Source organism: Benincasa hispida, chromosome 2 (genome assembly GCF_027475165.1).
Source record: "Benincasa hispida cultivar pf3 chromosome 2, pf3_genome.v1.1, whole genome shotgun sequence".
NCBI classification, from domain to species: domain Eukaryota; kingdom Viridiplantae; phylum Streptophyta; class Magnoliopsida; order Cucurbitales; family Cucurbitaceae; genus Benincasa; species Benincasa hispida.
In genome coordinates, this window is record NC_143479.1 from 48,991,879 (window position 1) to 49,063,967 (window position 72,089).

Below are 72,089 nucleotides of genomic sequence, written 5' to 3' on the forward strand. Positions count from 1 at the left end.
TTGAAATATTTAAGAAGTAAGCGTTAATTATATTCCATATACTTAACGTCTTATCGTTTAAGTTTAATTGTGAATTAAACTATATTACAAAGAGAGTTAGAAATATTTAAATATGATTTAAATATTGTATACATGATCCTGGTGTTATTAATTAATTTAATATTTGATATTAAATTAATGCTAATTAATTTTTTTAATTAATTATTTAAAATTAATTATTAGAATTAGTTTTATTTAAAATTAGTTTTTGAATTAATTTTATTTAAGATCAATTATTAAATTAATCTTATTTAAAATTAATGGAAATTCAATATGGATTATGGTGGAATTTGCCTAAATCCACTTTCTTTGCACCATATTGAGACATTCCTCTGATTCTGGATCAAATTTGGTGTCACTTTAAGAGGAATTTGATTTTTGCAGGTTTTCTTCTTTAAATAGAAGAAAAATTGTTGATTTTTTTAGCCATCTTGGTTAGCTTTTGAAGCTGAATTTCCTCTCAAATTCATAACTCCAACTCTCTCAAAACTCTCGTTTTTCCTTTGACCTACATCAAGATTTGTTCTTAAAACTATGTTTGACTTCTTGGCCGTTAACACATATTGCATGCCCGTTTGACAAACTAACTTTTATGAGTTGAATTGTTTGTTGTACCTCCTGTTGCTAAGTGTTCTTTCATTCTTTCCTTCCTTTTGATTTAGTGAAGATGTTGCATTTCAGAATGATATGTAATTTTAGAATTTTATGTCATGTCTTTCTTATTAATTGAAATGATTAATGTAATTCAAATGCAATATTTTATATATTAAGAGCTAAGTGCAAACCTAAATAGAGTCTTAGTGAGTCTTGGGTCGAACAAACTTTTTTTTTTTTTACCAAAAACTTGTTGCGTTGCATAATGATATGTAATTTTAGAACCTTATGTTGTGCCTTTCTTACTAATGAAAATGAGCAATGTATTTTGGATGTAATGTTTTATCTATTAAGACCCAAGCTCAAGCTCATTTAGAGTCCTAGTGAGTCTAGAGTTGAACACATAAATTATCAACTAAAATGCATTGAAATTAATATTTGATCTTAACGCGATGAGCTTTCCAAATGTGTATTGAAAATGTTTCGTACTACTAACTAAATGATTAAATCACGAGTGAGGTGGAAGTGGATGATAGTGATTGGTTTGAGTGATAGTGGATGATGATGCGTCAAATGTTGTTAGTACAAATGATGATGGTGATTACAATCACAACCAAACAGTGTGGAGTAGGAAGAAAAATATTAATTGATAAAACAGAGTTGATAAGGCTTACTAGCATTTAATAGAGTTGAGAAGGCTTACTAGCATTTTCTTAAACAATAATGCATGAGTTAGCATCCATGTATTAACTCATTAATAGAGCACCCATCTCTCGATGTTTTTATGTCACATTTGTCTTATCTCTAGGGTGCATGTGATGGTTAATTTCACATAAGAGGTTGACTTTATCTCTAAAGCTACCTCTTCTTGTCAATGAGATCCACAATCACTTACTCTTTCAAGTAGTTGATTATTTCTACTTAAATCAATTTGTCAAACGGATCTAAGCAACGTAATAACATACATTAACAAGATGAACTTTATCTCATGCATAACTTTGAAAATGCTAATTGAAATCTTCTCAACCCATTAGAAAATTAGGTACTCGTGATAAATGAAAACACAGACATGAACGGATAGAATATGGTAGAAATCATATATTGTTAAGAAAATGAGTCTTTTCAATCTCAAATGACTTAATACCAACGTGAGTAATAAGCGCAAACTGATAAGAATAGAGAATGAAAGTGTCAAGCCGACGATCACAATTTCTTACTTCTTTTGGCTTGTATAGATGTTACTTCATGACGGTTGCAATGGGGATTGACATGCTCTCTCTCTCTTCAAGGAAGAAAACTAAGTTCTCACTCATAATACTTCAAAGAGAAGCTCGAGAAGTTGAAAATGGTGATGGAAATGGAGGCTTTTTAGCAGAGTTTCAACCAATTTCTTGGAAGAAATTCTAACACTTAACTTTAATTTCAATGACTATTTATATGCGTCAAGAGGTAAGGTTCTTTACCTCTTTCTAATGATGAACTAACACATTTACATTTAATTTCATACTTTGCTACGTCGATTATTTGCGTCATAGGTTCATTGGCTCTACTACGTTTGCCTCCGATTAACTACTAACTTGTATCTCTTGATTTGACATCCACTGCCAACGCATTTGTTATTTTCTTTCTTCACATTTTCTGCTCAACACATGGTTCTTTGCATGTAGATTGGGCGTCGATCTGATCACTTTATGCATCCATGGCTACAACTTTTATTTTCTTAGTTATTTTTGCTTCTTTTCATCATAATCTTCTGTTCAAAAAGTTAATTCTCATAATTTCAAGGATAATGAATTTTGTAAACACATGAACACAAAGCTTGTTTATTTACATGATTTTTGGTTTCAAGTTACGACATTTTCTTCTGAATTTTCCTATTTATTCTAAATAAAAGACTACAAAGACTTGTATTTCTATAGATAGTAGAGACATTTTTGTGATGGAATGTCAACAATTTTGATGATTGTTAATCTTTTCAATTGCTTTGCACATATTTTTTTAGCTTGGTATTGGAATGAAACTAAATATTCAAACTCAAACAAGGAATTGTTCATATTTTCTAAGACAACTTCCAAATTGCAAAAATACATTCAAATAGGGTAATTATTGTTGACTAAGATATAAATATAAGGTTAAATTACAAGTTTAAATAAATTTCGCAACAATACATTAAAGAAAAATGCCATATAATATTGAATATACACTCCATATCTCTTTAAATGTAATATGATTACTTACTAGTTAATTCAAAAGCTGTCATAGAATTATTCATTTCAATTTATAAAAGTAATTTTTATTTTTTAAAAATATATTGTTCCGTTGATATATGAACAAGCATATGAATATCCTTTCTAAATTTCATATGACATTTCATTCTGCTCCTAATGCTTTACCTTTCTTAATTATAGCATTATGTAATTGTTTTATTATATCACTATCAATTATAAAACCTCCCTAATCTAAACATAGTTTAATGGAGAGAGAACATTAATTATCGTCCCAAAAGCTATTTCTCACGTTCTATGATTGTGAAGTAAAAAAAAAAAACTCCAATTCATATCCTAGATTTGTGGATTTTAATAAAAATACAATTGTTTTTTTGTTTCTATAGTTATATCATGTGGAGTGAAGATTCAAATCTCTAACCTTTCAGTAGGGAATATACATCTTTTAATCATTCAAAATCAATTTAATGTTTGATTTTAAAATTTTAAATGTGGTTTTCACATAAACAACAAAGAATTTTTTTAGTACAAGTGGAGTATGGGGTTCTGAATCACCGACTTAAAAAATAAGTACATGTCAATTATCGCCGAGTTATGTTTACTTTAACATTATTTTGAAGGATTAAAACTAATTTTTTTAGGCCTCATTTGGTAACCATTTTGTTTTTTGTTTTTGTTTTTGAAAATTAAGTCTATGGACACTATTCCACCTCCGAATTTCTTCCTTTCTTATCTATTTTTCACCCAATGGTTAAAAAAATAAGCCAAATTTTAAGAACTAAAAAAAGTAGCTTTCAAAAAGTTGTTTCTATTTTTGGAATTTGGTTAAGAATTCAACCATTATACTTGAGAAAGATGCAAATCATTGTAAGAATTGTGGATGAAATAGGCTTAATTTAAAAAAAACAAAAAAAAAAACCAAATGGTTATCAAACAAGGTCTTAGTTTTTTGTTTTTATTTTTTAAAATTAAGCCTATGGACATTACTTTCACTTTCAAATTTCTTCCTTAGTCATCTACTTGTTACCAATAGATTAAAAAACCAAGCCAAATTTTGAAAACTAAAAAAAAAAGCTTTTAAAAAATTGTATTTGTTTTTGGAATTTGGGTAAAAATATAACCATTGTAATTGATAAAGATACAAATCATTGTAAAAAATTGAGAGAAAATAGACTTAATTTTCAAAACCAAAAACAAAAAACGAAACCTTAGTGATTTTGAACCTAACAAAAGTGGTAGTAACTATTTCAAAATCACTCTAGATGTCCCAACACAAACATTTACCTCCTCATTTCTTCCAGTTGAAATATGACAAAAGAAGAAAGTAGTTTCCTTTCTTGGAATTTTAGAAGCGATTATGTAATTATGATCCAATGATTAAAATGTAGCAAGAAAAAGCTTTGTGAATGTCTACAAGATTCTTATTCACAAAATGATGGATTTGTTTTCTTATGACATTTTTTTCAAAACCAAGATTGGTTGTATGTTCTCTGTTCGTGAATATCAAATTATAAATAGAAAAAATGAATGTTATTCCTAATAAAAAAGTAAAATGTCTTAACAATTGAACTATGTCTAGGTTAAGTACATTGGTTGTCTATAACGATCAAACCAACTTGCAAATTTATATATTTACTACAATTGATCAGCCAACATAAAACAACAAAGATCACAACATGTTTATGATCCCTAGCTTTCATGGGCAATGTTCATGATAACTCTTATAACAGAATTATCTTTACACATTTTGAGTTTTGTTTGAATGTCCTCCTGTGTTATTTCAATGATGTTTTACTCAATTTCTTCTTAACATTAGAGTTCTAATTATTTCATCAAAGTTCAATATTGGTCACTAATTGTCCCTATGTTCTGTTGCTTTTGGCATATTTTAGGCATTCAAAGCAAAAATGTGCTCTTTTAGCACGATTATCTATATTGATTCATTTTATCTTTAATTGAATCATCTAATATTTAAAATACGTTAACAAACACTTTTGATTTCTACTTTTAAGAGTAACAATTTAACCCTACGTTTGTAACAATTGAGTTATGTATTTTAAATCCAAATACCATTTAGGATATTTTAGGAATAGTTAGTTAATCGTAGAACATTACATCACATGTAAAGACAAGAGTTTGAATCTATAACTTTTTGGTTTTTTTTTTTTTAACCGAAGGTGAGACTCGAATCTAACCTTTTAGATAATGTAAAGATATCTGAAATTTTAACCATTAAATTATGTTCAAGTTCATCAATAATTATGCTTCATAAACATATCTTATGTAAATATGTAAATCATTGGATACATTAACCAAAAATCATCATCAAAACTAGCGGAACTAAACTTAACTAGAAAAGATTGCATCATCAATTATTAGGAGTCTTTCTCAATCCAATTTAGAACTCAAACTTTAGTTGTTTGATCCTCCACAATAGTCATCCAGCGTTCCGTCCCTGTCAAAATCTACACGAATCCTATTTGATAACTCCAACGGCTGCCGACATTTTTCACTTGATAACTCTTTGCTTGTAGGATAACTTAATAAATTTGTTATCTGATATGTGAAATAAATGATTGCAAAACAGGAGCGATTACGATATAGGTATTATGATACAGGACTCCATGAACGTAACTCAATAACAACTATAATTAAACCGGTATCTACATCGATTGGCTAGCCTAATATGTATTTTCGTTTACACAAATGTTAGATAACATTATCGAGTGATCTATCCATCTAATCTACAAAAAGAAATAGGAAGGATTGAGGGGAAAAACAGAAAATGTTGAATACTATAACAAATATGATTACGTCATTAGATCGAGTCCAATGATCGACGAAGGCCGCTGTAGACTGCTTTCCTGAAAAGTGGGTGTGAATCTTCTGATAATAAAACTTCTGCATCCAACTTCTCAATGTGTGGCCATATCTGAGCACATCACACAATGAAAATGATTAGAGTAAGAAACAGTGTTCAGGTTGCTGCATGTTATTCTGAAACTTGTATGAATTGAAAAATACCTCTGAAGCATATTGCCTCGAGAAGGCCTTGACATATCCCAAGGTGGTTAAACACCATTGTTCATTTTCACCTACAGTGTAGGAATGCTCTGTTCTACCGTTCAAATGACTGCAAAATAAAGAGAACATAGTGGATTCACAATTGACATTAAGGAAATGAAAACGATCATGAATTGAAATTTTGGTGAAAAGATGTATTGGATCAGACGAAGAAAACCTTTTTTCAGGTCTTGAGTCTTCATTGTCCATCTCCATGGCTGATGGTTCTTCAACGTCCATTGCATTCGCATCAGCAGGATTAATAGACTTCAAATCCTGCAGAGTTTGTGCGCTAGATGCAGCTGGAAGGCGTTCTGTCAATATACTGGAAAAGCTTTTGTACAAAGATAGAAACAATGTCTGCATATGGAAAAAAATTAGTTAAAATGGGAAGATATGTGCTCTTAAGTTGCTAACTCTACGGCAGAAGCAACAGAAAATCAAGAATGTCCACATCAATATTGGCTCAGGTTTAATGAAAGAGGTGCAAATTATTTCTAGTCTTGGAATTAATACCTCATTCTCCTCGAGAGCTCGAGCAAGAAGAGCTTCTTTGGCTTCTAAAGAGTCCCGTATCGATATCTCCTGCTCTTTTGCTCTTCCAGCATAAGATTTCAATCGCTTCAATCTCACGGGATTCTCTCCCAAAACAGGTTCACCATCCACAAGTGCCAGCTTTGATTCAGCAGCACTCAATTCTTCCTCTGTCCTAGCAACAGCTTCTTCAGCTGCAATAATATCTTTCTTCAGGGAGGATATTTCTTTTCTAAGATCAGAAATACGATTATACGTCTTGCACAACACATTCCTTAATATCTGTACATGAGATAATAAGAGAAAAAATTAGTTAAAACTTATTTCCATGTAGATTCCCTCTAATCATGCTCCCCAGAAAGAAAAAACCACAACTGATAGTAAACTTTCCTTTTAACCAAATACTCAGTTAACACATTGTAAATTATTTTTCAACCTTTAGCTGGATTAAATGTTTAAGAGCAGGTTAAAATTCTAGTTTTATTTTTCTTTCTCTAAGCAATATGATAAATCGCAAATGTCATATCCTAATGCAATAGCTACCATCACTAATCCTGAAGGAAACACCTAAATTAGATATATGATTCATGTCGAATTCAAAAGACAAATAACAATGAATCTACAGTGAAGTAGCCAAAAAAAAATAATAAAAGGCAATATGTACCTCCCATGGACGATCTGATGTATGATATTGCTGAATGTTTTCTGAAGAAAAGATCCATTTAACGATGGACAAATTGGAAATTAACCTATAACCCATCATTCTGTCAATTGCTATCGCCGTCATTTGAGTATTATTCTTCCAGTAAGAACCCACCTCAGATATAACCAAGATCTCCTTATCCACATCATGGCATATTCTTGAAATAACTTGTCCATATCTCTCCAAGACCGTTATCAAATGAGTGAAACTCTTTGACCCAATATCCAGAAGAGTTTGCACAACCACCACGAGAGAAACATCCAAACCATGCTTCGGAATTACACTTTCATCCAGCCAGGAAATTATTTCACGTGCTGGAGCCCGTCCTTTCACCAAATTGTATAATTCAGCAGACAGTGCATGTTGTTCACTTTTTTCTCCATCATCTTCAGTGGAAAATTTGAAGCTTGGTCCACTCTTGGGAGGTAGCAACTCTTCTAAACCAGGTGCATTCTCAATGCTCTGCATTCGCACAAGCACAATATACTTAACATGTCAGAAAACAACGAGAGAACTCAGGAAGGATTAGCTCCACACTCATTGTTCTTCTCATGTTCTCCAATAAATCATACATTCCGTATTGTCTATGGACCATTTTATTTTACAAACATACAGTACAAATATCTGAATAATAGAAATATCTATGACAAAAATGTCAATAGTTTCAAGCATGATAAATACCTGTTTTACTTTATCCCAATATGATAGACGGACCTCTCGATCCAGAACCTCCTTCACAAACACTCTTTGTGGGGCCCATTTTGGAAGTTCTAATACATAAGCCCATTCTTCCCATGGCCATATAAATTGAAAGTTCGATCTGCATAAACGGTGGCAGAAATAGTGTAAATATCCAGGCAATTTAACTTTAAAAGGAGAGCATAAGTATTTCAGTATGATGCAAGCATCCACAGATAGTACATCTTGAACATAACAATGGTACACATTAGCTGTTGTAGATTGCTTCAGAAAAATGACACATTAAAAATAATTAACACAGTACATGTAGCAAATTGTTTTTGAAAAGAGATTGCATGCCTAAAGGTAATTCCAAAATCTCTCACAAGTGATCAAGACACACAACTTCTATGCCATGTCAAGATGTTTGTGGGAAGTTTGAAACTCATTTTAAATTATTTCACTATTAGATGGACAGGCAAATAGAAGCCACGGTCGAACTGTTAAACATTTAGTTGGATTCTTAAGAAATGGCTTGCCAAAGTAATGGAATATATGCATTCCACAAGAAAAATTCACATTTAGACAAAAGATTTACCGGCAAAGCTTCATACTTGAGGTTGAACTCATCTCCCTTGTTTAATGGTTGAACAAGCAATTTTAACTTTTGTAAATTTCAGTCAATAAGCTTAGTCTGTGGTTGTCATGTATAGAAGACATATGATGAGGTTATCAAATTTTAGGTTTTTTTCCTTTTGTCTCATTCTCGTATCATTGCCAATTGTGAAGTCCACAATTTCCTCAACCTTATAATGACAGTCTAAGGAACTAAGGGACAAGGGGATATGGCATCCCCCACCCAAAGGAAGAATTTCATGACGACCAAATCTAAGTCAATGGTAATCTATTGAGTAGTTACAAAACAACCTTTGTGGGTGTGAATTTTTTCATACTTTTATATGACTATTTTTTAAAACGGAAACAAACCTTTTATTGATATAATGAAAAAGACTAATGCTCAAAGTACAATGAAACAAGAAGCATAAAAGCCATTAAGGCTAGAACTAGGAATCAGTAGAAGCACTCAGCATCTCAGCTGGGTTGAGACACTCTTAGCACCCTCATCATATCTAACACAAAAAACAAATAGGGAAAGATTACAAATTCTCATCTCAACATGATTACAATGGAGATATAAAAGCATTCCAATTAAGACAAATATTCTAAATAATATAGTCAACATAGAGATTAGATTGGGAACACCAAAATGAAGCTAACAAACGAGTTGAACCAAATCGGTTTGACCAATCATAGAAAGATCGTTGATTGCATTCAAACCATAATTCCACGACCTTACTTGAACAGGATTTGTTCTATAGGTTGTACAAGTGTGTCCTTGAGTTCTAAGGAGCGTTCAAACCATAATTATGAAATCAAGGCTTTAACTGCATATGACCAAAGGAGCTGGGCTTTTCTTGAGTAGTAGGCCTACTAGAACTTGGGCAATATTGTTTCAAAATGAAGGACCAAAGACCCAATGTGTATTGAAGTAAGAAAATAACTTCCACCAACAATTGCTAGAATATGGGCAGTCAAACAATAAGTGTTGTAGATTTTCTCCATTGGCATAACAAAGAGGGTAAATGGAGGGAGAAAGACATTGGAATTGAATCTTAAGCTGCAACATCTCCGAGCAATTAAGGGAGCCAAAAAGAAAAATCCAAAATAGAATATAAATGCGCTTGAGGCTTCTGGACTATGTTCGGCCATACCTAGTCATACCAATTTAAGATTTGTAAAAAGTTTTTAATTAAATTTAAGGCATATGCCTCAAGATTTATGTCTCGCTTCTTCAAAAGAAAAAACTTCACGATGTTCTTCAGCCTTTTAAAACCTCTTGTTGTCTACAAAGAATTAGACCGTTTGAGAATGAAAAACCAGCGTAAAATGCCATTGGATATGATTCTGGGTGAAGGTCGCACAAGGAGTGAGGATCACTTTTAGGGAAGAGGCAAGGGTGAGACAATTTTGTGGTAACATGGCGCTAGTAATTTCTTAGAATATCCAGCTAAAAGAGCATCTTCTGGATCTCCCCTAGCAAGAGAATGCAAGGAGATTGGCTTTTTGGAACACTCTTCAAAATAAAGTTCAAAAGAGATGGTCTACCTAGAAAAAGTTTTTTTCCCCTCTAAGGGAGAAGATTTACACTAATTCAATCAATGTTGAGAGGGTTCCTGATATACGAAGAATAGGGGTTAATTGAGTAATTAGGCAATATTCTAGGTTAATTCCCTTTTTGCCCCCACTTGTAGTAAAACTCTATAAATAGGAACATTCTCCTCTTGTATGAAACATATTACTTATTCTAATAAAAGATTTACAATCTTGATCCTTGGGGAACCCTTGAGGCTACTTAGGCTACATCAATTTGGTATCAAAGCATCCGTCTGGGCCAACTTTGATTGGCACCAATGGAAGATTGGGAAATTCTTGGAGACGCCGATCACAAGAGGGAGCTTCATGAGTTGTGCTCGTTGTCGAACAATTCACATCTAATTAGAAGGAACCCTTGAAATTCCAAAAAAGAAAGAAGAAACCAAAGATTTTTCAAGATTTTGAAAGAATGAACTATTGACGATCAAAGAAGATGTCCAAGAAAAAACCAGTAGTTGTTATAGGAAAGAAAATCGATTTTACTTCCAAAAACAATGTTGGAATTCTGACTCAAGTGATTCAGAAGAAGAATTTCAACATACTAATTTCGTCCATACTCGATTTTCTCAAAAAACCTATCATTATCCACATTGGAAATTTGATTCTAGTGATTTTAGTGACTCCGAAGACGTTTCTAAGTCAATTTAGGATGGAATAAGAAGGCAACAATATTGAAAAAGGGCTCAACGATACAATTAAACCCATTTTTCAAGAAATCAACATAAAGATGCGGAGTTAGATGAATTCAAGAATCATCAGGAATGGATTTTTATAGCTCAAGAGAACATTCAAGACTCGAAACTATTCTTTTGGTTATGAAACACGATGAAAAAAGGTTGATTCAAGAAAATCAATGGATGAGTTCTATTTCCACTACAAGATTGAAATATAACCAAGAATCCAACAAAATGACTACTTTGATCCTGTAGTATCGGAGGAAATAAAGAAAACAACAAAAAAAATCCAACATTCATTGGAAAAAATAACTCAACATATTGATCATTTATCAATTCATTTGCAAGAGTTCAAGAACGGACTGATTTCACATACGGAAGAAAAAACAAATGAATCACAGCCGGAAACTTTTCAAATAGAAAATTTTGAAGATAGAATTGGGAAAAATGTTGTTGAGACCCACGTAGTTAACAGAGATGATTGGGACAAAAATCATGCGAACGAAGTAGAAGAAAAAAAAAGAATTTGAAGATGTTAATTTGAAAATTGTCTCCAGTGAAGAAGAAAAATCCAACGATGAAGATGGAAAAGAGATATCGAACACCGAGCAAGAATCGAGCAAGAACAACGACATACTGATTGTGTTGGAAATGGATCACCAAATTATTAAAGAACTTGAAGCGAATGATAAAGAAAACGTGATTCTTGAACGATTCTCTTTGGAAGGTGATTTTTTAGTGATTGGTCCTTTAAATACGGTTTTGAATGAGCTTGAAGGAAACATCTTTCTTGGCTTTATGTCTAATGGAGAAGTTCATCTTTTGGTGGCAATATTGGATTTTTTGTCTCGAATTTATACCTTTGATCATTAATATTTTTGTTTAAAATGTAGGAGATTAGTTTGGTCATACTCCGTTGAACAAGTTAATTTAATTCGTTGTTTGCTTCAAAAAAATTTTCTTTTTAAAACTCAAGTACGAGTTTTCTTTTTGGAGGGGTAGAATGATGTAAGAAGAATAGGGGTTAATTGGGTAATTAGGCAATATTCTAGGTTAATTCCCTTTTTACCCCCACTTGTAGTAAAACTCTAGAAATAGGAACATTCCCCTCTTGTATAAAACACATTATTCATTCTAATAAAAGATTTACAAACTTGATTCTTGGAGGATTAGTCCTTGAGACTACTTAGGCTATATCAGATCCCTAACTATTTATCAATCTTTAGGATTCCAATCTCAATGAGTAAGTCTATTGGGAAAGTGGTGAGGAACTACTTTTGTGGAGTTGAAAAAGGGGGAGGTGTTAGGTACAAGAAAACGCTAAAGATGACTATATTGCAATATAAATGAAGATATTAGAATATCAATAGTCTTTCAAGAAAAGTTCCGTTTTCAGAGCACCTCACTTTTCAATTTTCAGTTCTTGTTTGCTTCGGTTTCATATTTTGTCTTTTTGTATTTTGTCTCATTGTAATTGTAGGGTAAAGGTTTTTCAAACGGATACCGCTTTCGACTTTCCTATTTCATTATATCAACGAAAAGCTCCGTTTCCGTTTTTTTAAAAAAATCAATAGTCTTTCAAGAGGACTATGTCTCTTCCAACCAATGCACAAAGAACTGGCTTACCAAAATGATCCTCTCCCCCTAATGTGCTCAACTCCCCTTATTTATAACCAATGCACCACTATCAAATTTCCCCTTACTATTATCGAACTAATATTCCAGAAATATCCCTTATATAGGAGAGTCCCACCTAGTAAAGTAGGAGGTGGTCACGAAACCAGTGGATCTAGGAGGTTTAGGACTTGAGTTTGCGGTTGCATAACAAGACTTTATTGGCCAAGTGATTGTGTCTTCCATGAAACCTGGTATGTGACATAGGGTTATTGTGAGCAAGTATGTCCTACAAACTTTTGAGTTGTGTGGGTTTTAAGTGCCTTAGCAAAAACTACAGGAAAGCATTTGCTTCAGGTTTCCCATTTTTTCTCATTTTACGCATAGTTCTGTTGGGAAAGGCTCGAAAACTTATTTTCAGGAATACCATTGGGTGAGGGATAAACCTTTGTGTATTCTGCTCATGCATTTATATCATATTTTGAACAAAAGGTGCTTTCAGTGTCCCAAATGTTGCCTTTCCATATCCTTCCTGCACAATTTCCTTAGACTTCTGGTGGCCTCTGTCTTACGGAGAGGTGACGGATGTTTAGGGTCTCATCACCATCCTGCAAGACTTCCAAGTGTGCTCAAGGAGTAGGAATATTTGTATATGGTCCATTGATCCTTTTGGGGGTTTTCATGTCATTCTTTCCTCCATATCTTTTCTGTCGCTTTTCCCTCCCTGGTTGCCTCTACTTTCTCCTCCGGGGCAAGTTTAAAATTCAAAAGAAGGTTATGCTTATTGCATGGCAGGTTTTACATGGGAGAGTGAATACCTTGGGTCGTGTCCAAAGGCATTCTTTCTTCATTTCGTTCCCGTAGTGGTGCATTCTTTGCAGAAGCCTTGAGCAGGACCTCAATCATTTTCTTATGAGGTTTCAGTTTGCTCAATCTTTTTGGGGGCCATTGGAGAGCCTTGTTAGGTGTGTGTGGTGCTCAAGGTAGATCCGGTTGTTCGTTGTTGGAGGAGGTGCTTTTGAATTCCCTTTTAAGGGAATGGGCACAATCTTGTGCATGCAGGCTTTTATGTTGTTTTGTGGTTTATTTGGTTGGAAAGGAACCATAGAAATTTTAGGGAGGTTGAGAAATTGGCAAGGAGGTTTGGGAGGAGGTTAGGATTAATGTCTCCTTTTAGGCCTCCCTCACTAGGTTTTTTTGTAATTATATCTTGGTCCAGTTCTCCTTTTGTGTAATTTGTTTGGGTTCTTTTTTCAGGCTTGTTATATATATAAATCTATAAAAGATTAAAAAGGTAGAAGTATCCATTAATTCTGAAAAAGACAACAAGCCTAAATTAAGGTGAGAATAAATTGAACTCCATATTCGAGGAAAAGAAAACAAGATAAATAATATGAGCATTCCAAAATCCATAAAGCCCCAACACATTTATTTCAGGAAAGTTAATGCAAGCACACATGATAATGAGTTCGAAGTTCAAACTTACAAATGGTGTGAAAACCAAAGTATCAACCGTATGCGGCATTCCATGTCTAAATCAGCTATTTTCTCAAATAGGGCACGAACTGCACCAGCTACAACTGCAGGAAAGGCCCCAGGAAGAGCCTAAATATACCTCATAGTCATATATTTTCACATAAGAATTTTTTGGTCAAAAAAGAAAGAGAAAAAGGAACCACCCAAACATATGAGGAAAAAGAAAACAAAACAAAATATAACACGTGTACAATAACAAAAGCACATACCTTACAAAGGTCAATAATGACCAGAGTATAATAAATAGGCTTGAATGGCGGTTGTGGTAGCATGAGTAGCTGCAAATAATTTCATTTTTTTTTTTTTTTTTTGGGTGGAGGGAAGCAACTATGAGTCTGACACTTCAAAAAATCATAAAAACTCAATATAAAGAGAAAAATAAAAAAATGAAAATTTTAAAAATGGAAGAAAACTATAGATTAAAATAGCTCAATCTTTACTTATGGGTTTAATGTTTAGAGAGAAGTCAACACTCAAATCTTCTTTTTTAATAGGAAACGAGATAATATATTCAATCAAGGCAAAAGAAGAACACAGCCTAAGGGAAAAGGGTCGAGGGGGCCCTCCCCGAGGAACTAATGAAGGAAAGCCTTTGGAAAATAGTTTGTGTTTTTTTTTTTTAAAAAAAAAAAGTGATATGATGAAAAGAGACAAATGCTCAAAATACAAGAATGAGCAAGGATACGGAAAATAGTTTGTGTTATTCCCAAAAAGAATTTTGAATAGACAGAATTAGAAGATCTTCAAAGACACTTAAAGAAACCTCGGGGAAACTCATGACCTAATTACTGTTGATTCTTCCTCTCAATGTCCTAGATCTGCACACTTTTATAATCATCCCCTCCCCTTAATGCCAATAAGAGATCTTTAACTTTGCCTTTTGTACATTTCATTCTCATAAAATTGAAAAAGAGGGAGTGAACTAATGTTTTATTAATTAACAAGAATGATAGTCGCATACCTGCGAGAAAATTGTCTCTGCCATAAGATACTCGTATCTAAAAGGTACAGGAAGGCCAACCATGAAAGATGCACATTCCTTTCGACTAGCTTTGCATGAAACAAGAAAAAAAAACATTGTAACATGTCGTCGAATTATAAAATGTTATATTTTATCGATAACATTTCATTCGATAAAAATATCAAAAGAACTCTACACTATGTTCTTAAATAGAGCTAATTGAATAGTAAAAGAATTTACAAGCAGACCAGTCGCTAAAAGGTACAAGAGCCGAACTTGGAGGACCTGTCCATTCCCTTAGGTGGCTTGAGATTAAAAGAATATGTGATATCTTTGACATTTTTAATATAAGAAATTAGAGAATGTTTGAATGCATTATAGAGGAGAATGCACAATCAGAATGGGGCAATAAAGCCTATGAGAACAAGACATACAATCTGTGAAAACCATAGTGGTGCAATACCAAAAGACTAATTCTTGAATGAAATGATTCTCTCTATAAATGGGAGAGAATGATCTTATTTATAGAATAAATTAGTTACAAGATGTCTAACTATTACAACAACTAACAATTAACTAACTCCTTGGTTATTTACAAAAAGGGCCTTTTGGCCTTACACCAATCCACCCCTCCCAAAATCAAACTCATCCTCCAATGGGTTAAGAAGCTAAATAAAAGTCATCCGGTGCATAATATGACTTCAAATCAGCAATATTGGCGACTGGAGTAATATGTAGGTCACAAGGCAACTCAATATGGCAACTTGGTTTGGCCATCGGTCTGCGAATGAGAAGTAGGGCTTAAATGTGGCCTTCCACTCATTCCTCGGCCTTATTCGAATCTGGTAGTATTCACTCTTCCAATTTACTTTTAAAAAAATCAAGGCTCCTCTAAATTGATAAAGTAAATCACCTATTCTAGGGATTGGCAAGCTATACTTCACCATAATCCGATTGATAGCTCTACTATCAACGTACATCCTCCAACTGCCATTTCTTTTAGGGAGTGGGACTAGCACCGAACATAGGCTAAGGCTTGGTTGAATGTGCCCCTTTGTAAGCAAGTGAAGGATCTCGTACTCCTTAGGACTCATCCTATAGTGAGGTAAGTGTGATAATATAGCTCCCGAAATTAAATCAATGTGGTGTTGGATGTTTCGCAAGGGATGTAACGCCTCGGGTTCTTTTAAATGTGGGAATTCATCAAACAATCCTTGTACCTCCGGAGGAATTTCAACTTCTTGGCTTTCATTAGACTTCTCAGAAACACGTCCCAAAATATCAGCCTCCCTTTCCTTCATCAAGGTTTTGCCACCGATTGTAATAAACAAGTGGCTGCTGTCTTTTTTTTTTTTTTTTTTCAAGTTAACTCCCTCTTCATTCTTCTTATTCAATGGGAGTAATACAATCTTCTTATCCATCCATTGGAATTTGTATGTATTTTCTCTCCCTTTGTGTACGGCTCGAGTGTCAAACTATCAAGGTCTCCCTAGTAGAACATGGCATACATCCATGTCTAAAATGTCACAAACAATTTGATCTTTGTATCCCCTCCCAATTGAGAAGGGAACTGTACAAATTTCATTGACTAGAACTTCTCCGCCCTTCTTCACCCAACCAATCTTGTAAGGCTTGGATGAGCTTCCACCTGGAGATTCAAGGCTGCCGCTAGCTTTTTGGAGACAAAATTCTCGCTACTTCCACTGTCTATAATGAAATTGCACACTTCGCCATTAATCGTGCACCGTGTCTTGAAAAGGCAATGTCATTGGGTTAGAATCTCCTTTAGGAGCGATTAACATCCTTTAGAGAACACAAGATACTCTATCTCCATCATCCGGTTCAATAAACTCAATTTCCTTCTCCTCCTTCTTCTTCTTCTTCTTCTTCCATGTAAGCCATTGTCTTTTTGTTGAGGACATGCATTGGATAGATGGCTAGCTTGGCCACATCGAAAACATTTTCCCAATGACTGCCTATTGTAAGGATTCTAAGTTCTTTTCTTGCAGGCTGTCTCTGTTTTCTTCTCCTCGGCTCCTCCTTGATTTTCTCTCTCTTTTCCTTTGGTCGAAGATGGTGGATTTGGCTGGTCGGATGTCTTATTTGCAGCATTCATTTTCCTACTTGTGGAGGCTTCTCAAGCAGCTCTTTTTGATGAATTCTTGGAGCGAATTTCATTCATCTCCTCCACGGTTTCAGTAAAAGAAATGGCCTCGGATAATAAGTGAAAAGGTTGTAGTTTTGCCTTTTCTTTGATGTCCATGCATAGGCCTCCAACAAATCGCGCAATCAAATGTTGCTCATTCTCAATCAAGTTTGTTCTTGCTTCTAGCCGGTGGAACTCTTCAATATAATCAGCCACCGACCATGCTCTTTGCCTACAATTTTGATATTGGTTGTACAATGTTTGTTCATAGTTGGGAGGAAGAAACCGCTCTTTCATCAATATTTTCATCTTTTCCAACGACTGAATCGGCCGCTTGCCATTTCTTCTCCAATTGATTTCAATTTGATCTCACCACACCGAGGTGCCGACTTTCAACTTTAAGGCCATTAGATTCACTTTCTTATGTCCAGGTGTATTCACGTAGGTGAAGAAATTCTCCGTGTTCTTGATCCAATCAAGAAATGTCTCAATGTCACACTTCTCACTGTACATTAAGTCAATCTTCATTCCGTAGTCATTTGAATCACCTCTCATCTCACATTCTCGCCTCTTCCTCTTCTTGGTACAAATAATTCTTCTTCTTGATCATATTCAATAGATAAGTCCCATTCTTGCTCTTCTTAAAATCTTTCTTGGACAATCATTGTCTTCTTGGATTTTCTTGGAGCTGTCTATGTCTTAGCTGTCCGCCACCTCTCCTTCCTCTTCCTCCCCATTCTCGAACGAATAGTTGAAAATTCTCTCGATTTTGAGGAGCTGCAGCCAGCATCTCAACTCTTCGAGTAAGGGTTTCCATACTTTCTTGAAGGCTCGTTAATATTCCATAAATTCCCTCCAATGAATTCTCAACAGACAACAAGCATCGTGTTGTAGTACTTGGAGAGAGGGTGGGGGTTTCTTCCACCTCTTGTTCTTGCTCGTGAATGTCTCTTCCGATTGGCAGATTGGCTCTTCTTCTGGCCATTGGTCCCAAATCTTGGAGAGTTTTGATACCAAAATTTGGTGCCAAAAGACTTATTCCTGAATGAAATGATTCTCTCTCAAAATGGGAGAGAAGGATCTTATTTATAAAATAAATTAGTTACAAGATGTCTAACTAACTATTACAACAACTAACAATTAACTAACTCCTTCTTGATTATTTACAAAAAGGACCTTCCGGCCTTACACCACATAGTTAGGAACATTTCACACCTCTTTTGACAATGACGTGAATGGAAGATGATCTAATTTTATCGAAAATGGTCCTACTGTTTGTTTCTTCCCAACTAAAGCATGAAAGAGCAATCAGCAGAGCCTTTTCCCTATGAATCCTTCGCATCTACAATAACCTATGACCAAGAACTTTGACAGTATTTCAGTAACTTGAAAGGACTTTCTCTTATTTTCCTTCAATTTGTTTTCACAGATAGCTACTTCGAGAAAAACAGACAGCTTATCATAGAAAAACAAGCTAATAAATGGTGATTTTAAGTGCCTAATGACCTTCCCTTTACAGGCTAACTGATCATACTATCAAAAACAACGTTCTTAGAATATCCCTCCATGAACCAAACTGATTGATCAGCCATAACTTGAAGAGAGAAATGTCCATGCTTTGTATTCATTTTAAAATTACAGATTCAAAAACAATGTTCTTGAAAATATCCTTCCATGAACCAAACTGATTAATCAGCCATTTACTCATCAGATTTGGAGAAATTAACGAACCAGCCATTGAGGAAAAGAAGCACGTCTAAAAGATACTCCTCCACGACAAAGCGATCAATAGGTTGTACATCCTGCAGCAATAAAGATTTAATTGAGGACCACGTACAAATCTGGTATACATCATGTAGTCATAACCCAACAAAAAAATAATAATAATAACAAGGCTAAAAGAAAAGAAATACAAAACATTTTTTTGGTAAGAAACCGAACTTAATTGAGAAAAAAGAAAGAATATACAATGAAATTAAAAAAGAAAACCCCAACAAATCCTTAGTATCACTTGGCTCTTAGAAGCAAGTACAGGACATTTTTTCTTTGATGGAAAATTTTGACTTTAGAAATACAAGGGCATACACAAAGGTAAAGCCCCCACAAAAATAAAACAAGACAAGAGCCAAACTATTAGAAAAGGTATTATGGATAACATTGCGGTCACGGATGATCTAGTATCACATAAGAGAAAAACTCGACTTTCATAAGTAGAGGACATTATGGACGATCTAGTATTGCAAATAAAAAAATACTGAAGTTGGTTGTTATTTTGTTTGGAATAGAAGACTTAATATCAAAAGGATAGGTGAAAACTACGTATTAAATAAAGCACAGAGATTTTGACACGATCATAGAGGGAAAGTTTTTTTAAACATAAGAATTCTTGGGGGGAAGCATTGTAACAAATACAGTATAGTATATTAATGTAACTAACCTATATAGAACTCCATTAGTTACTTACATCTGTCCTCTATCGTGATGTGATGTACGTTTAGTTTGGAGCTCTCATATATATTGTTGAAAATAGGGCTATTAACCTAGGGACATTTATGTAGTTGTGTAAGATCCATAAGGTTTCCTACTGTCTATTTATACAGTGTGTCCTTGTGTATTCAGTGTATAAAAATTTAAAAGAATAAGAAAAGTCTTTATATCGTAGTTTTTCTCCCTATACTAGGGTTTCCACGTAACCTTGTTTTTCTTCTCTTCCCTATTCTTTATCTTTTAACATGGTATCAGAGCGCGTTGACGAAACCCTAGCCGTTATAGAAAAGAATCAACCCCAATCTTCTTCTGCTGATGGGTCTTCGAGTTTTGACATGAAAATGGCAATCCGAGCAACTGTAAAAGAATGTTTTCAGGATGCCCTACCAGAGTTAATTTCTGTTGTCTAGTTGCAATCATCGGAAAGTTGCCATCAACCGATCGGATCTCTCCATGCAAAAACGAGCCGAACTCGGGAATCGCAAGTGGATCGTGCGGCCACGATCGAAGCTGGAGCTGGCCGCGAAGAACAGACGACCTACGATCGGAGCCATCACTTGGAGAAGTCTGTTCAGATCGTGTTTATGTGTTTTTTGCTGGATTAAACCCAAAGTTCGATTGTGTCCATAGTCGGATATTGGGCCAGCGCCCGACTCCTTCACTTGGAGAAGTCTGTTCTGAAATACGGCTAGAAGAGGATCGGTCGTGTGCCATGAATAAACCATTTCTACTATTGATGCAGCCGCCTTCATCGCCAAGCCATCCGATACTGATAGTGATAAAAAACCTCCACCTGTTTGTGAACATTGTAAGAAGCTTTGGCATACAAAGGACCAATGTTGGAAATTACACGGGAAGCCCCTAAATAGCAGGCAACGACAGTCTCATGACAAATCTAATACTAGTCTTGCCCTGGTAAGTGATTCAGTAGATGAACAATCTCAGAAACAATCTTCTGGTGACAGTAAACACAGCTCGAGTACGGTTGGGGTGAGTGCAATTGCGCAGTCAGGTAATTTCCTTTCTTTTGGCCTGATTAGTATAAATGGTAAAAAACCATAGATTGTGGATTCAGGGGCTACTGATCACTTTACAAGCTCCTCAGATTTATTTATGTCATATAATCCAAGTGCTGGTAATGAGCGTATTCGAATTGCAAACGGGTCTTTTGCCCCTGTTGCGGGAAAGAGCAATATCTCTCCGGTTAATGGTTTAATCCTATGTGATACCTTACATGTGCCTAAAATATCGTATAATTTGTTATCTGTCAGTAAAATAACAAGAGATTTGAAGTGTAAGGCGATTTTCTCACCAGATTCCATTTTGTTTCAATAACAATTGGCATTGTCCGGAACGACAGGGGACTATACTTCCTTTCTGACGAAGCTTCCTCTAGGAATGATCACCAATCTGGGTTTATGTCTTTAAATTTCTCTGTTTCTGAACATGATGTTATGTTATGGCATTTCCGCTTAGGACATCCAAATTTTCAATATATGAATTATTTATTCCCTCATTTATTTCGTAATGCTAGTAATTCTTCTGTTAATTGTGATGTGTGTATTCATGCCAAGCAACATCGTGTTTCTTTCCATTTTCAGCCTTACAAAACCCTCGAGTCCGTTTTCTCTTGTTCATAGTGATGTATGGGGTCTCTCACCGGTTACTACTTCCACTGGAAAACGATGGTTTGTCACATTTATAAATGATCAGACCCGTCTCACTGGATTTTCCTTCTTACAAATAAATCTGAAGTGTCCTCTGTTTTCCAACAGTTTTACACAACTGTCGAAACTCAATTTAAAACAAAGATTGGGATTTTAAGAAGTGATAATGGGCGAGAATTTTTTAATGTCTCCTTCAGAGAGTTTATTGTTTCTAAAGGTATTGTTCACCAGAGCTCGTGTGCTTACACTCCGCAACAAAATGGAGTAGCTGAGCGTAAAAATCGGCATCTGGTTGAAGTAGCCCGATCTCTCATGTTATCCACCACTCTTCCGTCGTACCTCTGGGGAGATGCAGTTCTCACTGCTGCTCACCTCATTAATCGGATGCCCTCTCGTATTCTTAATCTTCATACTCCTTTAGAATTGTTTAAAGAGTCCTTTCCTACTACTCGATTGATTTCTGATGTTTCTCTTCGGATTTTTGGTTGTGTTGCTTTTGTTCACTCCCATGGTCCAAACCGCATGAAATATACTCCTCGTGCTCAGAAGTGTGTCTTTGTTGGATATCCACTTCATCAATGTGGATATAAGTGTTATCACCCGTCATCTCGAAAATACTATGTCTCCATGGATGTCACCTTTCTCGAGGATCAGTCGTTTTTCTCTGTTAGTCATCTTCAGGGAGAGAACATAAATGAAGAGACTAACTGGTCATCTTATGCTATTCCTTTAGAGTAAGCGTCCATTCAAACCTTGTCTAACCTTAGTCCTAAGCATGATAGTCTGGTCCTTCCTACCAATCAAGTTCCTTGGAAAACTTACTACAGGAAGAATCTTAGGAAGGAAGCAATGTCGCCTATTGAACCAGAACTGCCGGCTCCAGTGCAGGAGTCAGACCCGCCATCAAGTTCAGGTACGTATATTCCTAATGATGTTGATATATGTATGGAGACTGATAAAGGCAAGCAAGACAAGGGGGAAGGAAGCAGTAATACTAAAAGAGTGATAGAAGGGGAAACTACAGAGGATGAAATGATTGAAGCTGCAGAGGATGAAATGATCCTTACTAATAATGATGTGGAAGATACTACTGAAGTTTCTGATACACAGATAGTCAATCATGGTGAGGAGCCTGGAAAGGTGAAAGAACATGATGCATCACTTGATCTTCTTATAGCTCTGAGGAAAGGTACTCGTTCATGTACTAAATACCCTATGCATAGTTACATGACGTATAGTAATCTGGCATCCGAGTTCAAGGCATTTACTACTAGCTTGGACACTGAGGTGGTTCCAGATAACATAAGTGTTGCAATGAAAAAACCCAGAATAGCGGTCTGCTGTTATGGAAGAAATAAGAGCTCTGAAAAGAATAGAACCGAGAACCGTGACTTTGCCTGAAGGGCACAAGACAGTTGGATGTAAATGGGTGTTTACTATAAAGTACAAATCAAATGGGACGATTGACCGGTACAAGGCTAGACTCGTTGCAAGAGGCTTTACTCAAACCTATGGAGTAGATTATTCTGAGACTTTTTCACCTGTGGCTAAACTTAACACAATCCAAGTGTTTTTGTCAGTTGTTGTGAGTCAATTTATGCAAGCTCCTTGTGAGGATCATACGATAGCAGTTGAACGTATTCTGCGGTATCTGAAAGGAACTCCTGGTAAAGGCCTAATGTTTAGGAAAACTGATAAACGATCTGTTGAAGCTTACACTGATTCTGACTGGGCAGGGTCTGTTGTTGATAGAAAATCTATGTCTGGGTATTGTACGTTTGTCTGGGGAAATCTAGTCACCTGGAGAAGTAAAAAACAAAGAGTTGTTGCTAGAATTAGTACTGAGGCTGAGTATCGGGCCACGAGTCTAGGGATTTGTGAAGAAATCTGGTTGAAGAAAGTATTATCAGATCTCCAGCAAGATAATGAGCTTCCAATGAAATTGTTTTGTAATAATAAAGTTGCCATCAGTATTGCAAACAACCCAGTTCAACATGACAGAACTAAATACGTAGAGATAGACAGACACTACATTAAGGAGAGGTTGGACAGTGGAAACATATGCATCCCTTATATTCCTTCAAACCAACAAGTTGCTGATGTACTTACAAAAGGGTTACTGAGACAAAATTTTAATTATTGTGTAAGCAAGTTGGACCTTGTCGATATCTATGCTCTAACTTGAGGGGGAGTGTTGAAAATAGGGCTATTAACCTAGGGACATTTATGTAATTATGTAAGACCCCTAGGGTTTCCTACTGTCTATTTATACAGTGTGTCCCTGTGTATTCAGTGTATAAAAATTTAAAAGAATAAGAAAAGTCTTTATATCGTGGTTTTTCTCCCTGTACTAGGGTTTCCACGTAACCTTGTTGTTCTTCTCTTCCCTATTCTTTATTTTTTAACATATATGTTTATACAGTGTGTCCCTGTGTATTCAGTGTATAAAAATTTAAAAGAATAAGAAAAGTCTTTATATCGTGGTTTTTCTCCCTGTACTAGGGTTTCCACGTAACCTTGTTGTTCTTCTCTTCCCTATTCTTTATTTTTTAACATATATGTTTATACATCCATCTAGTAAATGGAATGATATCGAGCATTCTCCCTTAATGTTATCTTCATTTACAATAGTCCCCAAAAAGTTTTCTTTTTGATTGAGACCAATAAAACAAATTTAGTCTCATCAACCATAACTCTTTACAAAAAGTCAGTCTTATTAACATATTTGTGAATAATATTAACAGGGTCAAGACAGAATGAAAGATATTAATGTCACAAAATAGATAGTACCTCAAATTTACTAGATGGAAATATATTAAGTCGACGTATCCTTTGAGGATAATTTAACTCTGCATCATACTTCTGTTTACCATAAGTGATGCCAGATAGTGTTGAAGGTGGATCAGGTTGCTCCGGACAGTTGATGGTTCCAAATTCATGAGACTTCCCAGCAACTAGTTGAGCTTCAAATAGAAGGTGAGGCCTTGGAACTATCACATGAAGAGAAGATAAATAATTACTGAAAATGCAAAATCTACTTGATAATGGAAGAAACAAGAAATTATCAATAACTTCTTAAAAAGTAAAATGCATTAAATCTTGGATAACTGATGGCAAACAATAGATCAACACTTAGTATTCTTTACTTCCTTTATTACTTTTTATTTTCAACTTCCCATTAAGAGGGAAAAGAAGAAAGATGTGGAGCTTCCAACTTCCAAGTGCCTAGCTTCTTTTTTTCCCTTTCTTTTTTTCTTTGATAAAAGACATCAATGGGAATATATTCAAAGGGAGAAAGAAAATACAGCCTAGGTGCCAGGGGTAGAGGGAACCCCTTCCGAAAACTACACCACAAGTGCCTGCCAATTACTTTCTTTTTTTAATAAGGACCTCCCAATGGTTAATAGTAATCTTCAAGCAGTAGTTACAAAAGAAGTTTTTGTGGAAGGCAATCCACCAAGAGTTCATATTCTGTATAAAATTACAAAAGGAATTAAAGCATAAGGGCTTATCTTTGGACGATCTAATTCTTTCTTTCCATAAGTGCCACAAAAGATTCCTGAAGGAGCAAATACCCACCACCCTTTCTTTGCCTTTCAAATTCCACCCGGTAAGCCCTTCCATAAGCCAATCTTCAACCTTCCAGGGAGGCAAAAAGAAATGCCCACCAGACCAGCGGGGTAATTCCAAGTACTAAAGGCATAATCACAATGAAGAACTAAATGATCTATAGACTCACTTTCAAACAAAGTCTGCAACCAAAGGATGAGAGAGGCAATCTTTGAATTTACTTTGCAAGCTATCATTAGTGTTTAAGCTTTGGAAAGCCAACGACCAAAGGAAAACTTAAACTTTTGGTGGGTTTATAATTCTAAATCAAGCTAGTTAACTTTATGTTAGTCTTAGTTGGCCGAATGGATACTTTCTGAAGGGCTGACCTACTATAGTGGTTCCCTGAGCTTTCTAACTTATAGAGGATCTGGTCAATGTCGTTCCCTCTTTGGTCTGATCCAGTTTCATAACTAAAGCCAGCCAACCTATTGTTCAGCTCTTTGTCAAAGAGGCCTCTTCTGAAGTCTAAGTTCCATGTCTGACTTTCACAATCCCAACAGTCATGTATGGAAGCTCTTTTTTTGTTCAAAACAGAAAAGAAGTCAGGAAAGCTCATCATCAAAGGTTCCCGACCAACCCAAATGTCCCAAACATCCTTCCAGAAGCTCACCTTCTTTCCACAACTGCTTTTAAACCTAGTGAACCTTTCAAAAAACAGGATAATTTTTAAAGTTATCAAATCCAACGTCTATTACCTTGTTTCTTTTTCAGCAGCATATTTGTCTGCCAACCAAAAGGGGAAACACCATAGATGCTAGTAATAATTCTCTTCCACAATGGCTCATCTTCTTGTATGAAACTCCAAAGTTGGATCATTTACCATGGAACCTCTACCAGACTTATTCTACACCACAAACGCACTTCTAATACTCGCAGGTATATTTGCTTTTATTGTTATGTTGTTATAGACTCGAACCCTACAGGGGATCTCCAATACAACTTCACTCTTTGGGATCTCCTACAGCCATTTGAAGATTAAGACCAAGTTTTTCTTCCCTACATTGTCGATACCACAGGTAGCTAAAAAAGTCGCGCACAATCATGTGATCCTAAATTTCTACTAAATTTTGAAATATCAATGAGCCAGTTGTGCTCATTTCCATATTTGACTTCAAGAAAATTGAGTCATAAGCCATTGTACTCTTTGGACATCCATGCCTCCTCTTGGTTTGAATCATCCTTGAACAGCATCAGCCCAACTTTCTGCTCAACACGATTCCAAAGGGGGCAAGTCTCTTTGGGCACCCATGCCTCATCCTCGGGAGAACTCAAATAAAACTTCACTGTCTTCTTCAAAGAAACCACTTTTTATAGGGATGTTCAATTTCTTAGAATGACCTCTCTTATTCTTTTTCTTTTTCTTTTTTTTATATAGGAAAGAGAAACCATTAAATAAATATACAAAAGAAATCCTAGGCTATGTATGATTACAAAAAAATGTCCAATGCAATATGAAAGTACTAAGCTGTAATGACAAAAAGGTGAGAACAGTTAACACCATCTTAGAACAGCTTGACATTCTTGCTATCCTCGAGTACAAGCAGACTCCTACTAGAACAAGGGTTGAACTCATGTATCATTAAGTAGGTAATGTGGCCTTGAGGAAAAATCCTCCAAGAATCAATCATATAAATCTTTTATTAAAGTGATAATTGTTTCATACAAGAGGAAAAAACTCCTATTAATAGGTTCGAATGGGATCGGATGGACCTTTGTGGAAGCATATGGAAAATCAGGGGGCTTGCTCACAATGTGGGATGGAAGTGAGGTATCTCCAGTGGAATTTCTTAAAGGTGGGTACTCTCTATCTGTCAAATTCAAAACTTTATGTAACAATGATTGCTGGATGACAAATATATATGAAGCCACGAATTATAGAGAAAGAAAATTCCTTTAGCCAGGGCTCACATCCTTATCTCACTATTGTTTGGAGCCTTGGTGTTTAGGGGGGAGATTTTACATTACCAGGTGGATTCACGAACGAATGCCCATTGGAAGATTAAAAGGGATAAGAAAATTCAACAAGTTCATTGAGGAAGCTGGTTTACTGGAAATTCCCTTATCAAATGGACAATACACATGGTCAAGAGGAGGAAATTCAAGATCTCATTCCCTTATTGATCATTTTTTAGTCAATAAGGATTGGGACGAGCTGTTTTCAAACTCCACTGTTAGTAGGAAAGCAAGAGTTTTTTCAGATCATTTTCCATGGCTTTTGGAAACGGGATCGATTCATTAGGGTCCTAGTCCATTCAAGTTTTGTAACAGCTGGATGTTAAATATTGCTTGCTCAAATCTCATCAAGAAAACGTTGGAGGAAGATCAATCGAGTGGTTGGGCTGGGTTTGCCATTAGCCCAAAATTGCGCAAAGTAAAGAAAAACACAAAAGCCTGGTTTTCAGAATTCGAAACGGAAAAGAAAAGGAAAGGAGAAAGACCTTATTTCTGAGTTAGAGTTCTTTGATTTGAAGGCTGATCAGGAAGCTCGCCCACCTTTGGAGGAAGGCATTCTGTTAGCAATCAAAGGTGAACTTCTGAATTTGTATTCTATGGAAGAAAGGAATTTAATTCAAAAAAGCAAACTGAATTGGCTGAAATTGGGAGATGAGAACACTGCCTTCTTTCATCGTTTTCTCTCAGCAAAAAAAAAGACGAAGTCTGATTACTGAATTGATGTCAGCTGATGGAGTTTCTATATGATCATTTGGGGCTATAGAAGATGAGATTTTATGCTACTTTGCTTCATTATACAAGAAATGCCCGGGTCCTAGATCAATCCCCTCAAACATTAGATGGAAATAGGTAACAGCCCTTCAAAATTCTTTCATCACAGCACCATTTGAAGGAGAAGAAATCCTACATGCTATAAAGGCTCTAGGTAAAAATAAAGCACCCGGCCCCGACAGACTTACAGTTGATTTTTTCCTGGAATATTGGCAAGTGCTCAAGGTCATTTTCCAAAAATGTTCAATGAATTTCATTTAAATGGAAAACTCAATGCATGTATCAAGGAAAACTTTATATGCCTTATTCCAAAGAAAGCTAATTGCCTACATGTCAAAAGACTATCTGCCAATAAGCCTTACTACATCCTCTTACAAAATTCTCACTGAAGTCCTAGTGCAAAGACTATCTGCCAATAAGCCTTACTACATCCTCTTACAAAATTCTCACTGAAGTCCTAGCAGAAAGACTGAAGAAGGTTATGCCAACATTGATTTCCAACTCTCAAAGTGCTTTCATATGGGGACGACAAATTCTTGATCCACTGCTCATAGAAAACGAGGTAGTAGAGAACTATCGGGCAAAAAAGAAGGGAGGGATACTCAAATTGGCTATGGAAAAAGCCTTCGATTGAGTATATTGGAGTTCTTTGGAAAACATTCTTACTCGTATGGGCTTTCATTCAAAATGGGTAGAATGGATTTGTGGATGCATCCGCAATCCGAAATTTTCAGTTTACATCAATGGAAGACCTAGAGGTCGTATCTCAACCTCTAGAGGAATACGTCAAGGGAATCCACTTTCAAGTTTCACCATTTTTATTCCTCATTATTAGTGAGGTCCTCAGTATCCTTATATCATAAGTACACGAGAATGGACTGTTTGAAGGCTTTGTGATTGGAAAAGATAAAGTCCACCTTTCCATTTTACAGTTTGCAGATGACGCCCTCCTGTTTTGCAAATATGATGATACAATGTTGGATTTGCTTACACAAACAGTTGGCTTTTATAAATGGTGCTCGGAGTAGAAAGTAAATTGGGAAAAATCAACCCTTCATGAAGTCAACATTCAAGAGTCTACTCTGATTTCTATTGCTGCACGTTTGGGTTGTAAGGCTGGAACGTTTCCATTCATTTATTTGGGGCTCCCTCTAGGGGGTACCCCAAAAAACATGCATTTTGGCAGCCTATAATAGACAAAATTCACTTGAAGCTTGATCATTGGAAGAGAGATAATTTATCTTGAAGTGGCCGATTAACACTTTGTAATGTTGTATTGGCAAACCTTCCAACATACTACATGTAAATCTTCCACATGCCCAACTCGGTTATTGCCGAATTAGAAAGATTAATGTGCAATTTTTTCTGAGAAGGACAAAAAGGCAGCAAGATAAATCATCTAGTCAAGTGGGATATATCTTCAAAAGCATTGTCAGATGGTGGTCTTGGGATAGGAAATCTGAAACACTGAAACTTGGCATTGCTTTTTACATGGGATTGGCGGTTTATGAAGGAGCCTGATGCATTTTGGCGCAAAATTGTACAAAGTATACATGGTGTTGATACTTATCATTGGCATACAGCTGGAAATTTTGGATCGAGTCTATGCAGCCCATAGATTAATATTTCAAAAATCTGGAACAGTGACAATAAATATGCCACTTACATTTTGGGAAATGGCTTGATGATTTCTTTTTGGAGTGATCCTTAGTGGATGGATCGGCCCTTCAAGGTAACATTTCCTCTTCTATTTCAGGATGCCTCCACCCCAAATGATAATGTAAATGCTCACTGGGATACAACAACCTCCTCATGGAATTTACTCTTCCGTCGACCTCAAAAAAAAGAGGAGATTACAGAATTCCAGCAACTATTAAGTAATTTGGAAGGGAAAAGATTATCCCAATCCCCAATTCTAGAATTTGGTCTTTGGAATCATCAAGCAAGTTCATTGTAAAATTGTTTTCCAAACATTTAATCGCTTATCTTCCATGGATAAGGGCATATTTCGGACTTTATGGAAGTCTAAGAGCCCCAAAAGAATTAGTATTCTGGTATGGATCATGATCTACGACACCCTCAACTGTGCAGCCACGTTACAACATAAGCAGAAAAGTCAATATTTATCTCCTTCCATTTGCGCTCTTCACTTAGCATCCAGTGAGGATCTACAACATTTATTTTTTCAATGCCCATTCTCCAGTAAGTGCTGGTGGAAGTTGTTCTCATTTACGTGTCTTGGGTTTTTGGGAATTCTTTTCGAGATAATGTTACGCAGTTGCGGAGTGGTCTCTCACTTTCATACAAAACCCATGTTTTATGGTCAAATGCAGTTCAAGCTATATTGTCAAAACTTTGGTTTGAACGGAATGAAAGAGTCTTTCATGACAAACCCATTGATTGGTCAAAGCGTTTTGTTTCAGCATGGCTTCTAGCGTCTTCATGGAGTTCACAATCCAAGTTCTTTGTTGATTACTCTACCCAAGATATATGTCTCAATTGGAGTGCCTTTACTTCTAACGCTTAATTATGTTGCTTATATTTTACGTCTTCATGATATTGTCAATGACTTATATGTCCCATTTTGAGATTATTTTGTAATAGGAAATGATGAAGGTGCTAATGATTGTGTCAACCTAGTTAGATAATCAGGTGCATCTACTAATCCTTAGTTCTCTTGAGTTGTATGACTCTTTGTTTTCTTGTAATTTGAGCACTTGTTTCTTTTCATTATATCAATGGAAAGTTTGTTTCCGTTTAAAAAAATTAGGGTTTTATTACGAATGAGAAGTAAATAGGGAATTAAGTTAGAATATTACTCGATTAACCTTGTTCTTCCTACATCATTCTACCCCTCCAAAAAGAAAACTCATCCTCGAGTTTTAAAAAGAAGAAAAAATGAAACAATCAAGGAATAAAATAAACTCGTTCAACGGAGTATGGCCAAACCATCCTCCTACGTCTTGAACAAAAATATTATGAAAAAAACTCCAAGACATAAAATTTCCATCAAACTCATTCAAAGCCGCAAGTAGAGGATAAATCACCAAAAGATCACTTGCCGAAGAGAATCCCTCAAGAGAATGTGCAGGAAAGAATTTAGGCCATGTGAAATTGTTAAAAAGAACAAAGATTTGAGACAATCATGAGGGTCAAAATAGGTTGGTTAAGGAAATGAGTTGCAAATAGGTTTAAAAGTTGAGTCTAGGCTAGGATAAAATTTGTGAGCCGGATTGTACAAAGAATGGGTCAAAAATTCAAATATTGGAGTCGGGTTACATGATGGATTGGGTGAAATATACAAAATAGTTATGGTCAACCATAAGGGCAGAAAGAATTGCACGAAATAATGGGTTATTCAACGACGCATCTGATATGTCACCAAGCTTTCCTGAAAACTTCTTCTACGGCACCACCCATCATCTTCAACCATGGGTTCGACTTCATGTGTATCTATTTTAGCGCCATTTTCCTTCAGATCTAGCCGCAAAATCTCCATGAAAAAAAAAAAAAAAAAAAAAAAAAAAAAAAAAAAAAAAAAAATTTTTTCATCCCAATTGGCTTCCACGCAATCTATTGAAATTAGTGCTTAAGTTTTTTTAATCATTTCAGCCATGGCAGCTGACTTCTTCAATTGTGTTTTCTCTACCCAAATCATTTCTATGTTCCTCAATTTTGTTAACTATATGGGTCTCAATGAGATTTTCCCCAAAATTGTCATCAAGGTTTTTTTATTTGAAAAGATTCCAACTGAGATTCCTTTTCTTCATTATACCAAATCGATCCATTCTTGAATTCTTGCAAATGATTTGATATTTGATTTATATTTTGGGTCATTTTTGGGAAATTTGTACGCCATTCAAAATTTAGCCTCACTTTAAAAAACGCACGAAATTTGTCCTTTTGCTTACGTCAACCGCGTGTGAAAGTGCCTTTTTAACCCCAAAACGCGCGCGAAGTTAGATGCAACCCAGATTTCTCACTCTTTCCTCCTATTCTTTCATCTCATTCCTCTTGTTCCTTCATCACGTTCCCCAATTCACATTGCTCTCCTTCATTTTTTTCCCTTCTTTTGAATTCTTCCTTTCGCTTCTTCCTCGTCAATTTTGTAGTTTTTTCGTTTGAGTTTTTTTCCTTCATTTGAATTCTCACTCTCGCTTCTTCCTCTCGTTTCTTGGTCTCACTCTCACTTCTTCCTCTCGTTTCTTGGTCTCACTCTCGTTTCTTCCTCTCGTTCTAATTCACGCTCTAACTTACATCTTTGATTCAAGAAGAAGAAGACGACGTCGACATAAATAGAAGAAATCACTGGAAAAGGAGGGCAACTGAATAAAAGAGCGTGAGAAGGAAATCTTACCGAAAAAACGAAAGAAAAAGAAAAAAAATGATATAAACATAAATCGCTAGAAAAGGAAAAAGGGAAATCGATGAAAAACAAAGGGTGCCAAAATGCAACCAAGAAAAAAGAAAGAACAAGAAAGGCAGAAAAAATGGGGAAAAAAAGAAAAAAATGCAAAAGAGAAAAGAAAGAAGGAAGAAAAAAAAGGAAGAAGGAAGAAGGATCAAAGTGGTAAATTCACAGGGTGATGCCATCAGCAGGAGACCAAAAATCGAGTAAATTGAAAAGTGAGGCCAAATTTCGAGATGGCCCTACCAATTTCCCGTCATTTTTCCCAATAAATATTGGATTTATTTTGCTATTTTCTTTATATTCTCCAATGCTATAGGATCAAAGTACTCATTTTGTTGGATTCTTGTGTACGTTTCCATCTCATAATAGGTATAGGACTGATTCTTTGGTTTTCTTGAATAGGAATCAACCTTTCTTGATCGTGCTCCATAACCAAAAGAGTAATTTTGGGCCTTCAACGTTCTTCTTTGGTTGTAAAAATCCATGATGATTCTTTAATTTTTTTTCTTTCTTGACTTGAAGTTTAAAGGATTCCCCCTAAGTATATGTGGGTTGTTTGGCAATGAGCACAAAACTCAAAGCTCCCTCTCGTGATCAGTGTCACCAAGAGTTTCTCGATCCTCCATTGGCGGCAGTTAACGTTGGCCCAACCAGTTGCTTTGATACCAAATTGATGTCACCCAATGAGCTTCAAGGAAAAATCCTCCAAAAATTAATCATAAGAATCTTTTATTAAAGTTATAATTGTTTCATACAAGAGAACAAGGCTCCCCATTTATTGAGTTTATTACAAGCAGGGGTAAAAAGGGAATTAACCTAGAATATGTGGCCTTTTTTCAAAGTTGTCAAAATTGGTGGATGGTTTCTCACTTCTCCAAGTTCCTTTGGTCTATTGTCTCCTATTTTAGCCTCATTACATGGTTGTTGGTTTTCTTAGTTTAGATTTAGTGGTCTTGTATCAAGAGTCATTTGGTTGTACTTACTTCATTTTACTTATTTTGTTTTATTGTACTTTGAGCAGTAGTCTTTTCATTTCTCCACTGAAAAGCCTTATTTCCTTTTCAAAAAAAATTAACCCTATTCTTCCTACATTAGTAGGCATAGAGAGCATGTCCTCAAAGCCATCAACCAAGGATGGAACGTCATCAAGATCTTGTTAGGGGTTATGAAGTCTTCAACAAGAGCCTTTCCCGTCATCGTACTCATCAACTCCTTAGCTGAGAGAAAAGAGTTGGCAACTTTTGGCTTTTCACAATGGCACATCATTGTTATCATTGTTATCATTGTTATCATTATCATCATAGATAAGAACTCCTTTAAGCTTTAACTAATAAAATGCAAAGGTTCCAACTCGAATATAACTTAATGGATAAGGCCCTACTACCTTTCGGTCAAAGATTTGACCACCCACTCCCACATTTATTGAACTAAAACATCCAAAGTGGGGGAGTAATCAAACTCTCAAGAGGAAAAGTAGACCAATGAATCTCATAGAGTATCTCTATTCCTAGTCACTTCATATAACATTCATTTACTTCTTTCACCTCAAAGGATCAAAATGATAACCTTAACAACATCGACCCAAGTACCTAAATGTTAGATGGTACAATATCAAATTTACCTTCCGTTAAGCTTTTGGGTCAATCAGTAATTTAACATGGTATTAGAGCATGTGGTCCAAGAGGTCCAATATTCAAATCCCTACAATGTTATTTCCTCCCCAATTAATATTGATTTCCACTTGTTGGATCTTCTATATATTTCAAGCCCACAAGTAAGGAGGGTGTTAGATGATATAATATTAAATTTACCTTCACCCATAAACTTCAGCTTTTGGATCAATCGGTAATTTAGCACTAAATCGTTTCACTTTTCCATTTACCCTCTCTCATTTCTCAATCCCTTACTACCCAACAACTACAAAAATTTACATACCCACTTCTCTGTCTCTAATCTTTTCGAAAATCTGAGCAGACAGAGACAAACTAACCAGATTTCATCAAAAGAAAATATTGAATTGTTATAGATTATCTTTTCTTATATAAGAAATATCAAAAAGGCGGTTATAGATTATCAAAGGTCAAACTAAGTTCCAACTCAGTTAGCTTAGTCCCACTGAAAGTAACTCCCAGAAGTACCAAAGCATTTCACACGAATATCAAATATGAAAGTAACTATATGGATTTTTTATGTAAATGTGGTTCTCACGATATTATCATACCAATCTATCATGTCATATACTTTGACCACTTCTATATATAGAACAATTTCCCTTTTTTCCTAGTAAGACAGGACTATTGTGCAACATAAAAGGACCAGAGCAAATAACCAAACTGAGGCTCAAAGTTCAAGAAAATCACCACTGTCCACTTTCCATCCATCGGTAGATAACATTTGTATACGACCCCATAAATCTTCTAAAAAATCCTGAAACAACCACCAAAAGAGGAGTTATGTAATAAATGTTGCTAATGTCATGACAATGTGAAAAAACTAATTTATCTATACTGAACCCTGAGGGGCATGGGTAGGAAGAAGGTACAGACAGGAAGGAAGACATGATGGAAGGTTTTTCTCCATGGAATGGTTTAATATTAAAATTCTTTTACTGATGCTTATATGATTTATTTTACAGTTTCTAATGGCCACTGGATTTTACTTTATTGTTAGTTCGCCTAGTCGAATCGAATCTAGTTGCGGGGTAGTTAATCCTGAGTCAGCAATTCCTGACTGCCATGGAATAATTTAAATCCTGTTATCAAATGTTTCATTTTTTTAATTTTCTGCTTCTAAATATTATGCTTCTTCTAATATGAAATGGATAAAATCTTGTATAATCTAAAGCCAAACTATACAAAAAGGGAAGATGAGATATCCCAACTTACCAAATGGTTAGAAATATTAAGCTCATTTATCAACAATCCTTTCGTTTGTTTTTCTCCTTCAAATATTTTTTTTTAACTTAATAAATAGATTTTTTAATACTCTTCTTTTAGTTTTTAAAATATTTTTATGCTTTTAAGAGCATTTTAGAAAATATGGATGAGAAAATAAAGAAATCCTTGTTAAACAAGTTTGCCTTTTAAAAAACAAAAAAAATATATCATCACACTAATTGTGTTAGTTCCAATCATAAAGCACAATCTCCAGGCCAAAATAACCTTTCATTTTCTTTTTTTTTTTTTTTTCTTTGAGAAGAATATGGATTCGTATATCAAACCTATACTCTCATCAAGAAGATGGAATTCTTAGAAAACAAATTATCATAGACAATTCTTATGGTCCACATGGGCAGTTTGTTTGAAGGCTCGTTAAAAGTTAAGAAGAAAAAGTTATAGAAAATATAGAAAGAGGGTCCCGGAAAGCGTTTACATATTGAGAAGACAGAGTTTGACCCAGACCAAGAGCGTCACCATCATTGCTAAGGCAGTCAATCATAATTGACTCGCTGGAAAATTCTGGGATTCATCAATCTGGATAGACTGAGCCAACAAATATAACGAATGTGGAAATGTGTGTGTGTGTACATTGTAAAATTTAAAATTTACACACACACAGATATATAATAATAATAATTGTTTTAAAACAAAAAAAAAAAAAAAACAAAACAAAAACAAAAACAAAAAACAAAGAGTCAACCTGAAACAGATAATCAATTTAGTAGAAAACCAAAACTTTGTCTTATTGAGAAAAATGAAAGAATATCAAGAGCACACAAATAAACAAGTCCCAACAAAAAAGGAATCCAAACTAGCAATAGAAAAGGATTTTGTGGTAGTAAGCTTAGAATGATGATAACGAATAATCACAACTAGTCAAATTATACCTTCTCGTTAAGAGTTTTCTCAACTTCACCATCATCCTCAAAAAAGGATAAGCCAGTGTCCAAGGTATGCCTTCGAATGCTTAAGTAAGCTTCTACTCCAACCATAACCCTCTCAAGCTCTTCAGGAACTTGCTGCATGTAAAAGTGAGTTATCAATAGTAGAGGCTCTTTAGCCAACATGAGCATAGCTTGGCAGTTAAAAGCATCTCTATTTTCTCTAATAAGACTTACATGTACTGTAATATGCTAAAAACAGTAGGTGCTTTGTAAATAATTCTTTTAGAGCAATCAAATAGTAACAGAACCAAATTTTCTCTCGAAGTTGAGAGAAGAAATCAGTAGAGCACAAAAAGAAATAAGAATTTAAATAATTCTATCAAAATTTGGAAAGACACCAGATTGACAAAAATCCAATCCTGATAATTCGTGTGACCCAAACTAAGATTGACACTCTGAAAATAAAGGGGGGAAATGGAGAGATTGTTTGTTATCCAAAAAAGAAAGAAAACGGAGGGGAAAAAAGGGAATGCTTTTCTTCTAGAAAACCATGAAATAGGAAGTAACTGAATGAGAATTAAATGGAAAAGACAAAAGTGAGAATATTATCAAATAAGACTTCAATATCTCGAGCAGCAGAGTCCCCAAGTCAAATAATGACCACTTGGTTTAACCAAGAGATTTCACCAAACCTTCAAAAATTAAACTTTTTTTTTATAAGAAACATTTCATTGACGAAAGAAATCTCCAACGAGTATCAAAACTGAGCCCAATGTTTTAGCCTAGGATATTAATCCAACTTGTAACAAGAATAAGAGGATAGTGTTCAAAAAGATGCCCACCACTCAATATTCTAATCTAGGATATAACTCAAATTCATAACAAGAATGAGAGTAAAGGACAATGAGAAAGATGATCCACCAAATTAAGAACGAGATGAAACAACAATACCTCAACCAGTTCAGCGCCTCCCCAGGGAAAACAAGAAAGAATGCAAGTTATGTAAAAGTCAGCACGTGCCTGCCATGCAGGGTTTCCCTTCTCATCATCCACCGTTGTGGCAGCTGAAGATAGTAATGTTTCAAAAACAACAACTAGAGATGTGGACAGCAGAACTTTACTGCTCATCTACGTAAGACAACAAAAATGGTTAGAGGTCAGAATATTTTCGCAAGATAACAAAAACAAAGTTCTAAGATGTAAGGTTTTCCAGTTTTGAAAAATTATAATCTCAGTCATAAATTGTTAATAGCAAAATCAAGCATACCAATGCAGTTAGAAACCGTAACAAAATCCGGATCTTGTGGCAATGTCCAGAGTTTAAGGCATCCTGAAAAAGAACTAAGAGTAAGATCAACAAAATATCTCTGATGAAATAATTGAAATTTAATAGTTTCATATGGATTTGGAAGTGTGATAGTAAAATACTAAGGGTTCTACAAGAAAATCTTTGTACACTCTCCTCACTTATGTTGGGTTATCTACGGACAAGGTTTTCTACAAAAAGATTTGGAGATCCCCTTGCCGAAAAAGGGTGAAATTCCTCCTCTGGGAAGTCTTTGTACACTCTCCTCACTCAAAATAGGACTAGGAAGGAATCTCCAAAATGGGACCAGACTAAACTTGCCAAGAAGGGTCTAAGGACAAACGGGGGGCATAAAAATTAGAGAATAAAAAGGTGTCTTACTTCACTGAGACAATGACAATGTCTCTTTGTCGCCTTTTTTTTTTGGGATAAAATCAATGGCTTTCATTGAGAAACAATGAAGGAAAAAAATAAATTGTTGCTTCTTACCTTGAAGCAATCAAGAGAGTAGTTGCCAGGAGACAATAGCATCGAATTCTTAGAGGAATGTGGTTGTGGAAATAGTAGGAGCTTGAAAGGAAGGGATTGAGCAGGAAATCGAAAAGACACGAGAAATCAAAATTCCTAAACCAGATGATCTGCAGAATCACTAACCTGAAAACTTGTGTGAGTTTTCTCCACAATTTTCTTCACGAAGTCTTCGTTTTCCAAATTCAGTAATCCAATCTGTATACGACAAGATAGACATATGTCACTAAAGCAAAGTAAAACCATCATTGAGAATTATAAGTGTAATACCATGAAATATTTTAAAGTATCGTTAAATCTGCTAAATATTAAAAAAAAAAAAAACATACCAATTGGAATGAGATTATAAAGGAATCAAGGGCATAGAAAAAATAGCCCCACAAAAGGAGTCAAACTAATTCTTACTTTTTTTAAGATAAAGAAAAAAACACATTTTCATAAAGAATGAAAGAAGATACAAAGGACATATAAAAGAAACAAGAGACATACAAAAGCATAGCCCGACAAAAGGAGCCAAACTAATTCTCTTTTTTAAAGAAAAATAAAACACGCTTTCATAGAGAAAATGAAAGAATACACAAAGAGTGTATTTAATTAAAAAAAGGGGCCAGATCAAAGAAATCCAACGCAACAAACCAAACAAGGAAAAAAAAAGCTCCAAGTATTGAGACAATACAATTTTGATGAGGTTGGCCTTTTTCTATACGGAACATATCATTTTGTTAAATCAAAAGGAAAAATGAAATAAATGAAGAAAGGGAAATATCCGACCTACATAGCTCTAAAGACATTCTCCAATCGCAGCACAGACAATACACGAAGAAGAACAGAAAAGGTAATAGCACAAGGAAAGCTATCGCATTGTACAAATTTGAATCTCAATTTTGGTCGTTTTATGGGAGACATTTAGAAATTTCGTTAAATAAGCCTTACTACTATACCATACATGTAACAAATAACTGAGAAGTTAAAGCTAGATCACACGACCTAGCAATATAATCTCATCAACGCAATACATAAATGAAACCAAAAGATACCCACTGGAGGTCTAAAGGGTGTAATGTAGTTTACCAGTGTCCCGTACAGAGGAGTCTTATGAGGCAATTGTTCAACACATTGCAGAAGGAACTGTCATGCGATGAAGAAAAAACAGTGTAAATACCATAAGAATAGAGTATTTAGACATAACTCACGCGTGCCACAAAGGGATACATACGACTAAAGAAGTAAAGTAAACAGCCAAAAGAAGACTCTGTTAACATGTACTGCTAATATAGTGATTCAACCAGTACAATTTCAATCAACACAAGACCTCAAAATTTAATCAACACCCAGATAAGTTATAAATGTGCAGAGGCAAATGAGTACCGGCAAAACTTCATCTCCATAGTGATCCAGCTCCCGCCGAATCGCAGCAAAGCAAGTTTCCTGCAAATCCCAGATAGAAATGAACGACAAGTGGGCTGGAGTATGCACGGAAGGAATGAGAGAGATAGAGACGAACAATGTGATCTTTGAAGTCGGAGGAGGTGCCATATTCCGGGGACTTGTCGCCAATTCGGAGGAGAAGACTCTTCCAGCTGCTCATTACTGCCTAGATGAATGAAGATGAGCTTGTAGAGGGGAAATGCGGAGATGGGGAAGTGGGTTCGAATTACACGGGACTACAGAAGCAGGGGAGTTTCTGGAGTAAGACGAGGCTGGCAGTAAAAGGAGTTTAGGGAAAGAAGTGGAAGAGTGGGAATAATGGCTTCGACGAAAGAACAAGCTTGTAAACGGGAGGGGATTAGAAGGGTTTTGGGACTGAAATTACAGACTTCACGCGAACCCTAGAATATGATGGACAAGCTCACCATACTACACAGATTTAGATACATACAATGTGACTTTTGCCACTTCAACAGACACTAAAAATAAAAAAATTCACTCTTAAATATATTTTGAGGGATTAAATATATATGAATATGACAAAAAGTGGTTTTAATCATTTTTAAATTACTTTTAAATTATTACTAGGGTGTGATTATTTAGGGCTTATTAGTATTACTCACCTTATACACATTGTCAATATTGATATTGGATTTGAACTTCTCGAAAGAAAAATATGTATTGATTACCATTCAATTATGCATTTTTGTTGAACCCTCTAATATATCAATATTTTAGCCACTTTTATTTGGAAATTCATTCATATACAAGTTTTAAAAGTGGATTCGCATAATTTACAAATTTGAATTTTAAAAAATGTCTAAGAGTTTTTTTTTAGTTCCAACATATGTAGAGTATTTGATTACGTGTGAAAAAATACAATGACACCAAATAAATGTAGTATCTACCTCAATGTTAAGGTTGAGTAAATATCTGTTTTCTGACATATAGATCATATCAACTGCGGGTGAGAATGACACTTGATCGTAACTATTTGTTTAACTAGAACATTTGTATGACATTCGCAATCAAACGACTGAAAATACCATTCCACGAGATGAAGCTTATTCCTTTGCATTTAGTTTATAGGTAGATCGATAGCTTTCTCAATTATTATTTTAAAGTATGAATGATATGTGTGGTGCATCGTTTAATTGGTCTAAAATGTGAGACAATATTATAAACATATCATAGTAGAGACTCAATGATACTTAAAAAGTAGGATGTTAGATATGACATATTTATAGCACTCTTCCTCTTATTCTTGGTTGATTATTCATCTTTCATCAAAACAATTTTATATGTTGGATATGACACATGATAACCCTCCAAAAGAGAGTTATTTTGGTAAGGATTTCATACTATTTATGAGAATGTTAGCTTATTTTGATTTATTCTAGTGTGTTATGTGTATAAAAACTATGGTTTAGCTAAATTGATATCTAATGAGCATTTTTTGGTCATCTTTTAATGTTTTTCTCGCTAAATTTTGATTGTGAATTGAATTATGATTCAAGATTGTTGGAGCAATATTTGAATAAGTGTTTTTGTTGGTGCAACTTTAATTGAGGGTTTTCAGAATGCCTTGGGCGCGTGCTAAAATATTGTGGCATAGCACGTGGGAATCCAAACTCATTAATTGAGTTGATTGATGTTAGGAATTAGACAAACTTGATTGGTTAATGTCAAGTGCTATGGAATTAAGTGTCAACTTAGTCTTGATTTTCGGAAGATCATTTGTAATATTTATAGTCACATTCAAAGCAAAAAAAAAAAAGAAAAGTCTAGTTTTCAAGAGAAGATGTTTTTGGTTGGTTATGTATGAGAATGGGATTAAGTCCATTCTCATACATTTTAAATGAAATAAGTCCATTCAAGACATTCAATCTTCTCATTTTTCCATCTTTAATCGATAAAATTCAAGGCGTATAAAGGGGGTGTAAAGGAATGAAGTAAGTCCATTTTTGGTTGTGTGAAAACCTTAAAGATCTAACTTATGTTTGACCTTGCAAGTTTGGATTTTACCGAGGAACAAAGCCCTCTCCATCCTACAAACATAGACAAAAGAAGGATGTTTAGAAGTCGTTTGGATTCAGATTTTATAGATATCTGAGAATAAAGAATGTTTAGGAATAGGATGTCTAGGAATAAAATATCTAGAAATAAGATGTCTATGAATGAAAGATGACTGTGTTCGGTTACATATGAGAATGAGAATATGATGTATAGGAATGTGTCGTACTTTTTTATGCAATTATAAAGTATAAAAGTAATAAAAATTAACTTCAATAATTAATTTTCGTTTGTTAATTTATTTTTATTACATTAAGTTGTTAAATAAAATTTAACTAAATTTACACACTCATCCTTCAGTTTAATATATCTATTATCAATTATAATTAGGAATTTCTTATAAATAGACAATTCCCAAAAATATTTACACTTTTAGCAAAAAAAAAAAAAAAAAAAGTTTCAAAATGCTTTATACTTTTGGAATTTTTGGCTATGAAGTGTAAATATTTTTAAATATTTTTTTATATTTAAAAATGCTCCATTAAATTTTATTGCACGTTTATATTATCAATTTTAATTAAAAAGATATTGGTAATTAATTTAAATATATATATATATATATTATTACATTATTTTGTAGTTTTGTTAATTGAATAGTTGATTAATTAATTGTTTAACGTCAATAATAAGCCTTATCTATATACAAAAGAAGTTGACATAAACTAATTAATTTTAAATCATCAAACACTGTTTTTTTTTTTAAATAAAAAAATAACTATGATTGTAAATTGAAACTAGAAGTACAGATGTACAAGATTGTTTAATTGAAAAAATCAGCTTATTTTATTATTAGTTGATTAATTAATATTTATAAAGACTAATTAACAAAATTAATACATAATTTATGATGTTAATATATGTTGCCAATAAAAAAGAATTTAAGTAAATATAATCATGGTTATTCATATTATTGTAAAGATTGTGGTTTTTCATATTAATTCATAATAATAGAGTAAATTATTATATTAGGCTTATTATTAATAAAATTAATTATGCATGTCAATTATAAATTTAATTTAAACATATTTATAAAAATTAAATAAATTAACCAATATCAATCAAGAAGAAAAACAAATAAAATGAGAAGATAAAAAGTAAGAGAGAGAAAAAACCATTGGAAATTGAGAAAACCCATTTATTTGGGTGGTTATGAGAAACCTCTATGGATAAGAATATGAAATGCATTGGAATAAGTTATTCTCATTCCCAAGGTTAAAAACTTGTACCAAACACGGTGATAGAATATCGTTTCCCATTCCCACCTCTCATTCCTATGAACCAAACGGGTCATTAGAATTCATAACCTAAATATTAATACACGATAAGGGTTATTTTGGCAATAAAAGTGTAAAAAGATTCCTAAAAACAATCATAGTTATGTAAAGACATTAGACATCAATAATTATGTATATCTATAATTTTGGGGATCTAAAGATTTTGGTCATCTACATGCTAAAAAAACAGACGATCCCTAAAGGTGGTCGCCTTACTCTCATTCAAGCCATTCTATCGAACCCCCCACGTATTACATGTCCTTGTGTAAATTGCTTGCCACGGTTGCCAATAACGTTGAGAAGCTATATTGGAATTATTTGGAAGGGTGGCTCTACACCACATGGATCTCGTCTTGTTAGATGTGATAATATTATCAAGCCATAAGCACAGGGTGGTCTCGGTTTACAGAATCTAGTTGATAAAAATTGAGTTGTCCTTGCTAAGTAGATTTGGAGATATTAACATGATGAAGGAGTTTTCTAGATACAGATTATTGACGTCAAATATGGGGTGACTCCTTATAATTCTTGGCCTAACAACAACCACCTAGGATAGTTTAAAGGGCCATAGTGTGTCATGTTGTTATACATGAACATCATTGAAGATAGAGTATCTATCAAAGTGGGAAATGGGATTAACACCTCCTTTCGGTGTGACCATTGCTTCATAATCCATCCTTCAAAGACGTGTACCCACGAATTTACTCACTATCCAAACAAAAAATTATCCTCCATACATGATCTATGGAACACAAGACTAAGATGGTTCTTAAGCTTTAGGAGGAATCTCATGCACAAGGAGTTTGATGAATGGATTGTCCTTATGATTGCCTTAATGGATTCCACATCTCCATATACAAGGACACATGGTTGTGGCAACTAGATACTAAATGAGCCTTCCTTACAAAATCCCTCTCCAATGACCTAGGATTTAATTTAGCAACTTTTGCACATCCATTTCATGAAGCGATTTGGGACAATGTTTATCCCGAAAGGATTAAATTTTTCCTATATAAAGTTAGTCATAATGCCATCAATACTCGATATGGTCTAAAGAATATTTCCACACGTGGCTCTCTCTCTATAATGTTGCATCATTTGCAAATCTGATTACGAGTCAGCAAATAACATTTTTATGGACTATCACTATGTCAACGGGTTTTTGGAAGGAGATATTCTCCTCTTTTGGCTAAGACACTGCTCTACCTAAAGATATCATTAACCTATTCTCTTACACTTTCGATCGCCACCTATACATTAATGGGAAGAGGATGGATGCATTTTTCATGCCTTTTTATGGATTACGTGGAAAGAGAGGAATACTTGCCTTTCCAAAGACAATGGAAGCACTTTTGATAGCTTTTTTATGTTGGGGTTGATGCCCTAAATCTCGTAGGGTCCAATAGTTTATAAACTTTATATGAACAAGTTCTTATGTGATCAATAATATATGATATTTTATTCACTTTGTCTATAAAATATGTGATATTTCAGTTGCATTAACCAAAAATCAATAAAATAACATCCAAGGTTATTGTTGTAACTTAGACATGTATGTGGAGACATACAGGTGGATCATGTTTAAGTGATAACCTAAATGGTATGTAGTAGATGGATAAGGTTGGGTACCTTATCTTGGTGACACTACGAGTACGACAAGCTTTGTAGGTGTTATAATTGTTGTAAAGTGCTACAACCGATTTAATCCTGATCATTCGCGTATTAGACATGCGAGCAGGGATATTCTATACAAAGAAATTTATATAAGACCAGACTACAATATGTTTAGTCTCATTATATAACACCGTTCATAATAGAGACTTACATTTCACCAGGATGACCATAGATAACATGACCTCGATCCTGAGTGAGTTGTGAACTCTTGCCTGTGAGGGCGGTCCTTTGATTTGTATGGGTGAGAGTGACCAGATCGCTGACTTATCAAGCCTACCATTTTAGGGATTCGTCTGATTGGGGAGTAGGAAACACAGTTACATAATATAGAATTCACTAATTCCCTAAAGCAGGGGTAAGTAAATAAATTGCTCCCTTAATGGCTGATTCCGGGTCTTGAATAATGTGTCATCACACCCTCTCCTAGCCCGAGAGGGATTTAGTCATAGTAGGACTATGATGTATTGTTCATTAGAGGGATCAGTGATACTTAAGGAGTTAAATGTAACTATAGGGACAAAACGATAATTTGGTCTATCTGTACTTATGAGCAATTTGTGAAAGGTCATCGTACTTTTGATTGTTTATATTCAATGGACACATAAATATATATGTAGTGTGAATAGTGCAGTTGTCGATCTTTAGTGGAGTGCCCGACAGTTGACAAATGGTGGTGTAATTAAAGAGTTTAATTAATTATTCATGTACCATTGGAGCTTCAAGCTACAGGTCCATAAGGTCCCCTTGGTAATTCAAAAGGATCTAGTTGAGAATCAGTTTTTTGGTTATTTGAATTGTTCAATTAATAAGAGGAAATTTAATTATATATGATTCAATTATATATGATGTAATTGTTATAATGTATTTAATACATTATAGTTTAATTGGAGGAATAAATATTTGAATGAGATTCAAATTTATTTTCTATGAATATGATTCATAGTTGTTAAATTTAATATAAATATAATTTATATTAAATGCCATAAAACTGAGAAAATAAATTATAGTTTATATTGTATGCGATACAATATTAAAACTATAGGTTATGTGTTATATTTGATATAACATACAGTTTAATATAAATATAATATGATAAGTTAGTTATCATATTTATTTATATTATTTTATTATTTTTAATAATAAATTCCTATTTTCTCTCCAACCACATAGTGTGTGGTTATTGATTTTGTGGCAACTGGAATAAAAGAAAACTAGTTTTCTTATTCTTCCAAAACACTTACACAATTGAAAGACTTTGTTGTACGATTGAGAAATTGCATAAGCGTTCTGTGATTTTCAATCTTCTTATTCCTCCAAACTCAAACAATCCCTCCTAACCAAAATAGTCAGAGCTCACCACTTTTGGGTTCTCACCTTGAGAATACCAAAGGTTCATTGTGGTTGTGTCTCTGTTTGGTTCGAGAAGTTCTTGAAGAAAGTCTTCAAGAGGTTATTGCGTTCGAGGTTCGTGATTGTTCGAGGGAGTTACACGGAGAAAGATTCTTCAAAGGTGATATCTCTTGAACCCTTTTTCCTTGTAAAAATCACGTTGTAATTTGTTATGAATGCATATCTTGTATGTTTACTGTAAATTTAGTTTTCAATAAAATTGGAATTTGGACGATCCGCTTTCGCTCAAGAACCTTCTTCAAAATGAGTTCCTTCATTTTGAATTCATTATCTATCATGCTATGACTTGGTGCAAATGTGCTTCTTTCTATAGTTAACATAATCTATCTTCTTTATTGACCAATTGGAGGAATCTTTTATAACTCAATAGTGGTGGGCTTTGGCCATTTTTCGTAAATTTCACACACACACATATATATATCACTAATCTCTTATTAGTCTTGTATTGAACTTTCTCGTAGCTAATCACCCATTATACGGGCTAAGTACTATTTAGGTGAGGATTAGGTTTTATTTGATTGTGATTTAAAACAAGGTTGAGCCCCTTGACGTGATTGATTTGATTTAACCCTTATTTGAATTATTAATACTATTGTTGAATTAATCAGCATCCATCTATCCTATTCACTCGATTTCTGGAAGAAATGGAGGAAATGTTCAGATTAAATCACATTAATTTCGGGGTTAGTATTATGCTAAATAATGAAGTTGGAGACGATTAACCATCTAATGCACTTTTTGGAAACAATAAAAAGCAGGTTAGCTGAAGTTAAAATACTAAAACATGAATTATGGATGTTTTTGTGGAGTTGTGATTAAGTTGATTTAGCAAGGTAAAATGCTATAACAATTGTTTTAAGAAACCATGTGAATTAACATAATATGAATCTATCTTTTGACTTCAGTCACATCTATTCACATATTTTTGTGTGTATCTTATGTATCTAATTTTGTTTTTATGTTTATCTAATTACACACATGTTGGAACCGACAACCCTCTGACGGTGAAACTTGATAGTAAAGAACAAAAACGACGGTCGTCATAAATGTAGAACCTGCAAAACAAAAACTCATTATATGTTGAGTTGCGGATCTCACGTTCTTCAAGACGTTTCGCGGATCTGCCCAAGTGTGCAAGCAGGTCAACGAATTTACATGCACTGTAACCGACCAGAAACTCACACCGTTCAAACTGATTTGCTTGGGGGGAAAAAAAAGATTGGGAGTGTGGAGAGAATGTGTTCGGAGGGAAATAGTGAGATTGGGGTGATAAGGAAGCTGAAGGTTGCGCCTTTTATAGGTGAAGAGGGCCAACAGAAAAGGACGACGACAGCGCTCAACCACAAAAAGTGCAGATCCACAAAACACATATGCATCTTGCGTCGCCTCGCCAAGTCACATCACGTCCGACTGGACGGATGACGGTGGTGGCATGCGCATGCAGGATTTCCACCATACCCACATTGGTCTATCTCCTCACTTCCTCTTAATATGGGTATCTCTTGGGGTCCAAACCCAAGATCTAAGGTAGGAGTATATGAAGGAGAATTCACTTCCTAACTTTACCAATGTGGAATCCTCAAAAGCCATTTTTCTTTTTAAAACTCAATTTTCACCAATAATCCCCCATTTGAAAATTTAAATATATAAGAAAAGTATTTTTTTTCCATCGAGCCGTTTCAGCCTATACAACACTATGTATAAGCAAAGGTGTCTTACAACTTGAACTTTTACGTAGTGTAGATGATTTAGAATACACTAGAGTAACCCTTGGTTAACTCTATCTGTAACAACATCTTACACACAGTGCCATTAGGGTGTAGTTTGAAAGCCCATGCTTTAAGGCCTAGCACGTTTATCTCAGTTTAGTGAACATTCTATAAAGTTTGCCTAAAAAACTCCATGGGAAGTGCCCTTCACTTCCATATTCACATAGGTGAGTCTATCGAGAGCACTCCTGTAGCTAGGTACCCTACTTGACATCAAGTATATATCTCATTAAGAACTAGTTTAATCTCTCTTATGCTTTAGGATATCATGCTTAGACTCTAAGTCTTAGGAATGAATCTGTGTTCATTTTAGTAAGATTCACTATATGTCACTTGTGATTAGTTATTACCCGTTGAACTTGTTTCTTGGGATCTTCAGTCTACAGGTTGGATTTTCCTCACAGTGATTCAACTTTCTATAGGCATGAGTCTCATCCTTTCCAAGGTTTTTAAAATATTCTCTTTGGCTAGTAATTTCGTCAAAGGATCTACCAAATTTTCATCAGTTTGTCTATGATCTACTCTAACTACACCAGTAGTGAAAAACTCTTTAATGGTACTGTGCTTACAACGTATTTGTCGTTTCTTTCTATTGTAATAACGGTTTTGAACTTTTGCGATTGTTGCAGTACTATCGCAATGGATTAATACGACTGGAACCGACTTTTCCCATTGGGGAATCTCTGATAGCATACTTCTAAGCCAACCTGCTTATTCACTAGCTGTCACTAGTGCTATCATTTCTGACTCCATTGTAGATTGGGCCAAAATAGTCTGTTTCTTGGACTTCTAAGAGACAGCTCCGCCTGCTATATTAAAGATATAGCCACTTGTAGCCTTTGAATCATTCGAGAGGGAGTTCCAGTCAACATCGCTAAACCCTTCCAAGATAGTGGGGAACTTATGATAATGTAATCTTAGGCTTAGGTTTCTTCAAGTACCTCATAATTCTTTCTACAGAATTCCAATGCTTTCTACTAGGTCTGCTTATAAACCTACAAAGTAATCCTATAGCATAAGCTATATCAGGCCTAATGCAGTTACCAACGTATCTAAGACTGCCTATGATGCTCGCATCCTCAAATTGATTAACATCGTCACCAGTGTTCTTGAACAACTTAACACTAGGATCATAAGAAGTACATATTAGTTTACATTCAAAGTAATTACATTTCTTTATAACCTTTTCTACATAATGAGATTGATCCAAAGAAATTTTCTTTTCACGACCTAGTCATTTTTATGCCTAAGATTACACTTACTTCTCCTAAGTCTTTCATGTCGAAGTTTGCACTCAATGTAGATTTCATATCATTTATGACATGCAAGTTCGACCTAAAGATTAACAAACCATCTACATACAGAAGATGGTGCAAAGATTATTTTCAACCTCATAGTAGATGCATTTGTCACTTTCATTAACCTCGACACCTTTAGATAGAATTAGGTTATCAAACTTTTCATGCCATTGTTGAGGAGCTTGTTTCATATCATAGAGAGATTCGTCTAGTTTACAAACCTTATATTTCTTGACCATGGATAACAAAACCCTTAGGTTGTTCCATGTAAATCTCTTCTTCAATTCACCATTTAGTAAGGCGGTCTTTACATCCATCTGAAGTACTACGAAGTTATAAAGGGTAGCGAGAGAGAACAAAACACGAGTTGAGTTAATTGTAGCGACACGGGAGAAAGTGTGAAATAAGTCTATGTTTTCTCCTTGTCTAAAGCCCTTTGTCACTGTTCCATCAGGTATAAGTTTTTTTCCTTAAGATCCATTTACATCCTATTACTTTGCAACCTGGGGGTAGATATACTAATGTCAAGTTCTATTTGATTCAAGACAGTCCATTTCATCATGTATGGCTTCTTGCCATAAGTTGACATCTACAGAGGACAGGGCAACTGTTAGGTCTTTAGGATATTTCAACATTATAGGTCTATAAATCATCCCCAAAATCGTTGGCGATTCTAGTTCTTTTACTTCTTCTAGGTTCTGAGTTGGCTTCCTTTGTAGAGATAAGATTTCTAACTAGGGTTAGGCTATTGGATCCCCAGCTCCCAATAATTATAGATTTAAAAGGAAATCTATCCTCAAAGAAGTCGACATCACTTGACTCACTGATCACTTCGTTTACTACAACGTAGAACCTATAGGCACTACTTATAGCATAGCCTATAGAGACACACTTATAGGCTTTACTAGCTTGCTTTCTTTTTTTCGGGTTTGGAATCCTTACATAGGTTCAACCCCAAGTTCTAAGATATGACAAGTTTGTTTTCTTATTCTCGAGGATTTCGTAAGGTGAAGTTGTGTTTTTAGACTTTTGGATTCTATTTAGGACATAACACATGGTAAGGATGATTTCATCCCACCAATAAGATGCGACTCCTGAACTAAGTAAAATAGTAACTACTAGCTCAACTAAAGTTCTACTTTTCCGTTGATTTCAGGAGAGTAATGTCACACCCCTCCCAGATTATCCTTTAGACCTGCAAGGAGATGTGACCGCAGCAATTACCAACCCTCTTGCTGGTCTTACTGCCTACTATCCTGCTTAACCTGACTTAGAACCTTAATATGCATATATATATATACACTCAAACATAAACTTATGACAAGTGACAAACATTAACAGAGTTCTACATTACTCTTCATTAGTACGACTTATACACTTTACATAAGCAGTAAGCCCAACACACTCAACTAGTCCCTACGAGACATAATACATGCATACTACTTTATACAAAACCTTCACTTATACTTCTAACATTTTAGTTTTGAGTGGCAGAACATTAGCAGAGTCGTCTTATAGGAAGTGACCGCTACCTGTGGATTAGACATTTAAATAGAGTGAGCTAGAAGTCCCATGAGTGACTAACCTTTGAAACGTAAAAGACGTATATATCAATCATGCTCAACAAATAGATCATGAACTAAAAACATAGCTGGAAATTGAGAAATTAGCCAAGCGAGTAATTACATAAAAATTTTCTTACAACAATTTAACCATGACATAGGCATCATGGGCATCAACTCTATGAGGCCCTTAGGCCTCAGATTTCACATTAAATATCTTTACAAGAAAGTGACTTCTCTGGTCCGCTCTTGAGTGTAACCTTGCCGAACCTCAACCTGGTTAGGGGAGGGACCCTTCGGCTCAACTTCCACTATCACCTTAGTCGAAATGTGTCATTTCTGAACATTACTTATGTCTTTAACTGTAACTCATCGAACAACTTCATAACACTTGAAGCATAAAACATAATAGTGTTCTGCGGATACTTTTTGAATCTTAGTTGAGAAGGATCATTCATCGCTCAAGCTCCCAGCATTTGTATCACACCAAGAGAGCCATACTTCGGCCTTGGTTACTAAAATATGGCCTAGGAAACCCATACGTCGGCCTCTTAAATATGGCCTAAGAGACCTATACTTCGGTCTCTTCTTTAGAACTTCCTATATGCATGTGGAGTTATTAAGTACCGTTAACACCTTAGGTACTTCCTGGACACCTTCCATGCATTCGGTATCCGATTTACTAAAGACATGTCATGCTTTAACATCATATATATTATAAATCTTTCAGAACGTAGCTTTAAGCTTAGCATTTGTGGAACTTAGCCACTGTCTTTAGGACACATGCTTTAACATATAATACTTTATATGGAATAAGACTATCATATTACCTTGGCATGCGATCAAACAAGTACATACTCGAGGATAATGTTAAGCAATCTCATGAAGTTTAATTGCTTGGAACCTATAAACTTATCAACAATTATCATTGAATGACATAGTTTATCCCTCTTCATGGTCCTTGCTAATACGAAGCCAACTTAATGCATAGCATTCTTCATTACGAGTTTTACTAAAACTTGAATTCATCTCTTGGGATGTGGATCCTCTGTCCATCAGCTTCCTAGTCATACTGACCCTACGTGTACGTAGCTAGAAACTGATCATCAACCATCTCGAAACTCGGTTACCAATTTGAGGTATTCAGCTAAACATACTTTACTAGGAGTCTTTGACCTAGACCTCACACTTAGCTTGTCCTATAGTCCCACCTTTCCCTAGTAGCATATGCTAACCATTCAGATTCTATCATGGGCAACATACTTCACAAGCATTGGACTTAATTACTTAAGAACATCATGCCTGGACCATAACCATCCATACTCTATAAACTTTTAACCTACCAAGCATTCATAAACATTGGTAAGGTAAATAGCAATAAACGTTTGTAAACATTATAGTCACTCACAACCTTTAGGAAATCCTTTTAAGATTGATGAGCTTCTTCTACTAATCTCAACCTTGTGAACACATCAAATTACTTTAGTTACTAGTCATGGTTTCCCTTTTTAGACTCGCTTTCAGAATTAAGCTCACATTTGTACAATTCGCTTTTAAATCTTCTTAACTTACCTTAGGGTGTTAGATACTTAGTCGAATTTAAAAGGGCTAAAACTTTAGTGGGTCGCCTTCTTTCTGATGCCCACACCCAGTAATTAGTAGGGTCTTTGGGGTGTCAAGTGTCACAATCGCACTTTCAAGGCTTCACTTAGCGAATGTGCGATACTTGTTCCCCCTCACGAATAAGTCAGCCAATTCGAATACGGAACGCTGAAGGCACATTGGGTGCCTCTCGCAACCTCCACCCCCGTCTTAGAGAAAATAATTTTAGAAAATGGGGTTGGAGAAAAGGTTTTTGCAAACAGTGAATGTAAGAATAGAGAAAAGAAATATTGTAGTAGGCTAGAAAGCAATAAGCAACAACAACAACTTTATAACATACTACTCCGGGTATGGGGAAGTGATGGTTAGTCTTATCCCCATATAGTACATTCTGAACAAAAACACATCTGCTACCCTTGCATTGGAAATGGGCTAGCAGTCACTCACTAAGAAAAGTACATATAAACCTAACTACCTAGCAAAAGGAAATACATAGGATGAAAGCATAGTAAAAAGAGGTGGAGGTGGATATGCGGTCATAGACAACACGCCTTGGACAAGCATGACCGTGACATTCTCCCCCACTCAATTGGTTGACGTCCCCGTCAATCGACTCTACTCGAATTGAGCATATTGTTGAGCAGCTGCCTTGGAGGCCTTCTATGCGCTCCCAACGAACTTCTCTGGCTTGGAGGCTTCTCCACTTCTCCAAGTACTCTTTCCAGCTTGTCTTTCCGCTCTGTCTCTTCTTCCTGCAAGTCTCTCATTGGCTTCTTCTCTTGTCATTCTCTTCGTTGTGGCCTGCGGATAGGTCACCACCCTACATCTCTCCTCGGCGTGGTTGGAATGATAGGGTTTCAGCCTACTTACGTGGATGATAGGATGAATCTCCATCCACGATGGTAACTGCACCCGATAAGAGGTTTTCCCAACCCTTTTGATGACTTCCACTGGTCCTCTAAAGCTACTCACGAGGTGACGTTCTCTTTGCCCTCGACTTCAAAACCGTCCTAGGCATAAATTTACTCAAACCCAGTCTCTTGGTAGAAACTCTCGATGTCTGGGCTTCCATCCTCTCATTATCCTCTTCTTTGAAGTCGGGGACTTGTGTAACCTTTCCGACTCAACAACATGACACTGTTTCAAGACACGCATAATGTCTTGGGGGCCTTCTCTTCTACGGTTTCGACTAACTCATGGGTAAAGTACTTCTTCAATTGGAGGGACGAGATCATCCTCATCCCATTCGGTAGTTTGATCTCGACATGCACAATGGTGGGCATAGACCCTATGATCACTAAACGCTCGGTGAGGGGTATCGATGTTACCTTGTGCTCAAGCAAGAACTCCATTCCTAACACCACGTCAAAGTCATCCATCTTGACGATCACGACATCTGCAGGGCCACTCCAGTCCCCTACCTTTACGACTATTCTCTTTGCCATTTCTGTAATCGGCAAGGCTCAGAGTTCACTGCTTTCATTTTACCTACGACTCCTTCCTAATGGAGATTCAGCCGTCTGGCTTCTGTTTTGGACATAAAATTATGGGTGACCTCTGAATCGACCATGGTACTTTTGGCTGATCTATGGTTGCCCAAAGCATCAACATACATCAGTCCGCCTCCTTCGGACCTCTTTTCTTCTCCTCCATCCTTTTGGAAGGCAGCTAAAAATCCCAGGGCCCCAACCTGTGGGGTTCTATCTTCCTCTACTTGCACATTCTTGTCCTTTGCCTAAACATCTTTGCCTTTCTAGTTCGAATCTAATAAGGCTTGGAAAGCATTAAAGGCTGCTTGTTCTGGACATTCAATTGCCTTATGCAGTCCCTTGCATATATAACAACATAAGGGCCGATAAAAATTCTTCTGATTCTGCCCTCACCACGTATTTCCAGCCGTCTGCTGAGGGGGTCTACTATCCCCATTATTGTCTTTATCTCCCCCACTGTTTCTCGATGGGCTCGAAATGTTGCTCTTCTCCCATTAGAGGATCTCGAGTGTTACCTCATCTCTTGAGATTCATCAATCAAGCCAAATAACCGTTTTGCCACTGCGTATGCGGCTGGGAGATGCTGTATTCTCTGCTCATACAGTTTTGTTTTTGCCCACGGTTTTAGGCCTTCGACAAAACAAAAAACTTTGTCTTTTTCGAACATATCTCTTATGTCCAACATCAATTCAGCAAATTGTTTCATGTAGTCCCTAATAGTATCAGTATGTTTCAATTCCCGTAGCTTGCGTCTTGCCAAAATCTCAACATTTTTGGGGAAGAATTGAGAGCGCAACTCTTGTTTTAGTCTCCCCCACGTGTCGACGGTACACCGACCTCTTGGACATCCATGAAACGAGAGCTCCACCATAACTTAGCATCATCTGCTAGGTGCATCATCGCTAGGGTGATCTTCGACTCTTCAGTCACTGTCTTTGTAGCCTGAAAGTTTTGTTTTTGCCCACGGTTTCAGGCCTTCGACAAAACAAAAAACTTTATCTTTTTCGAACATATCTCTTATGTCCAACATCAATCCGAAAAATTGTTTCACGTAGTCCTTAATAGTATCAATATGTTTCCATTCCCGTAGCTTTCGTCTTGCCAAAATCTCAACATTTTCGGAGAAGAACAGAGAACACAACTCTTGTTTTAGTCTCCCCTATATGTCGATGGTACACCGACCCTTTTGGACGTCCATGAAACGGAACCTTCACCATAACTTGGCATCCTCTGCTAGGTGCTTCGTCGCTAGAGTGATCTTCGACTTTTTAGTCACTATGGTCATAGCCCTGAAGTACTGTTCCATGTCAAAGATAAAATTTTCTAGCGCCTTTGCGTCGCAAGCCCCACGGAAGGGCTTAGGCTCGGGTACTTTTACCCTGTTGAATTGGGTTGCACCCCCTACTGGGGCTTGATTTCCTACTGTTCTCATGGTGAGGTTAACTCTTACACTAATGTCCGCAATCTCTGCCCAGATGACATCGATGGTGGCTCGAAAGTCCTCAATATTTCAGTCACCATCTTTGTAACTTAAACACAAACCAGTAACTAACATCCAAGACTATCTTTGTAACTTAAACATGTATGTGGAGACATACAGGTGGTTCATGTTTAAGTGATAACCTAAATGTCTGTAGTAGGGGTACCTTATCCTGGTGACACTACGAGTATGACACTTTGTAGGTGATACAATTGTTTTAAAGTGCAACAAATGATCTGATTTTGATACTTTGTGTATAGATATGCGAGCAAGGATATTCTATATAAAGGATCTTGTATAATACCGGACCAAGAAATTTTTAGTCTCATTATATAATGTCATTTATAATAGAGACTTACATTTCACCAGGATGACCATAGGTAACACAACCTCAATCCTGAGTGAGTTATGAACTTCTGCCTATGAGGGTAGTCCTTTGATTTGTATGGTTGAGAGTGGTCAGATCTCGACTCAACAAGCCTACCATTTTGGGGATTCGTCTGATTGGAAAGCTGAGAATACAGCTACACAAGATGGAATTCACTCATTCCCCGAGGTAGGGGTAAGTAGAGAAATTGCTCTCTTAAGGGTTGATTTCGAGTCTTGAATAATGTGGCGCCACACCCTCTTCTGACTCGAGGGGGGTTTAGTCATGGTTGGACTATGATTTATTGTTCATTAGAGTAATAAGTGGTACTTAAAGAGTTAGATGTAACTATAGGGGCAAAACGGTAATTTGGCGCAACTACATTTACGAGCAATTTGTGAAGGGTCATTGTACTGTTGATTGGTTATATCCAATGGACACAAAAATATATCTGTAGTACGAAGAGTGCAGTTGTCGATCTTTAGTGGAGTGCTCGACAGTTAACGAATGGTGAATAATGTAATTAAAGAGTTTAATTAGTTATTCATGTACCGTTGGAGCTTCAAGCTACAGGTCCATGAGGTCCCCTTGGTAGCTCAATAAGATTAATTGAGAATAGGTTTTTGGACTAATTTGAATTGTTCAAATTAAAAGAGGGTTTAATTATATTTGATATAATTAAGTTTTTTCAATTATATGTGATATAATTGTCATAATGTATTTGATACATTATAGCTTAATGAGAGGAAATAAATATTTGAATAAGATTCAAATATAGTTTCTATGAATGAGATTCATAGTTTTTAAATTTAATGTAAATATAATTTATATTGAATGTCATATAAGAGAGAAAATAAACTATATCTTATATTGTATGTGATACAATATTAAAACTATAGGTTATATGTTATATTTGATATAACATATAATTTAATATATATATATATATATATATAATATGATATGATAAATTAGTTGTCGTATTTATATTTATATTATTATTATTTTAATAATAAGGAAGGGGGTTACAACTCCCTTCCCTTTTTTTTCTCTCCACCCACGTAAGTGAGTGGTGGTTATTTTTTGGCAAGTAGAAAAAAAAAAGTTTATTCTTCTTTTTGCAAGTACGGTTGAACGATTGAGAAAGTGTGAGAATGCAATAGAAGAGTTTTGTGTGTTTTGAGTTTTTTTAGAGAGTTCTCAATATTTTCTCATCTCAATTAAGTTTTCCCTCATAACCAAAATAACCAGAGCCCAACACTCTTAGGTTCTCACCTTGAGAATACCAAGGAAACATTCGTTCTTGTTCGAGGTTAATCTTGAATAAAGTCTTCAAGTTGTTCGCGAACTGTTCGAGGGAAACGTGAAGAACGATCTTCAAAGGTAAGGTTTTTAGAAACCCTTTCTAAAGCATGCTGTAATTTAGAATTAAATGCATATCTTGTTTATTGTTTATTGTAAAATTTGTATTCAATGAAAATGGAATTTGGTTGATCCTCTTCCGCTCAAGGTTCTCTCCCTCGAAGAGTTCCTTCACAAACATGATAAAAAACCAATGCAATTTATTTATCGAAATAACTAATAACCATTCATAAATATTAAACCCTAGAACAACAAAATAACTCAGTCACTCATGTTCATAATATAAACCATAAAGATGTTGTACAGAGATAAAAATAAAGAAATTAAAGAGAAAGAAATTAGCCTTGGTCAATCTGTTGTCGTAAAAGCATCAATGTCTCCTTATTTATCCAAATTCACTCAATTATTTGATTAGGCTCTGAAAATCACTTTGAAGGGAAGTCTCTCGGCCTCTATGGAAAACCCTAAGTGATCCCAAGTCGGACTCCCTGTCAATTGGTAGAAAAACGCATAATATATAATTATTGTCGCAATGTTGCAACTCTGCTTAATGAGACAGTCGTGCGTGCCAATCTAGAGCGTTGCTACGCTCTAAGGTAGTGTAGCTACGCGCCCTTGTTTTCTAGCCTTTTAGATATTCAATGTAACGGGGCACTGCCCTGTTTTTGACACATTACAATTTCTTCCACTTTTCTGTTTGCCCTAAGTTAAATTTCTAACCTTCCTTGGGAGTATTTTGGTCATTTTATCCTTGAAATTACTTGTTCCAATCCAATTTCTTGATTTCCTATAATTAAACATAAAAATACATCAAAGATCACAAAGTGAATACAAAACTAGCTAAATTTTAAGCCTAAAAAACACACTTTTGGAATGTGCTTCGATTGCTGAGAGGACGAATAGAACTTTGATGGAAATAGTGAGATGTATGATCTTAGAGGAAAAAATATCTAAAAACTTTTAACCTAAAGCATTAGTCACTGCCATTAACAAAAGTCCACGTGTTTCTATTGATATGAAGACCTCTAAAGAATGATGGTTTGATATATCCCTTGATCTATCTGATAGCTCCTGAAAAAAGCCATCTTTTTCGGCTTTATTCGTGCTCGTTCCATGATTTTATCGGGTTGTTCCTTGAATTTTGTAGGTTTTGAGCATCAAGGAGATAGAACAGACTAACATAGTTAATTTCAGTCTAAAACATGTCCAAACAAAGCTTCGAAAGCATCGACCAAGTTTGAAGGCCAAAATTACAAAAATGTCCCAGTGGAGCACAACTACCATCTCCTATGTTATGTGCATTGCGCTTCAAGGCAGTAGCTACCTATTCGTAGAGCATCAATCTCAACCCAAGAGCATCACTTCTTAAAGCATCTGGTGCCCTAGGGGAGCACATCGACGCTCCAGATATTGACAAACATGGATGGCCCTCACGCGCGTGGAGGGAGGTGATGTCCGAGGTCTGCGCTACAACAACTAAGGCTAACGCCATTGCGCTTGACCCCTTTTATAAATGAGTTTTTTGCCTGGTTTAGGTCATTATATGCTCAATTTTCCAACCTCCAACCTCATTCATTTTGTATTTCCCCTTCCAGCATTAACTTCTTGTAGTTCTTCATTTATTTACATTTTGGACTTCATATTAGCCCATAAGTGGCTAAGGTAAGTGCTTGTAGCTTAAGGTTATGACAAAACTCATTTTGATTTGGCTGTGAGAACTTGGAATTAATGACATGTTGTTGTCTTCTATGGATTCTTGATATATTTTACTATCTATGCTTATAAATTATCGTGGCTTGATCATCTATAGTCTTTGCTTTGTTTTGCTAAAGAGGAATTCATCTTTGTATATGAATCTCAATAGGGCACGAATTAGATCATGATTGTATGTAAATTGTTGGTTGTCTATGATAACCCTTTTTCTATATTGCATGACTAATTGTTCAAGAGTCACGTAATAGTAATTTATGACCTTTCTTGATTACTAATGAACTTGGCTTTATACAATATTTTAATTTATTAGGCTTCTAATGAAACCAAATAATTAAACATTTAAACCAATTAAGAAATTGATTAGTTCTATAGGGCATTGGTTTTTTATCGTTAGTCAAATGAACGAGCCAATGATAAAATTGAGCATGCAAATAATCATTTGAGTTTGATGAGCTACCAAACTTACGAGTGAATTCTGAAATCCCTAAGCTAGGCTTTTTAACAAATCAATTCATCCTTTTAATTACGCTTTTACATTCATGCTTTTAATTTCAATTGCAACTAAAAACAACTCACAACCGCCCCCTTTCGTTACTACTCGAGTTCATCAATAGGTTTAAACACCTCAAGTTTCCTCATGGAGATGACCCGGTCTTGCCATTTATACTACATTGTAATGCTAATTGGTATCCCTATCAATAATTATCTAGTAGAAGATGATAGCTAGTACATATTGGAGTTTAAATTTATTTTATTAGTGATCTTTTAGGAGTGACACCAAAAGGTCGCTATCACTCACCCATCTAAGAACATTTGGGTGCACTGCTTATGTTCACACTAAACAAAGTAAAGTAGAGCCAAGGGCTTGTAAATGTATGTTTATAGGCTACCCTGAAGTAGAGAAAGCCTACAAGCTCTGGAATTTTGAACAACATAAGTTTAATTAGCAAAGATGCTGTCTTCAAGGAGAATGAACTTTATATGGAATTTGAAAAGTTGAAGTAACCTACTAAACAGGATCAGAGTGAACCTTCTATAAGCTATCAAGTAGAGTTTCATTCAAGGCACAATAACTTAAACCCTAACAACGGTAGTCCACAAACAGCCGAAACTTTATCTAGCATTCACTCTCAAGAAGAAGAATATGGTCCATCAGAAAATCGACAGACTACCGAAGGATTGTGAGGTTCAATGTGGAAGTGGTAGGGTTGGCAAAAAAACCCAAAGGGTCGGGAAATCCCTAGAATCACCGGGGGATGGGGTCAAACTGAGGATATTATTCGGGTTCCCGTCCGGGGACGGTATCCCCGCACCGTCCCTGATTAAACTTCAATTCCGATTTATTATATATATATATAGTAATTCGAATACAACTCCCAGTTAATAATTCTACCCAAAAGCCTAAAGCCTAAACTCCAAGTCCAAGCCCAACTCCTAAGCCCCAAGATTTAAACCTATAAACCCTAACCTACCTAACACTTTTTTTTTCCTTTTAAAATTTCAATCTTCCTCACTCAGCTAAGCTTCACGTCAGTCGTCGAATTGTCACACCCTCCTTGCGCTGCGTCAGCCAATCTGCTCAGAATGTCACGCCCTCCTACTAGCTGATCTGCTCCGTTGACTCTGTTCCCTATTTTCTTGACTCCATTACGTCAGTTGATCTGCTCAAGTCGTTGACTTTGTTCCCCATTTCCATTGACTCTATTTTTCCTGATTTGCTCAAGCCTCAAGTTGGTTCTGTCCGTTGACTCTATTCCCCATTTTCGTTGACTCCGTTTTGCCCGATCTGCTCAAGCCTCAAGTCGGGTCTGTCGTTTAGTGTAAGTTACTAACACTATTTTTTTTTAATTAGATCTTCGTTTAATTGTTTGTTAAAATGTTGAAATTATTTATTTTTAAACCTGTTAAATTGTTGAAATTATTTGTGGTTACATTTTTCTTAAAATGTTGAAATTATTTGAAGGTTTGTTAAAATTTTTGTTAAATGTTTGTTAAAATGTTGAAATTAGTTGTTGTTGATATATTTGAAATTTATTAAGTTTGTTAACTTTTTTACATAGGTGGTGGTTGTTAAAGATTCAAATTGATAATTCTATAAAATTGAATACTAAAACAATAAAAAAAATGCTACGAATTTGAGAGTTTAGGTCTTAAATTTAGATAGACTTTAAAATTAGGTCGAATATAGATAGTCTTTAAAATTAGATAAACTTTATAATTTAATATAAAAATTAGGTATTATTCACAAGCTTATTTTTGCTTTATTTTGTATAACTTGGTATGTTCTAAAAAACAATATCTTCTCACCTTCTACAAATAAAGATTTTTCAAGTTTTATTTCAAGTCCAATTTCAAGTCCAAGCCCAAATTCAACCCCAAATTTAACTCCATGCTCCTCAAATGACGATAATTTGAATGTTTATGATTGTGTTATTGTTGGTGAGGAGAACATTGAGAAGAGGTCTTTAAAAAGGAGATTGACATCAGTTGTTTGAAACTATTTTAAGAAAAGCAAAAAATAAATGGAGTAGATATGGAGGGGTGAAAGTAAAAATGGAACCAAACATTTGCATGACCATATCAAGATATGCCCCTATAAAGGACAAAAGGACATACGACAATCCCTATTGAATCCTAGTAGAGAGAATAACAATACATTGGGTTTATCTTTATATAACTTTGATCAGGAAGCTGCAAAAAAAGCATTAACCAGGATGATAATCAAACATGAATATCCTCTCTTGATAGTTGAGCATGAAGGTTTGAGGGAATTTTGTAAATTCATCTAACCATTATTTAAAATGGTGTCAAGAAACACAATAAAGAATGAGATCTTGAAATTTTACGAGATTGAGAAGTGAAAACCATGACATTGTTAAATGAGATCAAAGGAAAATTTGTCTTACAATGGATATATGGACTTTCAACCACCAAACAAAAGGTTATATAGCTGTCACTGGATATTTTGTTGATTATAGTTGGGTTTTGCGAAACAAAATAATCAGGTTTATATATGTTCTTTCTCCACACACTTATGAGATGCTTCATAAAGAAATAATGGAATATCTATTAGACTGGAATATTGATAAAGGAAAATTGTCATCTGTAACTGTAGATAATTATAGTATAAATGACTCCATGGTTAATATGCTTGTTGATAGTCCGTGTGGAAACTTAATATTGGATGGGAGTTTATTTCATATGCGGTGTTGTACTCATATTTTGAATTTAATTGTGAAAGATGGGTTGGCAATTATAGGAGATGGGATTGAAAGAGTTCGTAGTAGTGTGTGTTTTTTGGGTGCATATACAAAAAAAGAAGGAGAAATTTGAGGAAACTACTCGTCAGTTGAATGTTTATGATGATCGGATGTCGAGTCTTGATTGTTGTACTAGGTAGAATTCTACATATTTTATGTTAGCCACTGCATTGAAGTACAAGGTTTTTTTTTTTTTTTTAATCAATTAAAACAACGAGAACCAAAGTAAAAGTGTTTGCCTGATTGGGTATTAGCAAAAGAGATATGTGCGAAATTGAATATATTTCATCACATGACTTAAATATTTTCTAGATCTAAATATCCTACTACTAATCTCTTTTTCCAAAAATTTGTAAACTGAAATTAGCTATTTTTGACTGGACGAATTCTGGCTTTCAAGAGATAAGAGACATGACTTCAAATATGGTTTCGAAGTTTGATAAGTATTGGAAGAAAATTCATGGAGTTAGGCCATAGCTGCAGTTTTAGATTCACTTACAAATTGAAGTTGATTGAGTTTTACTTCCTTAGAATTTATGGAGATACTTTTTTTTCTGGAGGTGGAAAGGATTAAAAAAATTTGTTCAAATTTGGAAAAAGAATATCAGCTGAAGCATGAAGGTGAAGGTAATGATACTTACTCTAAAAATTTAGATGGAACATCACAAAATATAGAATTTGATAATTTTAATGATGATGACTTGTTTGTATCAAATTCCAATAATATAAATCAGAAGCAATAGTTTGATACATATTTGGATGTACCTGTCTTCCCCCGATCATCTGATTTTGACATTTTAAGTTGGTGGAAATTGAATGGGGTCAAGTATCCCATTTTACAAGAAATTGCAGGAGACATATTAGCCATCCCATTATTTAGTGTTGCATCAGAGTCTGCTTTTAGTACATGTGGTAGGATTGTAAGCCCACATCGTAACCAACTTCATCCGAAGACAATAGAGGCTTTGATGTGCAATCAAAATTGGATTGCAACTGAAGATTGAGTGGTGACTAAGGTATGCTCAAAGATTAATAATATTGTTTATGACACTTCTTAAACTTGTTATCTAGTTATTTTTTTGCGATATTATTTTTTAATTATATATTAAATGTAGAAATAACACTCACAACTAAGGATGAGATGATGTCAAGAAAGGAGAAAAAATTGAATGTGAAGTCATCAATGAAGAAAGAAAGACAAGCAATTTATGATTGTGATTGTACTTGTAATTATATAAGACATTTGCCTTTAATTGACTTCCAACTTTTCTTCAAACTTTGTTTAATTTAAGTTGTAGACTTATTTAATGGATTTATGAAATTCTAAATTGTGTTTATTTCATGGATTAGTCTACTAAATTTTGTTTATTTTTTTGTGGACTACTGCAATTTTAAATAAAATGGCTCGAATTAAAAAAAATGTCAATATGGTAATCCCCGCAGGGAATTAACAGGGGGCAAGGATGGGGTGAATTCCCCCACGAAGCCAGGGATGGGAAACCCCCCCTCCCCCCACTACCCCATTGCTAACCCTAAAAAATGGGGATCGTGTCCCAATTTCAAATCTTACAGAGACCTAGTTTATGCATTCTAGAGAGAAAAAAAAACAAATAATTTTACACCATGCTTTTAAAGCAGTCAAGAAAAGGGACTACACTAACCCTTGAAGTCTAGAGATCTTCACGAAATTCCTCTCCAACCAATCACGAACTTTTCAATGGTAATCTACCACAAAAAACAACTCCACCAAAATGGCCACCACCACACCAAAAGCTCGATGTTCTCCTTTGGTTGAGAATCCACAGGAGTTTTGTGGGTTCTATGTTACTCTTTAGGAAAGGGAAAAAGTAATCTTTTGAGAGGACAAATTTTTACCGTAAAAACTTGGGAGCCAGGAGAGAGTTAAAAAAAAAAAAAAAAAAAACACACACCCTCTATGTTTTTGAGAGAAGAAGAAGATGATGAAACTTCAACCTCCCACCCTACGTCGAAACTCATTAAAGAGATTTATGGAGGGAGTTACAAAACCCCCTCCCTATTTTAATAATTATATATATATATATATTAAGAATTAATATATACATAATTAATCTTATGTTATATCAAAATGTAACATATATAACCTATAGATTAGATAATACCACATATAAAATAATTTATAGTTTATTATCTCTCAATGATTACATTATTTAATATAAATAAAAAAATATATAAAAAATTAATTATATGAATCCAAATCATATAATTAATATTTGAATAATGTTCAAATAATTATTTTCTCTCAAATAAACTTTATATTGTAATGTATAAAATATATTATATTAATTATATCGTTTAGAATTAAATTTAATTCAATAATATCATCTATAATTAATTTGAACAATTCAAATTAACCCAAAACTATTTTGATTCTCAATTATCTCAGTTAAGTTACCAAAGGAGCCTTATGGACCTATAGATTGAAGCTTCAATGGTACTTGATCAATTAATTAAACCTCTTTAATTAAATTGATCAACTTCCATTATTTGTCGATTACTCCACTAAATACCGACAACTGCACTCTTCACACTATAGATATATTTTTGTGTCATTTGGATATAACCAATCAATAATGCGATGACCCTTCATAAATTTCTCATAAGTATAGCTGACCTAAAATTACTGTTTTGCCCTTGTACTCACATCTCTTAAGTACCACTGATCCCTCTAATGAACAATAAGTCATAGTCCAACTATGACCAAACCCCTCTCCGGCCAAGATAAGGTGTGGCACTACATTGTTGAAGCCTCAGAATCAACCCTTAAGGGAGCAATTCATTTACTTACCCCGACATTAGGGAATGAGTGACTTCCATCTTGTGTAGCTATGTTCCCAACTTCTCAATTAGATGAATCCCTAAAATGGTAGACATATCGAGTCGATGATCTGGCCACTCTCACCCATGCAAATTAAAGGGTCGACTTCATAAGCAGAAGTTCATAACTCACTCAGGATTCAACACATGTCATCTATGGTCATCCTTGTGAAATGTAAGTCTTTATTATTAATGACGTTATATAATGAGACTATTCAATTCGTGGTCCGGTCTTATACAAACCCTTTTGTATAGAACACCCTCGCTCATATGTCTCTATATGGATGATCAGCATGAAATCATTTGTAGAACTTTACAATATTTGTAACATCAACAAAGCCGGTCGTATTCATAATGTCACCATGATAAGGTACCCAATCTTATCCATTTACTATAGACCATTTAGGTTATCACTTAAACATGATCCACCTGTATGTAGAACTACAAAACCCATGAGATTTGGGGCATCAACCCAACAACCTCTCATTTATCCTATAGCTAGTGAGGTGTATATTATAAAAGTCATGCTAATTAAAAATTGAAAAAAAAATAAACTACGACATAAAAGCACTCAGTACAAAATCTTCCAGTTGTCTTATACTAGATGTGGCATGTTTATAGACCCATACTCTGTATGTAACCCTCAAACACGATAGTCGTGAGGGCCTTTGTAAATAGATCAACAACATTGTGCGTCGAAGCTATCTGCGTGACGATCACGTCCTCCTGATGCACAATCTCTCGAATGAGATGATACTTCCACACTATGTGCTTCTTGTGTTTGTGACTCCTAGGCTCTGGAAATTAGCCACAACACCACTATTATCACAATAAATGGTGATGGGCTTAGACATGTCTATAACTACTTTCAGATCAGTCAAGAACTTCCTGAGCCATACAACTTCCTTAGCAGCTTCACATGCTGCAACTTACTCAGTCTCCATAGTGGAGTCAACAATGCACCCTTGCTTTGTGCTCCTTAAGACTATTGCCCCTCCATTAAGAGTGAATATTAATCCTAACGTGGATTTCCTATAATCCTTATCAGTTTAGAAATTAGAATTCGTGTATCTTGTAAGGATCAAATCTTTATAACCATACACGAGCATGTAATCTCTCGTTCTCTGAATATACTTGAGGATGTTTTTAACGGCGGTCCAGTGATCAAAATCGGGATTAGATTTATATTTACTAACTATCCCCACTGCATAACAGATGTCAGGTCTAGTACATAACATCACATACATTAGGCTACCAACAGACGATGCATGGGAGATCCATCTCATTTCCTCAACTTTTTGAGGTGTCTTAGGACACCGGTCCTTAGACAAAATAACTTCATGCCTGAAAGAGAGCAAGCCACTATTGGAGTTCTACATCAAAAATTTGATAAGCATCTTGTCAATGTACAATGCCTGAGACAGTGCCAGCGTTTTGTTCTTTTGATCTCTAAAGATCTGAATGCCCAGAACACATTGTGCCCCTCCCAAATCTTTCATTTGGAATTTGAATGCTAGACAATTTTTAATTTAAGTCAGTAGACCTACATCATTCCCAATGAGTAAGATATCGTCTACATACAACACAAGAAAAGCTACTAAACTATCGATGATTCTCTTGTAAACACAAGGTTCATCAACATCCTGATCAAATCCATAAGATTTAATCACAGTATCAAATCATATATTCTAAGATCGATAAGCTTATTCCATACCATAAATAGAGTGATTAAGTTTGCAAACTTTGTACTTTCAATTTTGAGTTATGAATCCCTTAGGTTGCTCCATATATGTGGTCTCTTCAAGATTGCCACTGAAAAAAAAGGCAGTCTTGACGTCCATTTGCCAAATCTCATAGTCATAATATGACGCGATGGACAGGAGTATTCAGATAAACTTCAACAGGACAACAGGTGAGAAAGTCTCCTCATAGTCGACTCCCTCACCTTGGGTATAACACTTTGCCATAAGTCTAGTCTTGAAGGTTTGCACCTTTCTATCGATACTTTGTTTTCTCTGTAGATCCATTTGCAACCTATAGGTTTAACACCATCAAGTTGATCTACAAGATTCCAAACTCAATTGAAGTACATAGACTCCATTTCGAGATTAATAACTTTAATCCATTTATCTTTGTCAACATCCTTCATTGCCTTCTTGTAAGACAATGGATTTTCAACATCTATGTCAGCTACGATACCTAGAGTTTATGTAAAACTCATATAACAAATAGGCGGGTTTGTAACCCTCCCACTACGTCAAGACTCCCTCAACGTTTGAGGTGGATTTTACCTACTAGATTAACCAACTTCAACAACTCTTATTGAGGTCTTAGGCTCTTCAACAACTCTAGTTGAAGGTTCAGTAGTTTCACTAGAAAGTTCATTTAACACCACCTTACTGTGAGGCTTATGCTCCCTTATGTGGTCCTTTTATAAAAAGGTAGCATTTGTCGACACAAACACTTTATTATCTTTATGATCATAAAAGTAACCACCTCTCATTCCTTTAGGGTTACCTACAAATAGGCACAATTTTGAACGAGATTTCAATTTCTTAGGATTTTTCTCAAGCATAGGTGTTGTGTTGGGCAACCCTAGATCTTGAAATGGCGTAAACTACCTCTATGACCATTCCATAATTCCAAAGGTGTTCCAGTAACACTTTTGGATGGAACAAAGTTCAAAATGTAAGTTGCAGTCTGTATTGCCCCAAAACAAATCATGTAAGGAAGCATAATCCATCATAGACCAAATCATGTCCTACAGGGTTCAATTTCTCTTTTCTGATACACCATTCTGCTGAGGTGTACCATATGCCTATAGTTGGGATACAATTCCGTGTTTTTCAAATAGTATTGGAATTTCAAATCCATATACTCTCTACATTGATCAGATCAAAATGTTTTAATTGTTTTATTTAATGCATTTTCAACTTCAGCCTTGTACACCTTGAACATTTTAAGGGCTTCAAACTTATGTTGCATTAAATAAACATACTCATATCTGAAATAATCATCAGTAAAAGTGATGAAATATTCAAACCCTCCTCTTGCTTTAACATTCATCGGACCACAAAGTTTTGAATGTACAAGTTCTAAGGGTCCTTTGTATTAGGGTTGATGCCTTAAATCTCGTGGGTCTTGTAGTTTGTAATTGTAATGTATATACATTTTTTTATTTGATAAAATATAAGATGTTTTATTCGATATTTAGTATCATTAACCCACAAACAAATAAACTAATATCCAATGTTATCATTTATAGCTTAAACATGTATGTAGAGACATATAGGTGGATCATGTTTAAGTGATAACCTAAATAATCTGTAATAGATAGATAAGGCTGAGTACCTTATTCTGATGACACTACGAATACAACCCGCTTTGTGGATGTTACAATTGTCGTAAAATGCTACAAATGATTTAATCATGATCATTCATGTAGAAATATGTGAGTGACAGTGTTTTATACAAAGTAGTTTCATAAGACCGGATCACGAAATGAATAGTCTCATTATATAACATCGTTCATAATAGAAATTTACATTTCACCAGGTTGACCATATGTGACATGATCTGAATCCTGAGTGAGTTGTGAACTCCTGCCTATGAAGGCGGTCATTTGATTTGTATTAGTGGCTAGATTATCGACTCGATAAGTCTACCATTTTAAGGATTCATTTGATTAGGGAGCTGGGAACACAACTACACAAGACGAAATTCACTCATTTCCTAACATCTTAGTAAGTGGATAAATTGCTCCCTTAAGGGCTGATTTCGGGCTTGAACAATGTGGCGTCATACCCTCTTCTAGCCTGAAAAGGGTTTGGTTATAGTTGGACTATGACTTATTGTTCATTAGAGTGATTATTGGTACTTAAAAAGTTAGGTATAACTACATGTGCAAAGCGGTAATTTTGGCCCAACTGTACTTACGAGCAATTTGTGAAGGGTGGTCGCATCGTTGATTGGTTATATCGAATGCACACAAAAATATATATGTAGTGTGAACAGTGCAACTGTCGATCTTTAATGAAGTGACCGACAATTAATAAGTGTTGAATAATTAATTAAAATCCTTTGATTAATTAATTAATTGAGCTTCAAGTACCATTGGAGCTTCAAAGAGATTGATTAATTATTCAAGTACCATTGGAGTTTCAATCTACATGCTCATAAGGTCCTCCTCTATAGCTTAACAAGGATTATTGAGAATTAATTTTGGATTAATTATATATGATATAAGATACTATATTTGATACATTATAAGTTTAATTGAGTGGAAATAAATATTTGAATATGATTCAAATATTAATTATATGAATGAAAATTCACATAATTTAATTTAGTATAAATGTGATTTATATTAAATACCATACACGTATAAACTATAAGTTATATTGTATTTGATCCAGTATAAACTATAGATTAGGTGTTATATTTGACATAACATTTATTAAATTAAATTAAATTTATTAATTTAATTTTGAATTTCAAAATTAAAGGGAGGGAGTTACAACTGTGGTCGTGGGTTAAGTGTTTGGTTTTCTTCTTCTCTCCATAATTTTTACACTGTAGGAGTAGATCTCTGTTTTTTTCCCCACAGGATACATAGAAAAACCTCTCTTCCTCTCTCAAATTTTGTTTCTTCTTTCTTCCAAAATCTCAAAGCCAACAAACTCGTGAGAAATTCTCAACCAAAAAAAGAATACAGAGGTCTCACGTGTGGTGGTTCTTCTTGGATTTACTATTCGTCAGATCGTGACTGGAGAAGAGGATTCGTGAAGATTTTTTTTTCAAGGGTATGTAATTTTCTCCATTTTTCCTTTTAATGCATTGTTAGGGCTCGAGAATCGATGTCGTTAATTCGGTTTCAAACTGAAACAAAAGAAAATTTGTATTATCACTAAACTACTCCTATCACTACGCGGGGTCGAACCACAGAGAAGAGAAGAATTAATTTCTTCTGGGTTAGATTTGGCCATGGAAAAACAGTAAAAACTGGATTTTGGCTTTTGGTTTTGAAATTGAAAACAAGCAAGAAAAAGTAAACTGCAATGGATATATGAAATGGTAGTGGATTCATTTAGTTATCAGATTACATTCAATGTAAATTAAATCATTATTTTCAACCAAATATCATATATTCGAATTATGCATGCATAGCTACTCAATCGATGCAAACTAATTAATCTCTATAAGCCCGAAAATCAATTAATCTAAATCGATCAAGTGTCCTAATTCGTAGTTGAGGCTGGAAAGCCGTGCCCTAACTAACCTACATGCTCCTAGATGCAATTAGGTCCTCAACGGCTATAAAGAACTAGAAACACATGCATTAAGATTCAGGATTCAACTATGTTGATTAAATGTCATGAAAAACTGTGTTCAAGTGATCAATTTGTTCTTTAAATCTAGATTAAACATGTGATGCAAAAATTCATAGACAACCTAAAAAATCTAAGCATGCTTATATAATCAGTACTATAAAGGTAAATTCAAAGCATACACGATACAAGGATGCGTGTGAGCTTGAATTTTAACTGCTAAGATATGCGTTCATGATAGGGGAGTCAATCCAACATATAAAAGCAAGTCTAGATTAAATAAGATTTAAGAAAAATATTATTCTAGATTAAAGCATAAAAATTGAACTGGAAACTCATCAAAATACAAAGAACGTTGATTCAAGAACTAAACAAGAGATCACCTCATCGATTCATAGACGAACCGATGGGATACGCTCCATTACATGTTCATAATCCGAAAATTAAAAAAAAACAAACCTAAGGATACTAAAAGTTGAAGGGAATAGAAGAAGAAAGAAGTCTGATTCAGCCTACATGCTTCAGCTCCAAGAATTCAGCCTATACCCCCAAAATTCAACATATTTTGACCTAGGTCGAGGAGAGGTACTTATAGGATTTATCGTCGCGTTGCAACACTAGGTTGCGCGCGTGCCTCAGGCTCGTCCTCAAATGTCGTAGTGTTGCAATGCTGCTGCTTCTACCAGATACTCACTATTCGATGCTCGACAGCTTGATACTCGATCCTCAGTCACTCGATAGTGTTTTCTTGATTGCTCGACGACCTTCTACTCGACGGTACTCGATGTGCTTCATACTTGGTGAAACTCGATAACAATTTGGTCTTTTTAACTCCTACGAAGCCTGGATGCTCAAATTAACCCCGTTTTTCACCAAATGATTAATACTACCTCTTGGTTGTTTGATACCTTCAAAATAGGGAAATAACACATAAAATCCACTAACGAGCCTGAATTAAGCTAGGAATATTAGCTTTTTTTAGAGCTAACATGCATGCTGTAATTTTTCTAGATTTATATATATATATCGTAACTTCTGTGTCATGTGACAATTATAAAATTGGGGCAATCCCCGCTTATGCTACGAAACTTCATAGTTCCTTCACTCTTGATCTGTGACTTTTTTCAATAAAAGATCTTTTAGTTATCTTGCCTTCAAGGCATGACTTACATACAAGTAAATAATTTACTTCTAACTCACCTAGAAGTCCATTCTTAACCAAACTCTCAATCCTATTGAGATTTATGTGTCATAATCTTAGGCGCCAAAGATGGGCTTAGAAGAAATTTTATGTCTTTTATTCTGAGTTACTATAATTTTAAAGAATTTAGTATTTATGAGAGCTTTTGTTGCTATGGTCTTAGCACATAAAGATTATTATCAAGATTTTCATAATAAATATGTACTATATTCTTGTAAACAAACATTTTATTTACATTAAAAGATAAAGAATAGTTTATTCAAGCAAACATTTTACAAAAATAAGGTTCCTTTTCAAGCTAGAACCACATAATTTTTGTAAACAAGTCGAAATCTTCCCAAGGCTATAGCTAAGACGACGTACTTAGTTCCAACACACATCATCATCTCCCCAGCCTCCAATTGTTGCAAGGAACTAATTCCCTAAAATGAAGAAAAGACGTGGTTAATGAAGCTTGAATCTATTATCCAAAGTGAATCGTCATTCTCCACTAAGCAAGTTTCTAATACAAGTAAATCATATTCACCTTGTTTGGCCTTCTTCTTTTCTGCTAACTACTTGGGACAATTCCTTCTCTAGTGTTCTTTCTAGTTGCAATGGAAATAGATTCCCTTTGCAGTCTTGGTCTCCTTGCCTTTTTGGACAGTAACTGGTGGGTTAGCTTTCCCCTTTCCATCTCTCTTCTTCTTCTTCTAATTTTTGGTGTCAAAAGAGGAAGGCACGAACTTGGTTCCAGAGGTCGAACCTTTAAACACTGGTCAGGTTGTAGTCACCCTTTTGTTCCTTCTATTTCTTGACTTTCATCTGGATTTGAAAGTTTGCAGCTCATTGATCAAATTAGTCAAGTTGTAGTCAATCTTGTTCATAACAACATTGCTACAGAACTGTCAGAAACTTTCAAGTAGAGTTTCTAGGATGAAGCTAACCTAACTTCAATGACAGACTCATTCATCTCAACCATATTAAAGTGGACCATCATATTGAGAATGTATTCTCGAACAAATGCTTCTTCTTGCATACGGACATTGAAGATGAATTTAAGAATGTCATGCCTGAGTTGAGCGACGGTTGTCCGAACATTCTCTGCAAGTACTCCATAGTCTTACATGCAGTGAGCATGGGCTTATACTTCTTAGCCAAGAATTCAGAAAAGCTTGCCAAGATATATGCTTGGATCTTTTCATTTGCCCATACTCGGCGCTCATTTGTCTCCCGAACGTTTCAAGTGCCATTTTAAGCTAGGACTAGAGGACATTCCTCCGCGAGGACAAATCTTAAGTCATTGATGATCAAAACTGTATTTATTGTGTTTTTCCAGGTAATGCAATCATCATTAGTTAATTTTTCGACGGCGAGCATATTTATAATTGCAGAAGTCATATTGAAATTTGCTGAAACATACAA

General features: G+C 35.1%; 1 protein-coding gene across 1 annotated transcript; it reads right to left on the reverse strand.

Moving 5' to 3' along the window:
• Positions 1–5,431: 5,431 nt before the first annotated feature.
• ABH1 (ARM repeat superfamily protein) lies at positions 5,432–39,446 on the reverse strand. Its single transcript, XM_039022498.2, has 19 exons — positions 39,044–39,446; positions 38,908–38,967; positions 38,611–38,667; positions 37,666–37,737; positions 36,973–37,035; positions 36,657–36,833; positions 35,709–35,840; positions 34,243–34,309; positions 23,926–24,125; positions 18,713–18,783; positions 14,836–14,920; positions 14,084–14,152; positions 13,825–13,943; positions 7,840–7,978; positions 7,120–7,620; positions 6,438–6,737; positions 6,100–6,281; positions 5,883–5,991; positions 5,432–5,790 (listed from the first exon to the last, which is right to left on the reverse strand). Exons 1-19 carry the CDS (start codon positions 39,125–39,127, stop codon positions 5,677–5,679), a joined length of 2,601 nt encoding a protein of 866 aa, XP_038878426.1. The 5' UTR covers positions 39,128–39,446; the 3' UTR covers positions 5,432–5,676.
• Between the last annotated feature and the right edge of the window lie 32,643 nt (positions 39,447–72,089).

Excerpts from the sequence above, each read along its gene's own strand:
- ABH1 (XM_039022498.2), bottom strand. The coding sequence starts at position 39,127 with ATGAGCAGCTGGAAGAGTCTTCTCCTCCGAATTGGCGACAAGTCCCCG. Across the intron at positions 18,784-23,925 it reads TTCCATCTAGTAAATTTGAG|GATGTACAACCTATTGATCG; the intron begins GTACTATCTATT and ends TTATTGCTGCAG. Across the intron at positions 6,738-7,119 it reads CATCAGATCGTCCATGGGAG|ATATTAAGGAATGTGTTGTG; the intron begins GTACATATTGCC and ends TCTCATGTACAG.